Source organism: Nannospalax galili, unplaced genomic scaffold (genome assembly GCF_000622305.1).
Source record: "Nannospalax galili isolate Female #2095 unplaced genomic scaffold, S.galili_v1.0 scaffold505, whole genome shotgun sequence".
Lineage (NCBI taxonomy): Eukaryota > Metazoa > Chordata > Mammalia > Rodentia > Spalacidae > Nannospalax > Nannospalax galili.
The window spans coordinates 218,702-290,085 of NW_008352327.1; the positions used below are offsets into that span (position 1 = coordinate 218,702).

A 71,384-nucleotide genomic window follows, 5' to 3' on the forward strand; every position below is an offset into this window, starting at 1 on the left:
CATGGCAGCTAACAACTTTCTGTAACTCCAGTTCCAGGGGATCTGACAGCCTATTCTGTCCTCTGTGGGCATTGCATGACACAGGTGCACTTACCTACATGCAGGCAATACTCGCATACACATAAAATAAAAATAATAAAAAAGAAACTGATTCAATGTTCAAGGTGATTGCCCAGCAATCAGCCCTTAAAGCAGTGCATGGTTGCCCACATTTGTAATCTCAATAACAGGAGGATTGTTAAAAATTAGAGGCCAATCTAGGCTACACATGGGATCCTGCCTCCCAAACCAAACAGATATCAATGACAAAAAAGTTAAAGGCCTTGTATTGAGAGCAAGAGCAGTTTAGTGTATGAACTCTACAGTGGAGTGTATAGCTGTCTCTTGATTTGTACTTGTTACTTAAGCTCTATTAAGTCTTTTTCTTTCTGTCAGTCTTGCTATGGTATCCCTGGCTGGCCTGGAACCCTCTGTATAGACCAGGATGGCCTCAAACTTGAGCAGTCTTCTGGCTCTGTCTTAAGTGCTGCCATTACAAGCATGTGCCACCATGCCTGGCTAAGTATAGTGTTAAGTATATACCCTACAACCCTTTAAACACATTATTTACAGTTGTGTCACTATATAGCCACAATATTCTGGACACACCCTGTTAGATGTTTTATCACTGTGACAAATTCCTCAGAAAAATAGTTCAAAAGGAGGATTTATTTTGGTTCATGATTTTAGAGTGAAAGATCAGCTGTATCTGTTGCTTTGGACATGAGGCAAGAAATAATATCATAGTGGGGGAGCTTATGGCAGAAGCTTCCCACTTCATGACAGCCAGCACAAAAGAGGGAAGAGGCCAAGGACAAGGTAGACCTCTAGAGGCACACTGTCAGTGATACACTTCCTTCTACCAGGTCCGGACTTGCAGATAGCTCATTCCATAGGAATGTAGTGGTAGATTAACCCATTGATGAGTTTAGTCCCTATATGATCCAGTCATTTCTCCATAGCACCACCAGCTAGGAACCAGTCCTTCAACACAGGAGTCTTTAAAACAATACTTTCATTTCATTTATAGTGTTTTACCTGCATGTATATAAATGAGCCAGATGCATGTAGTGCCCATGGAGGTCAGAAGCAGGCATTGGACCCCATGAAACTGGAGTTAGGACAATTGTTAGCTGCCATGTGGGTTCTGGGAACTGAACCCAGGTCATCTGCAAGAGCAGCCAATGCTCTTAACCACTGATCCATCTTTCCAGCCTAACACATGAATCTTTGGGTAGGGCATGGGGACACTTTATATCTAAACACACACACACACACACACACACACACACACACACACACACACTAGTGATTTTGATACCAGTGTCATTCATTGTTTAGAAACATGAAGTATTTCAACTGAATTACTTTGTAAATTACTATGTCCACCATGACAAATATATTAAAATTATTTTTACTAGATACTTATGCCAATTATCCAAAGAAAAATCACTACCAAATTGCTACAGTAGATATTAGCCAGTCTGACATGCTTACCCATTGATCCCATAGGTATAATATAGGCTAAATAGTTTTGGTATTTTTGCTTTCAGTTTATAGTACAGCAATCGCTAAACAAATAGTCACAAGTGGTGCAACCACCCAAGGATTGCATTGGGTCTTTGTCAGCCATTACAGAGTCAGATATAAATCCTCACTGTGTATGCAAAGCTAGATCCAATTTCTTAATCAGAAGGTACTGGTGGAGGTTGTCAGATACTCTATGCTGTGCCTTGGCTCAGTGAGTCAGAGCAGGGAATACACATGTCCTACCACAACCATTGAACTACCCGTTGTGAGATATTATGTAATTATTGCATTTTGTACCTTAAAAGGTTACCCGGGAGTTTCTTTCTGATAACACTTTTTTTCTATTTTTAAAATATTTTCTATTAGCTGGGCGTGGTGGCGCACGCCTGTAGCCACAGCAGAGGCAGGCGTATCTCTGTGAGTTCAAGGACAGCTGGAACTACAAGGAGACCCTGTCTCAAAAAGACCCCCCCCCAAGTTTTTTTTATTTATGTGTATGTGTGTGCCTGCTCGTCTGTATGTGCACCATATGCATGCAGGTGCCCACAGAGGCCAGAAGAGGGAGTCAGACCCCTTGGAACTGGAGTTGCAGGTTGTGAACAGACTGGTGTGGGAGCTGGGAACTGAACCCAGGTCCTCTGCAAGAGCAGCAAATACTCTTAACAACTAATCCATCTCTCCAGATTCTGATACTGGTTTCTTGAACAGAATTTGCTGTGTCCAAGAATCTATATAATTCTGTGGTAAAGGGAACCATGTGTGTCTTGCTCATTACCTCCCCAGTGTGGTACATGGTAGGTCTCAAATACTTTTGAATAAATGACTAAATAACACAGTTATTCTAGGAAATTTAGTGGCATGCATATCAATATAGGCAATATCATGATGTCCTTGTCTGGTGATTGCATCATCGCTTTTTCTGTAGTTACTAATATCATCTTTGAACTTTAGATGAGAGCAGCATGAAGATCTTTGCTGTTCATTTTGGGGGAAAAGTATTCTTGGTTTATGGATGTAATTTTGTTCAAGCTAAACTATGTCAGGCTGGGAATGTAATTCAGTGAGGCAAATAACATTAGTGAGGCTCTGCATTCACTGCCCAGCACCACAAACATGTAAAACTGCTTATTTAAGTAAATCAACCTTATTTGGTGCTTAAGAGTATAGACTAAACCAGCATGGTGAGTCACTTCTGTAATCCCAACACTCAGGAGCCTGAGGCAGGAGGATTGCCACAAGTTCAAAGCTAACCTGGGCTATAGTGTGAGATACTGTTTAAAAAGAGGAAGGGGGAGGGAGGAAAAAAATGCGGGCTGTTGTCAAGTAGACCTGGATTCAAGTTCAAATGATGAGTTTTTTGGTCAGGTTGTTTAACTTTTTGAAGTTTCAGTTTTTTAGTAATTAAACATAGAGTGGTTACAAGGTTACAAGACGTGTGTAAAATGTTAAGTGCATTTTCTGCCCTATAATTACTCAACACTATTAATTTAAATTATCATTAAAAATATGAGAGGCTGGAGAGGTGACTCAACAGTTAAAGAGTACTTGCTGTTTTTGCAGATGACTGGGGTTTGGCTTCCATCATCCACATCAAGCTGCTGCTCATAACCACCTATAACTCTAGCTCCAGGACATCTGATACCCTCTCTTGGTGTTCATATGCACATACAAACATGCATAAACATAAATAAAAATAAATCTTAAATAAGTATATGAGTTTATTCCAGTCTGGTATCACACACCTTTAATCCTAGTACTCTGGAGGCAGAGGCAAGCAGATCTCTGTGAGTTAAAGGACAGCCTGATCTACATAGCTAGTTCCAGACCAGCCAGGGCTACACAGTGAGACCCTGTCTCAACAACAACAGAAAAGATACTTTTTAAAAAAGTAGATGAACTTAGAGCTAGATGTGGTGGCATATTTCTGTAATTTCAAAGCTCAGGAAGTGGAGGCAGGAGGATCATGAGTTCAGGGACTGCACGAAGTACATAGCAAGACTGTCTCAAAGAACGTAAACAAGGGTCAGTAGGTGACTTAGCAGTAAAGGCATTTTCTACACAAGTCTGACAAACTGAGTTCGATCCTCAGGACTCACATAAAGGAAAGAGGAGAGAACCAACTTCACAAATTGATCCTCTGGCTTCCACATATGCACTGTGGCATGTGAACCATATTCATCATGCACACACAAAATTTTCTCTTTCAAAAACAAACAATTTGAATTGGCCCAGTACCACATACTGTACTTGGGAAGCTCAGGTGGAGAGATCACTTGAACCCATGAATTCAAGACCAGTTTGGGCAATATAGTGAGACACCTATCTTGAAGAAAGCAGAAGAACAAAAATTTAATGTTTGAGTATCCAAGACTTAGTTAGATTTTTGTTGAAACATCACTTCCCAACTTAGTCTAAATGTAGCTGTGTCTTGTAGGAAATGATGGTGTCATTGATATCCATTGAAGGAACAAGATGAAAAACTAGCTTATAAAAACTCAGATTCTGTCTGGTGAGATGGCTCATCAGGTAAAAGCACTTGCCAGCAGGACTTATGATCTAAGTTTGATCCCTAGGACCCACATGATGAAGGAGAGAACCAACTCTCCTACAAGTTCCCCTCTGACCTACACATTATGTCAGGCACATTCCTGACAATACACATAAAATTAGTTAATGAGATGTAAAAATAAAAGTTTTGAAAAGTTCAGATTCACTTATTCTTTCAATATACTCACAACACCAGTCACATCTGTGACTCAAAATGATATGCAGTTCTTTTTTCTCCATCAACAAGCAAGTAATCATTTCTCAGTAGATATCAGCTGGTGTCTTCTGACTCAATTCTGACACTATGTAGAGATAGCATCAGATCCCAAAAGCTGAGTGCTGGGTTCCTGAGATAGTTCTGCTCCACTTTAAATGCCAATCACAAGCTGCAGATTGTGCTTGTGACTGACTTTAAATCCCATAATCACTTCATTGACGTTCAGTTAATTTGAATGGCTCAGAAAACCCAGGGAAGCATTCCCTGTTAGTTGGTTTATTATAAAGGATGTTACAGAGAACAGAGGTAAAGAAATGCATACTGTAGGGTATGGGAGATGAGGCATAGAACTTCCATGAATTCTCTGAGTGTGCCTCTCCCTAGGAATATCATATATTCAGCTGTCCTGAAGCTCTCCAAAACCTGCCCTTTGGGTTGCTATAGAGATTTCATTGTGTAAGCATAATTGAAGTGTGGGTAACTGTCCAAATGTGGTGGGACAAAAAAAGCATGATGTAATGCAACTGACTGGTTGGTGGAAATCAGCAAAGCCTGTATGGTCAGATTCCTTTCTTGCAGGTATGATGCAAGACACTTTCTGAGGGTCCGGATGTTATTAAAATTTTGGACAAAGAGGATTAGAAAATTTATGTTCAGCAGCTCCTAAACAGAAAGGCAGGCAGGGAGAGATTAAGAGGTTCTGTTACCTACCTTGGGGAAGAGAAATTTGAATGGCTCTTTGTTTGAAATTTGAATAGTTTCTATGGCCTGCCTATGGTAGATGAAAGAAATATATGCATACCTGTGTGTGTGTGTGTGTGTGTGTGTGTGTGTGTGTGTGTGTGAGAGAGAGAGAGAGAGAGAGAGAGAGAGAGAGAGAGAGACTTGGAAACCCCTTTTATTAAAGTTTAAGATCCCTTAGGTAGACTATGTAAGAACTCTGAAGTTTCATCAACTTTTTTTCTCTTGGCTTTAGGAAAGATATGTGGCAAGCTTGATGCCTTTGCAGAAAACTATTTCTCCCTGGAAGGTATGTGTATATTCATGCAATTTTCTCTTTCAGTCCTCTGACTTTAATTATCTTCTTTGAATATAGCAGTTCCTTATTTCTAAATATACTATGCCTTGTTTTCTAGAGTCCACCCCAATTAAAACAGTTTCTTCCGGAAGAATTTATGAAAACACTTGAGAAAACAGGACCTCAACTCACCTCTAGAATAAAAGGCGATTGGATTGGACTTTACCGGTTAATCTCTTTCCTCCTTTTTCACTTGTTTGTGGAACTTAATGCAAACAACTGGTTGTAAACTTATATTCTTTTTTGTTTGTTTTTTTAAAATCCATTCATATAACATAGTTTTCTGAGCTGTAATAAAGGAATGAAAGGCTGACATTGTGGCACATACCTGTAATCCAAACACTTAGGAAGTGGAGGCAGGAGGATATGGATGGCGTTCAGGGTCATTCCCAGCTACATAGCAAGTTTGAGGCCAGACTGGACTATGTAAGACCCTGTTTCAAAAAACAAACAAAAAGGGCTGGAGAGATGGCTCAGCAGTTAAGAGCACTGACTGCTCTGGCTGAGGACCCAGGTTTCATTCCCAGCACCCACATGGCAGCTAAGAACCTTTAGTAACTCCAGTTCCAGGAGATCCAACACTGTTCTGACCTCCATGGGCATTGCACAACATGGGTGCACTTACATACATATAGGCAATATACTCATACACAAAAAAAAAGACAGACAAAGGTGGGGAGGTTGAAGAGATGAATCTTAGCCAGCCTTTTCTTTTGTAAAATTTATTTTTATAGGCAGTTTCTAAAGTCTCCAAATTTTGATGGCTGGTTCAAGACTCGGAGGAAAGAAATGACCCAAAAATTGGAAGCACTTCATCTAGAAGCTCTCTGTGAAGAGGTTAGAGAACTGTGTTTGTATGATGACTAACAAGTACGAGAGTAAAAAAATATTCTTAGAGGTTGCAAATAATACCCATTTTATTACATTTATTTTGTGTGTATGTGTGTATATGTGGTGGGCATGTGCATACTTGGCATGTGTGTGGAGGTCAAAGAACAACTTACAGGAGTCCGTTCTCTCCTACCATGTGGGTTCTAAGGATCAAACTCAAGAGTGTTGGCCTTAGTGACAGTGCTTCTACCCGCTGGCCATCTCTCTGGTCCCACTGTATTATAAATAGTAATCATGGCTGACTTATTCAGATCCTGTGCTATGTGTCAAGGGCTCCTAATTGTCACAATAATTCTTTGAGGTAGGTGTGTTGTGATCTGCATTATGCAGCACCTGTGGCTTAAAAGTTCAGCAAGCTTGTCTCAGTTTATATTGCCTCTTAATCATGGAGGCATCAGAGTGATTTTGTCTGCTTTACTATCTACATGAACTAATCGTGCTCGCCTCTTCCTCATTCTGTGTTGAGAGACCTCAGTTAGTAGCTTGAAATCACCTGCAGTGGGAGCATGATAACACTGAAAGTGGGTAGGTTCTGCAGAGCAGGAACAGGATTCACACCCCTGCGGTCTTCACTGCAGCTTCTTCCATTTAGTGTTAACAGTTTCTTGTGTGAACTGAATTTTTAATCTGTAATTTGTCACCAGTCTACTTCAGATTAAGTGTGATGACATAATCTTACTTTTTTTTTTTGTCTTTTTGAGACAGGGTCTCCCTGTAGCCCCAGCTGGTCTGGATTCACTATGGAGACCAGACTCACCTTGAACTCCCAGAGATCCACCTACCTTTGCCTCCCAGTGCTGGGATCAAAGGCATGCGCCACCACGCCCCGTGACATAATCTTACTTTTATTTGTAGTTAGCTTTAAACGTGGAGGTGAGCTGGTCTCAGGTTATCTTTCTAATCATAAACGCCTAGTGATTGTGGGTTTTAGAAAAGAATATGATGGTTGGGCATGGTGCAGCCTTTGATCTTAGCACTTGGGGAGGAGGGGCATAGATAGATGGATCTCTGAGTTCAAGGCCAGCCTGTTGTACATAGCAAGTTTCAGGCCAGCCAGGGCTATATAGCTACATAGTAAGCCCTGTTAAAGAAATAAAGAAAGAGAGAGAGGGAGAGAGGAAGGGGAAAGAGAGAGCGAAAGAAGGAAGGAAAGGGAGGGAGGGAGGGGAAGGAGAGCACAAAAGAAAGAGAAAGAAGCACCATGTCATAGCTTTAAGAAGATCAAGAAGATCTTATTTGAACATAAAAGTTTATATCCAGTAACACATTCATGTATTGCGATCTTGATTTGTTAACTAGTATTAATTCTGTATAAATTACTGTTAAAATGTTAAAGGCTAATATTGCCTTGAGCTGTTGGGTTTTTTGTTGTTGTTTTTTACCTACTTGACCTAAAAGGGCCACCTCAGAAAGTTGTTGGCTTACATTTTGTTTTATTTCTAAGTATAAATTACTGTTGTAAGGTTAAAGGTTAATAGTGCATTGAGCTGCCGGGGCTTTTTTCCCCCCTACTTGACCTAAAAGGGGCCACCTCAGAAAGGAGTTTCTTACATTTTGCTTTATTTCTAAATATTAGACAGTTCTGGCTAATGTTGAAAATGATCTGATTAGCAATTTTTAGATTATCATGAGACTTATCCTTATACTATAAGGACATCTGAGTTAAATACCCCATCCTCCTTTTCCTTCTTCTCCTTCCTCCCCCTTAGCCTTGACTGAAATAAAGAGGCTCAATATTATTTTGAATACCTACTGATTTGGGATTTTCTTACTGTTCTAGGACCTCCTTCTTTGGATCCAGACACATACAGAAGTAGAAACAGTAGACCTTGTACTGAAGCTGAAAAATAAGTTGGTACGTAACTAAAGAAATGAGGGTAAAATTGACGTTTCTAAGATGATCTTTTCTTCTGATTTGAACTGATAATCCATGATGAATCACCAAAGTAACTTCTTAAATGAGAGGATTTCAGATTGGCCAATTGGTAGTAGATCTCACTGGAAATACTTGGTCACTGAAACTGATCACAATGATGCCATGTGAGTCTAAAGATGTATAGATGGAGTTTTATGAACTTTTCAAAACTATTGTCACCGATGTTTTATGCCACAGTTTCCCTAGATATTATCTATGAATTTACAGATGAGCCTTATATTGAGGTTCTTCCGCCCCCTTCCCCCAGTAGCAAGTTCTCTGCCTTTTTAGTTTCTGTAAATTCTAGAGTAAGACTTAAAGTTTCTAATAATTGGGCTGTTAAAAGTGTTTATATAGTAAATATATTAATACAGATGCACTTAAATACTGCCAACTATTCCTTATGTAGTTGCAGGCTGACCGAGAGAATTTACCAGTGAAACCTGACACTGTGGAAAAGTTACGGACACATATAGATGCAATTATCTTAGCTTTGCCAGAGGACCTGCAAGGCATACTGCTCAAAACTGGCATGACATGATATTTACCAGGATTTTCCATCCACAAAGGACTGTGCACCATGAAGCATACTGACATTTCATCCAGATGCACAAAGGAGATCTCTTGGGGACAAGTGGAATGGAAAGTAGCCGTGATTGCTAGATGCAGGTGGAAAGACCAAGTTGTAAAAACAGACATTTTAGTGCATTATTTTTACAAATGGCATTCTGTGGTGGTTCCACTTTAATACTGAAATACTGGAAGGTATTTCTACATTTTTAATCATGTTCTAAAGTGCTCTTATGAGAGACCTGTGGGGCCATCAGTGTAAGTGATTTCAAAATGCAGTGCTGGCACTGCAGGTGTCTTTTTAAATTGGTGCTGCTCTGCCCAATCATGTTGAAACTCAGGGGGATATAAAAATAACATTCACGCTGGCTGTCTTCTTAAGAACGAAAAAACTGAAGTTCCCAACTATAGTTAGGAGTAATTGAGGTGTATATAGTGCCTTCTGCTGTCCTGTATATTTCACAGAGTCCAGCTGCTAGTCCTAAAGCTTTTTCTTAGCTGATTATGATACATAATTTTAGCATAATGGGTGTTTGAAATTGTTATACAGGTTTTCATTTTTCTGTTATCTTTACCATTTTCAAAATGTAGTCTTATGAATTTCTCCAAAGGAAGAAGGCGTATAGAGGATTCGTTATGGAATAGTTGATTTTCTCTTACTTTTTACTAAGTGGGCCTGTACAAATTAATTAGCTTGAATGTCTTTTGATGACATAATTATGAACCTCATAATCAGCTGTTTTTTAAAACTGAATTATTCTTAAAGGCATTCATAAGCTATTAATGTAATAGTTATTTTATGATTTTAAGTTTAGCTTGCAACATTATTTGTTGGGTAATATTATTTATCCCAAATTAATGCTTTTCAGAACACTTTGCCTATTCTTGTTTGACATGGGAACTTTTGCCTAAATCAGTGTTATAGTTTTTGTGGTTTTTATTTCTGTTTTGTTTATACTACCTTGCCAAAAGTAGAGTGTTGTTTAGTATACTAAGATTGTTTTGTTTGTATTTGAATGGAAATATCTGCAGAAGCCACTGTTCAAATAGGCACACATGATGTAGCACATATGTAAATAGCTGTGTCTTAAGCATCCTCTGAACAGCCAAAATTAGGTGTATGTATTTATAAAAGAACGGCTTCAGAAGCCATCTCCTGTTCTGTTAGTGTTACTCCTATGGGCATTCCTGATCCAAGAAAGGTTCCTTGTGTTTGTGACTATGGTCTAGTACCTAGGTGTCCGCTTTAGTCATGGATGCAGTCTCTTGAAGCACATCTCGATGTTGTAGAAAGAATGTGGTGTTTGGAAGAAAGTGTTTGCTGAGGCTCATATGGATTACTTTGTGAAACAACATTGACCTTTCAGAAAAAGGGGCAACTACTTTTATATGCTAAAGTATTTCATAACTTTCTGGGAAACTTTATTTAGGTATAAATGGTCATCTTATTATTTTTCAAAAAAGTGTATTTTAATAATCACAATTTATATACAGTTTGTGACATGAATTTGAAAGTTGTTAGTGTCATATCAAGGACCTTTTAAAATATACTTCTACAGGATGTATCATTTTAAGTTTATTGTGCACAGCTAAAGAATAACATGAGATGCCAATTAGCATGATAATGTATTTACATTTACTGTATTTAACTGAAACTTAACACATACTGAAAGCCAGATCACACTCATCCACTGCATCTCTTAATTTCCAATTATGTACCTGCAAGAATAACTTAAAGTTGCATTAGAAACCTGAGGAAGACTGACTGGTACTTAAAAATTTTATGTGATTTTTTTTTTTCAGTTTCTCTCCTCTTCTCTTCTATTCTCTCTTCTCTTCTCTTCTCTTCTCTTCTCTTCTCTTCTCTTCTCTTCTCTCTTCTCCTTTCTTTTCTTTTCTTTTCTTCCCCCCCCCACTGCTTAGAATGATTATTGGGATCTTATAACCATCATAGTATCCTGCTCACTGCATTGTGTTTCCTGAAAGGAAGATGCCACACAGACACTTTTTCCTTGACCAAAGTTCACCCCTTTGTAATATTCAAACCCTGCCATTTAATTTGTTATCTCCACCAGCGTCAGAAGAGTCACTGCTTTTAGGATGTTATGTAATGCCTAGTGCCTTCTATTTACAGTGAAAAAGAGATTTTTGGAGGCATTTATGGTCATTACCAAAAACTGAATTAAAGGCCTTGGATTTTTAAGCATTTGGATAGTTTGTGTTATTCTTCTTCTGATTTCTGTTAGTTTATTTTGGAGACAAGGTCTTATGTATCCCTTACTGACCAAAAACTCACTATATAGCCAAGGATGACCCTGAATTTCTGATCTTCCTGAGTGCTGGGATTATAGGCCTATGCCATGACACCTGGTTTATGCAGTATTGAGGATTGAACCCAGGGCTTCCTCTATACTAGGCAAGCACTTGCCAGCTAAGCTATATCTCTAGCCCCAGCTTGTGGTATATATGAGTTCAGAATGCTTGGAAAAGCATACATAATGGAACTTGTACACTATGAAAGTCTTTTTATTTCCTGACAGTTTTTTTTGGTCTATTTGAGACAGGGTCTCCCTGTAGCCCCAGCTGTCGTGGAACTCACGATGTAGACCAGGCTGGCCTTGAACTCACAGAGATCCACCTGCCTCTGCCTCCCAAGTACTGGGATTAAAGGTGTGCACCACCATGTCCGGTGTTTATTGTTTTGTATTGTTTTTAAAGAAACTAAAATGAAAATGGTTCTCTGTATATTTTACTAAGAACAGGTGAGATTAAAACTTTAACATCTGGGCCTGGAGAAATGGCTCAGCGGTTAAGAGCATTGACTGCACTTGAATTGGACCTGGGTTCTGTTCCCAGCACCCACATCAAGCTGCTCCTCTTCCAGGTGATCCAACTCCCTCTTCTAACCTCCGTGGGCATTGCACACATGGGTACACTTAAATATATGCAGATAAAACACTCATACACGTGAAATAAAATTTTTAAAAAATTTAAAAAATTAACATCTTAACAAATTAAGTGATTTTTACATACTAACAGTGCATCCTAACTTTTGGGTTGTTTTGGGAGTGGTTGTTTTGATTTTTGTTTGAAACAGAGTCTGTCTGTACCCCTAGCTGGCCAAGAACTTGTAGACCAGGCTGGCCTTGACCTCACAGCGATCCACCTGCCTCCCTAGTATTGGGATTAAAGGTGGACACCACCACGCTGGGCCAGTGCATTTGTTTCATGAAATAAACTGATAAATACTTTATCTGGTCATGTAGCACACACTAATAGTTCCAGCTACTTGAAATGCTGAGGCAGGAGAATTGCTTGAGATCAGGCTTTCAAGAGCAGCCAAGCAAGACCCCAACTTAGCAAGACCCTGCCTATAAAAACAAAAACAAGCACCTCTAGGGGCTGAGGAAGTAGCTCAGTTGGTAAAGTTCTTGCCTTGCAAGAATGATGACCTGAGTTCAGGCCCCAGAACCGCCATAAAAAAATCCAGGTACAGTGGTACATGCTTGTAATCCCAGCAGTCAGACAGATGGACCTCTGGGCTCCCTGGCCACCCAGTATAGTCTGTGCTATAAGCTCCAGGCCAATAAGAGACCCTATTTCAAAAACAATACATTGAATGGCTCCTGAGGAACAACAAAGTTGATCTTTGGCCTTCACATGTTGTCCTAGTTTGTTTCTTCATTGCTGTGACAAAATACTCTGACCAAAACTAACTTAAGGAGGAAAGGGTTTATTCAGCTTAAATGTCCAGGGATCCCAAGTTAGGAACTCAGGGTAGGAACCTGGAGACAGAAGCCAAAGCACAGGCCATGGAGGAACGCTGCTTACTGCTTGGCCTGCTTTCTTATGCAACACAGGCCACCTGCCTAGGGGTGGCACCACCCACAGTGGGCTGGGTCCTCCCACATCACTCAACAATCAAGAAGATGCCCTACAGACATGGCCACAGGCCAGGCCATTGGAGGAAATTCTCCAATTGAGGTTCCTTCAACCCAGGTGTGTCAAGTTGACACTAAAGCTAGCCAGTGCACATGCACACACACGTGCACTCAACAGAAACATTCAAGTGCATTCAACACACTCCATTAAATTTCAGTTCGCTTTCCTTTCCTGCTCGTTTTAAAAGTAGCAACTCATAACTTAGTGGTAGAGAGCTGGCCTACCATGTGCAAGGCACATGTGATCCCCAGGGCATCACTAAAAAGAAAAATCTTAAAAGTAACCATGGCCTAAGTGTGCTGGTTAGTTTGTTAATGTGATACAAACTAGAGGCATCTGGCACCAGAGAACCTCAGTTGAGGAATTGCCTCCATGTCTGTGAGGCATTTTCTTAGTTGGTAATTGATTCAGGAGAGCTCAGCCCACTGTGTACAGGTGAGCCTGGGCTGTATAAAAAAGAGCTGTGCAAGCCAGGGGTACCAAATTTGTACACAGCATTCCTCCATGACCTCTGCTTCTGTCTTGAGTTCCTGCCCTCACTTCCCATGTTTTATCACAGCAATAGAAAGCAAAGTAGGACAGCTAGCAAAGTAGCCCAGTGCCTGAAGGTGCTTGCTGTCAAGCCTGGAACATGAGTTCAATTCCCTGGGACCCACATGGTGAAAGGAGTGAACCAACTCCTGCAAGTTGTCCTCTGACCTCCACATGCATACCATAGTACACATGTGCCCACATGTATGACACACAAATAAATGTAATAAAATTTTTTTGAAGGTAACCATTATATTCTCTGACTTTTGTCATTTTTTAAATTGTTGGGTAAAAGTCAGGTATGGTGGTTTCATGCTTGTGTTACAGTATTTGGGAGATGGAGGCAGGATGATCAAGAGCTGGAGGTTGTCTTTGACTACATACCTAGTTCAAGGATAGCCTGTTAGGTATATGAGAGTCTGTCTTTTTAAAAAATATTTTATTTTTATTTTATGTGTATGAGTGCATTGTCTGCATGTATGTGAGTGCACCCATGTCGTACAATGCCACGGAGGTCAGAAGAGGGCTTCGGATTCCCCTGGAACTGGAGCTAAGGACGGTTCATAGCCGCCATGTGGGTGCTGGGAATTGAACCCGGGTCCTCTGCAAGAGCAGTCAGTGCTCTTAACCACTGAGCCATCTCTCCAGCCCCAGAGATCCTGTCTTTTTAAAAAGCTGGAAAAGCTGGGCATGGTGGCTCATGCCTGTAGTCCCAGCACTTGGGAGGCAGAGGCAGGTGGATCTCTGTGAGTTCAAGGCCAGCCTGGTCTACATAGTGAGTTCCAGGACAGCTGGGGCTACAGGGAGACCCTGTCTCAAAAAGACCAAAAAATTTAAAAAAGCTGGAAAAAATATGCACTGTATATTCATATACATAAAACTCTAGAAAATATAAACTATAGGGGCATAAGGAAACTTAGAGGTGATGGGTGTGCCATCTTGACCATGATAATGGTTTCTTGGGTGTACATTTAAATGCAAAATTTAGCAAATTGCAAATTTTACATAGTTCTATTTTAGTGAAGCTGGTTTTAATAAATGCACTATGTTGGATTCTACAACAGGATCCCTCTATAAAAACATCTACTCATTTCATTAAATAAATCTGTTTGGATATACCGAAACATGACAGTTCACTGACTTGAGTAACACATGTGACCAACTCTGGAATGTAAAATTCCTTTTTTCCTGAAGTATTTCAACCACCATAGAAGTAGTTTACACTAGACAGTATTTTCACTGGCTGACTGGAAGAGCACAAGAGACAGGTGAAACTGTAAGAATCTCTGAAGTTCTTCCACCCACTGGCTAAACAGTAGTATTCTGATGTCCAAGGGAATGGGGAGGTCAAAGTAGAAGCAGCCAAGCTAAAGATAGTAAACAGAATGAGACCTACTATTATGAGGCAGCTGAGGAGAAAGGTGTGGCACTGAAGGAGTAACAGAAAGGCTGGGATTTAGGAGTCCAGAAAGAGCACCAGAGATGACAGCAGACCTCTGCCACCATCATTCTTCCCAATGTCCATCCATCTTAAGAGAGAGTGTTATAACTTCAGAATAAACATTTCATTAACCAACAAGCATAAAATTTGTTTTTAAAAACTTGGTTAGAGCCGGGCGTGGTGATGCACGCCTTTAATCCAAGCACTCGGGAGGCAGAGGCAGGTGGATCTCTGTGAGTTAAAAGCCGGCCTGGTTTACATAGTGGGTTCCCCGACAGCGGGGGCTCCCGGGAGACCCTGTCCAAAAAAGACAAAAAAAAAAAAAAAAAAACTTGGTTAGAGGATACATTTTAGCAATCATAATTCTATAGTTTTCAATTCTATAGTTAAACAAGATTTCACTAGGTCAGGCTAGTCTTGAACTCAGAATTCTCCATTATCAGCCTCTCAAGTGCTGGGGTTACAGGTGTGTGCCACCACACCTGGTTTATAATTCTATATCTTATGTCAGATTACTTCATCTACTTAAAACTGGGTAGTTTAAGTGGAAAAACTCCTATGAGCTCTGTTTTATTAATATTAATTTCCACTCACATAAAATATGGTGGTACAGTATATAAAACCATAATTTATTTAGCTAATATAGATGACATGTTAAGTAAAGGTTAAGCAGTTAATGATAATTTAGTTGTTATTAAGAGTTAATCTAGTACATTAGAATATCCAGAGCCAGCTATGATGACACACCCATATAATCCCAGCAGTTGGGAGGCTGAGGTGAGAGGATTCTGAGTTTGAGCTGCATAGTGAGACCAGGTCTAAAACAAAAATTATCTGTAGTTAAAGAAGCTCTTTGTTTTCTCCAACTACTTATTTCTGGAGAACTAACATCTAAAAATTAGTATTACATTTTTTCCTTCAAGTTAGAAGGAGAAAGAAGCAAAATTCAGATGTATAGAAACAGATAAATTATGAGCAAGTTAAAAAGACAAGGTGTGTGTGTGTGTGTGTGTGTGTGTGTGTGTGTGTGTGTGCATGTTCGTGCAGGTCACAGGCATGGACATACATGTGTGGAGACTGGTGGAGGACTTCTGTATCTTCTTCTGTTGCTCTCCACCTGGAACTCAAAGTTTCATCTTTCTCTGACCCCCAACTCCAGTGTTACGGGCATGCACAACCAGGCACAGGTTCTACTTTGGTGCTGGAAAGTCAAACGCAGGTCCTCTTGTTTGCACATTCTTACCCACTGATCTGTCTCCCTAGCTCCCAAAAGAAAAAGGTTTTTTTTTTTTTAGTTTTTAAAAATGTTTTTATTATATATGTTTGGGGGTGTGAGCATGCATTCAGGTCAGAGGACAACTTTATGGGGTGGATTCTCTCCTTCCACCTTTATGTGGGTTCTGGGTATCAACCTTAGGTACCTAGGCTTATGTAGCAAGTGCTTTTACCCGATGAGCCATCTTGTCAGCCCCAAAAGTTTAAATGACATTTTTCAGATAGAAACTTTGCAAACTTTGCGCGCGCGCACACACACACACACACACACACACACTTTGTAACATTTTTTTCTCCCATTTTCTTAACATTTATTAAAATTGTCTTTATCTTTTTTTTCCAAGCTGCCCTCAAATTCATTATGTAACCTAAGATAATTTTGAATTTCTAATCCTCCCACCTCCACCTCTCCTCAGATTCTGGGATTACAGAAATAATCTCCTTACAGAGACTTAACATTTTAACACTGAGTCTTTTGAAGCAAAAACAAAGTATTTCTTTTCATTTTATTTATATTTAATTTTACTTAGAAATATTTTTAAGTTTTCAGAGTACAAGTCTTTTTATTTCTATCAAATTTATTCCTAAGCTTGTCATATTTTTGAGGTTGTAAATTCTGTCCTTAAATTTTTAATTATTCTTCATCTGAAAATTATTATGTAAGGGACTGGAGAGATGACTCAGCAGTTAAGAGCACTTTCTGTTCTTGCAAAGGACCTGGGGTCAGTTCCCAGCATCCACATGGCAGCCAGCAACTATCTGTAACTTCAGTTCCAGGGAATCCAATGCCCTCTTCTGGTCGCTGATGGCATTGCACACCCATGGTGTATTTACATACATGCAGGCAAAACTCTTTTATACACATATAAAATAAAAATAAAAGCCAGGAGTGCTGATGCATGCCTTTAGTTCTAGCACTCTGAAGACAGAGGCAGGTGGATCTCTGTGAGACTGAGGCCTACCTGGTCTACATAGAGAGTTACAGACCAGCTGGGGCTACAATAAGACCCTGCCTCAGAAATCAAAATCAGAAACAAAACTCTTAAAAAACAGGCCGGGTGTGGTGGTGCACACCTTTAATCCCAGCACTAGGGAGGCAGAGGCAGGCGTATCTCTGTGAGTTCGAGGCCAGCTTGGTCTACATAGTGAGTTCCAGGACAGCTGGGGCTACAGGGAGACCCTGTCTCTGCATGAAAAAAACAAAAAAAAAAAAAAAAAAAAAAAATTAAGGTAGTGTTTAACTTCATTGCAGAGTCTTTAAGTTGGGCCAAACTATCCATAAACTATGGAAATTCCCACACTGGGGCAGGATTCTTCATAGAAGTACAGAAACTTTACTGTTGCGATAAATAATGTTCAGAGGATATAAACTTTATTAGTAATGGGTTCAAATTAAATCAGAGAATGAGATCAAAATGAAGTTTACAGAGCCTAAGAGAAAACATAGTCAAACATTTTACACAACACACACACACACACACACACACACACACACACACCCAAGAAAGGGGAGAAGGGAGAGAAGGGCGTGGGGATGAAGCAGTGTGTTGAGAGTTGGGGCAACTTTATGACCCCTCCTCAAAGTTATTAGGATTAAATGAAGGACTTGGCTTATGCTAAGTCCTTCATAAACAATAGCAGTTTTTTTCTTGTGGGACTCAATTTCCTTATTTCTAAAACAACAAGACAGTATGTGTAGTGGTTATGTATTAGCATCAGAAGAAATGGCTTCTTATCCCAGTTCCACAGCTTTGACCTGTGTGACCTTTTGTAGGCCATTTCTCTGATCCTTATTAGCCTTACCTGTATAATATATTCCAGCCAGCCATTATCATTCTGTTTTGTAATCTAAGTTGACAGTTTGAAGTACAGCATATTAAGTGGAAATCTGAAAACATTTTCTGATACCACTTTTGCTTTTGTTTAAGTTTTGGAGACTAGAGATGAACAATGAAACTTTTTTCATTTATTCTTAACAGAGAACACAAATTAAAATTTGAAAAAAGTTATATGGAGGAGAGTACATAAAATTTGGAGAAATTTAAGGATTAAATTTGAGACAAACTTTTCAGGGCTGGGAATGTAGCTCAGTTGCTAGAATGCTTTTCTAATATGCATGAAAACCTGGGTTCAATCCCTAGCACTGTGTAAACAGCACGGTGACACATGCCCATGATCCTAGCACTTGGGAGGTGAGAGGTAGGAGGATAGTTAAAGGTTATTCTCTGCTACATAGCCAATTTGAAGTCAGCCTGGAATACATGAGACTCACAAAATGGTGTGGGGGGGTGGCAGGGAGAGGGGATCCTTTGAAGCAAATGAATATTGTTCACTGGAATTCTGTGTAAAACTTAAATATATAGGCTATGTAAAGAAAGCAGTATCTTAATCTAGCATGCTTTCAAAATGCAGTTTTAGGCTTAGCATTCCCAGATGTATCTACACTTTTTAAAGGATATCTGGGATGGTTATTTGGGTCTTAAAAATTATTACGTGTGTGTGTGTGCACATTATCATGCTTACATGGAAGTCAGAGGACAACTTTCAGTTCTCTGCTTCCACTATGTGGATTCTGGGGCTTGAACTCAGGTCCTCGGGCTTGACAAGTGCCTTTACCCACTCAGATATCTCACTGGTCCAGTGAGATATATTCAAAAAATATTCAATAGCTCCTCATGCCCACCTGTTCCCTCCATGCTGGAATTTTGCCTGGCTTGAGCTTGCACAGATCTTATGTATGCTGTCCCAAGTACTGGAAGTTCATTGTGCAACTGCCCTGTTGTGTCTGGAAAACTTTTGTTGTAGTGATCCACTCCTTGTGACTTTTACAGTCTTCCTGCCCCCTCTTCCACAATGATGTTTGAACCTTTGGTGGAAGGGTGTGATATAGGTGTACCATTTAAAGGCTAAGCACTCCATAGTCTCTTATTCAGTTGTTCGTCTCTGTGTTAATCACCATCTACTTTAAAAAGAACCTCTGATGAGGGTTGAGAGATGCACCTATTTATAGGTGCATAGAGTATACTGTATCCTTTCACCAGAATAGTAGTAGTAAGTTCTCTTCTAGGATCTATGACCTATCTAGCCTCAGGTACTTGGCTGTGATAACAGTGCCAGGTAATGAGTTTCATCTTGTGGAGTGGGTATTAAATCTAATCAGAAAGTGTTTGGTTACTCCCATAACATTTGTATCACTATTGCACCAGTGGGTATATCTTACCAGGACAGTCATTATTGTAGCTTACAAGGTTTATAGCTGGGTAAGATCAGTGATTACTTTTCTATTCCATTAGAGTGCATACATAGTACCTTCCAGCACAGTGAAAGCTAGCCAGTAGGGGTGAAGCTTCCAGGTTTGTATCACTATTGCACCAGTGGGTATATCTTACCAGGACAGTCATTATTGTAGCTTACAAGGTTTATAGCTGGGTAAGATCAGTGATTACTTTTCTATTCCATTAGAGTGCATACGTAGTACCTTCCAGCACTGTGAAAGCTAGCCAGTAGGAGTGAAGCTTCCAGGTCAGTACTAGCTTGATTTCTCCATGTCCTATGACTCAAGTATGTAGAAATCTTACCATCAAGTTGTGGAAGGTAGCCAAAACCAGTACCAACCACCAGTAATGTTTGCAGGTCTATGTACCCCTCATTGGCCAACAACTCCAAAAGAGGTAACCCATTTCTGGCACCAGGCTTTTTATTTGCTAGCCCATGGTATAATGTTGTATAATTATGTTTAATTTTCACTTTGGGCATATAAATGTTCTTTTTGGTCTTTTTGGGGCAGGGTCTTCCATAGCTCCAGCTGGCCTGGCACTCCCTATGTAGACCCGGCTCGCCTTGAACACGGAGAGATTTCTTGCTTCTGCCTCCTGAGTGCTGTGATTAATGGCAGGTGCCACCATGCCCAGCTGAGAATAGAAATATTCTTTTGATATCTGAAAAGTAGCAACTGGGTGTGGAGGCACATGCCTTTAATCCTAGCACTTGGGAGGCAGAGGCAGGTGGATTTCTGGGAGTGTGAGGCCAGCTTTGTCTACATAGCAACTTCCAGGCCAGCCAGGGCTAAATAGTAAGATCCAGAGGATCCAGTTCAATTCCCAGCAGCTATGTCGGGAGCTCAACCACTTGAAACTCCATCCCCTGGGGGCTTGGATACCTCATACCCCCCCACACACACACATACACACATAATTAAAATTTAAAATAAATCAAAAAAGTTTTAGAAAGAGAATAAACCCACTGTTACATACAAAATGGTTTTTACCTTACTTACCTATTTCTGAAGTTTTTGCTTTTGTTGACCCACAGCCACTCCTGAGAAACAAGTCTCTGATGGGCAGTTCTATCAAAGGAAGCTTTACTCAGAATGCCTTCAGCCATACAAAGTATCTTGTTTTCCCAGTCCTATAGGCATGCACCAATTGTCATAAGTAACTACAGAACTGTGTAGGACAGTGCTGTTAGGAAAAAAGACTGAACAGTTTACCTCTTTACCTCGATAATGGGTCTAATTATAGACTTTGTTTATCATGGTTATGAATTTTATAAGTTGTAGCAAAGTAAACACATAATTGATATCTGAGCTAGTGGTCACAGAAGTGAAGAAACAGAAGGGGATTTAAATGAATGTTTATCAAAAAATCAATGTTTCTGCAACTGAGAGAAAGGCTCTTCTATTTAGTAAAGCCAGTGACTCAAGAGACAGTGGTGGAAAGAAAGGGCTTTGTTCAGTGCCCAAAGAATAGAGAAGTCTGAGTCTTGGCTCACAAATCAGCCTCTCAACTTCAGAGTGCTGAAGAATTACAGATACAGATAAGGAATAATGAGGGGGAAGAGACAGGCTGATAGACAGGAGTACTCATGCCTTTTCTAGGAAAAGGTGGCGCTCTCCCAGGAACAATGGTGCCACCTTGTTTCATTCCTCTTACCGGTTGGTGTTTCCCATCGTGGAGGCTGGTTGGTGTCTTTAGCTCAAAGGGGAGGGCTCGGTATGAAGACAGATGTCAAGTCTTTTTATCTTGTTTCAGTCACCCTGCTAGACATAGATGTCTAAGTTGAAGTGAGGACTCAATGTTTCAGCAAAAGCATTCTTCAAGTCCCTGAAAGGTAACTAGGCAACTGGTACCATAACCCACATGGCAGAGGTGCTGTTTGCAGGAAAGCTAGTGCAAGACTAGTAATGTATTGCTCAGTTGTGTCACCTCCAGAAAGAGTGATTTTTAAATCAGCTACAAGCAAATGAAGCTAGAGGCTTTATTTACATTTCTTCCCCTTGGTAACATCTCCAGTATTGAATGCTTGAACATCTTACAAGTACAACTTGGCAAACATGAAAGGAATTCTCTTTCAATAATTTTTGTGATTGAGAATATGTACATTTTGCAATTTGATAGATTGGTCAAATAAGATTTTTTTTTCCAGTACTGGGGAATTGAACCTAGGGCCTTGGGCATGCCAGGCAAGTCCTCTATCACTGAGCTGTATCTTTAGCCTCCTTTTTACTTTGTATTGTGAGCAAGGTCTCACTAAAGTGCCCAGGCTGGACTTGAACACATTCTGTAGCCCAGTTTGGCCTTAAATATTGGATCTTCCTGCCTTAGCCTCCTGAGTATCTGGGATTACAGGCCTGTGCTACTGTACCTAGTCTTAAGAAAGTTATCTTACATGTGAGGGAGTAGGCAAAAAGGCAGATAAGCACTCTGACAGGCAAAGAGATAGGGAAAGAGGCCATATATAAATGACAAGGTGGCAAACTTCTATTTCTTCACCCCAGACCAGGCTTGCCAGGCGTTAACTCTGGTGCATGCCCCCCTCCCCCTTCCAGCTGACCTGTCCAGATGTGTCCAAAGTCATGTAGCTCTGGACATAGCGCAGCTTGAATGAAGGTGTGGGCCTAACAGCGCCCTCTTTAAGTTGACCAATCCAAAATAAGAAGAGGGATCTTACCTTATAGCACCAAAACACTTAAAGGGACTTGGAGTTCAGTTTTTCAATCCCTCCTCACTTGTAAGGAGTCTATTTCTTTGTGTTTCTTCACTTAAAAATTTTTATTCACTTTTTTCATTTCATATGTATGAGTGTTTTGCCTGCATATATATACATACACACATATATGTGCTTGACATGTGTGCAGTGTCCATGGAGACCAGAAGAGGGTGTCATATCCCCTGGAATTGGAATTACGAGTGGTTGTGACTGCCATGTGGGTGCTGGGAACTGAAGCCAGGTCAGTCCTCTGCAAGAGCAGCAAGTGCTCTAAACCACTGAGCCATGTTTCCAGCTCCTCTTCATTTTTAATAAAGTCTATTGCCTGCTGTGCCTAAAATTCTTCCTGTCTTTTAATTCTTTAATTGGCAGAGAAAATGAACCCAATCAAGAGCCGAAGACAGTAACACATGCACATAATGGAGTACAGCCCACAAAAGAACAAGTCTTTACATACTTATATTAACATCTAACATGTACATAGCAATATTAGAAAAAGAAGTTGCTTATAGTATAAAATCCCATCAATATTTATATAGTGATGGTAATAGTTCAAAGAGGAATATCTAGAATACCAGACTATCAGTGATTATCATTTTTAAAAATCTCCAAATTTGGTGAATTAAATTCATATTACAAAAATACAGATAACAAAAACATACTCAAATGTTCATAAGTTTTATTCATAACAGTCCCAAACCAAACAACCCAAAGCTTATCCACTAATGCACTTCTCTTTACTAACAGCCTTTAGTCAAGCACTGACCTGTTGTTAGTAGTTTTGTTTTCTTCAAAGTTTCATATAAGTGGAATTGGTATGTAGTACTTTTTGTTGGACTTCTTTCTCCTAACATAAACAGATTTATCTGTGCTATTGCATGTATCTTTTTTTTTACACTGTCAAATACTATTGTGCACATATATCACTGTTTATCCATTAACCAGTGTTCCAGCTTCTTAATGTCTTGTTCAAAGAACTGAAGAACAATTAGGAAAACAGCAAGGGTTTTTATTAAAAGCAAAGTTAAAATAGAGTAGATAATGCTAAAAGGGAGCAGTGGGGCTGAGTGAGCCCCAATTACTGCTTGGAGATTCCTTTTGTGGGTCCAGAAGAGTTGGATGCTAGGAGTGAATGTGATCTTTTTCAGTTTTGATCCATAGGTTTGGGTTATGTAAGCCTTTGTTTATGGCACATCTCCTTTCTCATTTTTCATCTGATTTCAATGATATGCGTGCCCACAGGCATAAGATGGCAAATGGGGGATTTTCCCTAAAAGGTCACACAGAAGACAGTTTGCACGTACACCTTCAAACCAGTCCAGGCTGGATTAGCCCACAGCCCTTTGTTCCTGAATGTATTTCAGAATGTGTTTGGCCACAGAGGAGGAGTTAATAGGGGTTGTTAGGGAGCTATAGGTCAGGGTGATCAGTTTGTTTAGAGAGGTATGCATGCAGCTTAAAGCAGGTGGGATCTCAGCTTGCAAGGTACATTGTTGGGAAAGGTGTGTGTGTGTGTGTGTGTGTGTGTGTGTGTGTGTGTGTGTGTGTCTCAAGGTAAGTGGGGTCCTGGGTTGCCAAGCTGTCACTGTACTTACACTAAAGAATATATTTACTATTAAATTCTACTTTAAATTGGTGAATCACACTGGGCGTGGTGGCGCACACCTTTAATTCCAGCACTTGGGAGGCAGAGGCAGGTGGATCTCTGTGCGTTCAAGGCCAGCCTGGTCTACATAGTGAGTTTCAGGACAGCTGGGGCTACAGGGAAACCCTGTCTCAAAAAACACCAAAAAATAAAAATAAAAAATTGGTGAATCACTGCAGTTAAGTAATCACTCATATGCATAAAAATAAATAAAATAAAGTACAGATAAGCTCTCCCTTGATGATTCCAATACAAAGTTTTCCCATTCCCTGGAAAGGTTCTCCTCCTCCACAGTTTAATAACTACCAATAACTACTGGATTTTATTTCAAGTTCTTATTTTATATTCACTTACATACACAGAGTGGTAATCTATATTGGATGGGAGGGCAAGGTCTCACATACTTGAGGCTGACCTCAAATTTGCTATGTAGCTGATGATGACCTTGAATTCCTGATCCTCCAGCTTGTCTCGCTGGTGCTGGGATTACAGGCAAGCACTACTACAGCCTGCAGAAATCTGTATTTTGTTTGTTTTAAAATATTTTATTATTTGTTATGTGTATGAGTGTACTGGCTGTATGTGTGTAAGTGTACTCATCTTATGCAATGCCCACTGAGGTCAGAAGAGTGTTGGAGCCCTTGGAACTGGAGTTGTGGACAGTTGTTAGCTGCCATAAAGGTGCTGAGATCTGAACTCAGGTCCTCTGCAAGAGCAGCCAGTGCTCTCAACAGCTGAGCCATCTCTCTAGCCCATTTTTTGTTTAAGTTAGTCTCATAGCCTGGGGTGACCTCAAACTAAGTAGTCGAGCATGACCTTGAACTTCTAATCCTCCTACCTCTACCTCCTAATTGTTAGAATTACATACCTGCACTACAACTGGTTTTATGCAGTGCTGGAGATGAACCCAGGGCTTTTGTGCATATCTCCAGCTTGGAAATCTATTTTTTAAAAAATATTATTTTATGTGTATGAGTGTATTGTCTGAATGTGTGTAGGTGAACCCATGTCATGCAATGCCTGCAGGGGTCAGAAGAGGCGTTGGATTCCCTGGAACTGGAGTTATGGACTGTTAGATGCCATATAGGTGCTGGGAATTGAACCTGGGTCCTCTGTAAGAGCACTGACTGCTCTTAACTGCTGAGCCGTATCTCCAGCTCAGAAATCTTTTTTTTTTTTTTTTTTTTTTTTTTTTTTTTTTTCCCAGTATGATGGTTTTCTCCTATTTCTCTGTGGTCTACAGGATGTGAGAAAGACATCAATTATTTCTTCTTTGTATAAGGAAAAATTGGTTGACATGTTTTTCCTCTTCCGAGAGCTGGGATTAAAGGCGTGTGCCACCACGCCCTGCCAGAAATCTATTTTTATATTACCTTACAGTACTTACTATCAGAACCACCCCCCCAAAAAAAACCCCTACTTTGGAGATCCTTTCATTATAACACTGTGCATTCTAACTCCTGGTGGTATTCTAGAGTGTGGACATTCCACAGTTTATTTGGTCCTCTCTCCACTAATCACACTGTTTGTGGGGGTGCCAATTCTCGGCTTTCCTAAAGCCTTCAGACAAGAGGGAAAGGCAATAACAAATGTGAAAGCACACTTATGGAGAACCTGAGAAATACGGAAATTTCTTTAGCAGGTAGTCAAAAAGTACTTTCCAAGGGAAAATACTTAGAAACCTTAAAAGTTGGTGAACATAGCCTAACTAGGAAAGGTGGGGACAGTGTGCACTAGCAATGGTAAACTTCAGCAACAGTGTAAAAGGGGAACTATTTGGGAGATGGTGACATTCTCAAGGAATTTATTTCTTCTACGAGACTTATAGCTTATTTTGTAACCAGTAAAACAGTAAGATCATAAACATTTTAAGGGTGAGATAGCTTTCTTCAAGTAACAAATCTTTCTTGATCCTTTTTGGAATGAAAATGTACAAGAGAAGCAATCTTTCCTCGTCCACGACTCAAAGCATTCATACCCAGCTGGGAACCCAGCTACGCCGCAGGCTGAGGTAGAACCTCAGATTGGTCTGCTCTCTCAAAAGAAAAACTGGAGAACATGCTTTAGATCTGGGGTTCCGTCCTTAGTGGAACACCGGATGGAAATGTCTTGGGAGTTCTCTCGTTCTGTCATGCGGTGAGCTATCTTCAGTACAAGCTGGCGTTGGAGCCTTACACTCTGCCACCTTTGCTCTGCCAGCAGGTCTGTTTGTAATCCTTTATCTCCGGAAAGGGAAAGGTCAATGAGATGCTGCACCTGTGCAGAGCAGGCACGCCTATATCCTACATGGACCTTTCATTAAACTGCCCAACTCAGCCCTACAAAAGCACAAAGGAAAAAAGTCTATAAAAGTAAGTAACTCCCTTTGTTCTGCAGGTTGTCGTTGGTTCTACCCCGGCTTGCCCAGCTGCGACTGGCCGGTGTTACTAAGATATTTTCCTTGAAATCCGTCTCAGCCTATCTCGCCACCGAGCCTGGAAAAATATTCAAAACAGAGACTTCTACGTTTCTACTTTGTGGCACAAGCCTCTGGTGGCGGGCAGAAAACGTGTACCCGCGGAAGGAGGAAGTCACCCAAAGACAGGTGAGAACATCCGCACTCCTTAACCCACAATGCAAAAGGCAGTGAGTACAACGTCACTCTTTAAGCCATAATGCACACCTCGCCTGCCCGGAAGCGAGCGCCACAACCCCTCCACCGCCACCACTCAGGCGGAAGCGTCTCCTGTGAGCCGGATGGAAGAAGTGGAGCAAGGCATCATGGGAGTGGGCCTGCCCGGAAGCGAGCGCCACAACCCCTCCACCGCCACCACTCAGGCGGAAGCGTCTCCTGTGAGCCGGGATGGAAGAGGTGGAGCAAGGCATCATGGGAGTGGGCCTGCCCTCCAGTACGCATGAGCCAACCGTCCTCGCCTGCTCCACGTCCGGTAGGTCGCAGGTCCGTGCAGCTGGCTGGGGCCCTGCGCGCGCAAGCGCCGTGGCGCGGGCGGCGTCGGCAGCGCAGGGGGGTGGGGCGGCGGTGACGCGATTCTGTCCGCGTTGGAGCGGGCGGGCCGCCGCCAGAGTCTCTGCGGCCGCCGTGTGACGTGGCACAGCCGAACACTTAACGCCGAGCCGGAGCTGCCGCGCCAGTCGCCGAGCAGGTCCCCGTCCGGTTCCGTCGTGTCCTGCAGCCTCGCCGACGCGCCGGCCAGCCAGCGGCCCTCCTTCAGCCCTCGCTCCTCCGCCCGTTTGTGGTGAGCCGGACCTAGGAGGCCCGAGGACGCCCCCGACCCCGTGTGTCCGACACCATTGCCAGTACTGCCATGGGCCTCACCATCTCCTCTCTGTTCTCCCGCCTCTTCGGCAAGAAGCAGATGCGCATTTTGATGGGTGAGTGAGGGGCGGGAGTCGGGCTGGGTGGTGTCCGGGGAGGCCGGGTCTCCCTGCCTTCCCCGGCCCTGGAGGAGGCGGGGTGGCAGCCGCGGAGTCGTGAAGAGCCCTCGGGGGAACAATGGGTGTGCGGTGTCCTCTTAAGGGGCCGCGCCAGCCACCCCTCCAACCCCCACGCGGCGCTCTGCCCGGCTTTCCCTCCCTGCGTGAACACAAAGCCTGGCAGGATGGGGCGGAGAGGTGGGGTTAGCCCGCGTCGGCGAGGCCCGTCCTGAGGGCGCACTCTCCTGGCCCTGGGCAGCGGTCCGGAGGGAGGCAGGGCGATTCTAGCCTTCTCCTCCCCCTCAGCTCGATGTACGCCCTGTGCACGCACCACTGGTATGCGAGCTCTGTCCGGAGCCGCCTGGGGCAGGAAGTGACCGGGCCCACTATCGTGGCAAAGGAGCACCCAAGGTTTGAGAAGTCCGGAGTCCTCTGCGCTCATTCCGCTAAACTTTGCCTTGCACTGAATTCGGCTTCATTTGCTCTTTATTGTTTAAGCTCATTCCGTAGGAACGGAGTTTATCGTGCGTCTGTCTTTCAGGTTCTTACAAGAACCCTGAACTCGTTTGGTTTATTATCTTTGTTTTTTCAAAGTAATTTTTGCCCAGCTAGCCTAAAACTGGTTAGGTGTAAGCGCCTAAGCTGAAATGAACATCATAACGCTTGGTTTCAGGGGTAGTCTGTTTAAAAAGGAGATTTCGCTGGGTGGCCGGTTTCATTGCCGGTAGATCTAACGCCATCGCTTGCGCAAAGTAAGGGATCCCTTCTCACTATACTCCAATATACCCCATTATTCCGTGGGCCTGAATAATGTCTTTTAGAAAGCCTCTTGAACATTGACACTTGTTGGGAGTGAGGAGAAAAGGATTATCTTGATACCATGGGATGCTTCAAAAGCAAGTTCTGTAATACTGCCAAATTTGAGTATGAATATACAATTTGATTATTGTACCCCTCTCTTTGTTCAGTTTCTTTACAATCCTGAAAACTTAATTGTTCATGATTCATTCACAAAGATAAGTGAAAACGTTTTCTTTTTCACAGTTTCTTAGATAGCCTTTATGAAGAGGACAATTATTTTAGGAGGGGAAGCATGTTACTGGAGCCTTAAGTCACTGAAATTGGCAGTATGAAAAAGGATTTGAAGTCAAAGGGAGTACTTTGGACCCTGAATTTCCAACCTGTTTCTTAGAGATTAACCAGTATAAGATGGCGTTCCTGAAAAATGTAGTATTATTAGTCTTTTAAGGTACAATTCACTGCAAATGAGTACTGTTCTTCATCTCCGCAGTCTTGGAGGGCTAAAGTGATAGAGGGAGAAAGGTAGACTGATGCTTGAAGCACTTTATTTACTATGTTTGAGTAACTTTCTTTTCCATCCCATATAGTGGTTGGAAGAAAACGGAAGTGCACAGGTATTTAACTTGCTGCATTTATGCACAGGATAAGAGTCATGATTTGGGATTACCCTTGTTAAATATTTGATCACTCAGGTTTGCTGTTCTTGTTTTGCACTTTAATTTAGAAGTATTCAGTTTTCTTTGGTTAATAGCATTCCAGTTAGGAAATCAATTTTTTTTTTTTTTTTTTTTTTTTTTTTTTTTTCTTTTTGAGACAGGGTCTCCCTGTAGCCCCAGCTGTCCTGGAACTACGTAGACCAGGCTGGCCTTGAACTCACAGAGATCTGCCTGCCTCTGCCTCCCAAGTGCTCTCCCGAGTGCTGGGATTAAAGGCGTGCACCACCACACCTGGCAAAATCAACTTTTATAGTAATGCATCAGAGGAAGTATAAATTTCAGGTGTATATGCATGAACAGGGAATGAAGTAGTTTGGAAGTTTGATAATTCTTAGGTTTTTTTCCTTTGTGGCTTTATGAGTGATTGACATCATAAATACTAGATTGCTTTTAAGTTATCTGCCCCACTCAACTGTTAGGATGACCAGTAAATGTTGTGCTGCTGCTGCTGCTGCTGTGTGTGTGTGTGTGTGTGTGTGTTTGCTTGCGTTTGCGTTTGCACATGCATTTTTTGGTGGTCCTGGGAATGGAACCCAAGGTCTTGTGCATGCCAGGCAAGTACTCTACCCCAGCCCATAATTGTTTTTTTCTGTATTCATTAGTAGGCTCAGATTTCCTTTATCAGGTTTAGATAAAATGTATTGTTTCTTGAGCCAGTAGCTTTCAGACTTTATTTACATATTCATTTAATGTATTTGGTGGTGGGGATCGAATGGGGTCTCTTGAGTGCTGAACACATACACTACTACTGGGCTATCTTGTAGCCGTAGACCACTGATTTAAAGTGTTTTAGGAGACAGCCAGTGTGTCTGGTTTTCCCAACTATTGTAATTTGAAAAGATGTTGAAAGATGGCTGATAGTTAACTGTAATTAAAATTGTGCATGCCTGTAACCTCAGCACTGAGGAGGCTGAAGCAGCAGGATCCCAAGGCTAGCAAGCCTTGCAAGATTCTGTCTCAAAAAACCAGTAAGTAGAGCCAGGCATGGTGGCTCATGCCTTTAATCCCAGCACTCAGGAGGCAGAGGCAGGCGGGACGCTGTGGGGTTAAAGCCAGCCCGGGCTACATAGTAACCGGGCAACCGGGGGCGTAGGGAGGCCCCGTCATCAAAAGACCCCAAAAAAAACCCCACAAAAAACAACCCCCCGCCCCCCAAAAAACTAGTAAGTAAATAGCCAATACAATATATTGAATTTAATATCTTCTGGACTATTGAGTCACAGAAATGTAGTAGTTACTTATAAGGGGAAATTACTCATGTGAATAACACTAAATTTAAAATCAAGGACTAGTTTCCTCCTTAAGATTTTTCTCTCATATAGCCAGAATTAGAAAAGTATGATCCTGCATTGTAAGTGTTCTAGTTACTTTGAATTGCTGTGATAAAAACTGACTGAAACCAACTTGGGAAGGAAAAGGTTTATTTTATCTTACATCTCCCTGGTCACAGTTCATCGCTGAGGGAACCCAAGGTAGGAACTCAGGACAGGAACCTGGAGCACAGATCATGGAGGATAGCTGCTTACTGGCTTTCTCCCCTGGCAGGTAGTCAACTTACTTTCTAATACAATATAGGACCACCTGCCCGGGGGTGGCACTGCCATGGCGGGCTGGGCCCTTCCACAGACTAGGCCACAGGCCAGCCCAATGAAGACAATCTACCCAGGTGTGTCAAGTTGACAACCAAAGCTATCCAGCACAGTAAGGTAGATCCATGTCTTGGTCTATGATAGGTGTACTTTTGATAAACAAATACTTAAATTTTATATCCAAAATTACAAATTTATTTTATAGAGGAATTACCAATTCTAACCTATTTTCCTTAAATTTGAGAGTTCTTGCCTATTTAAAAGACAAGTTAACTTTCTGGAAGTTAAAAAAATTTTAACTTCATTGTGGAGGTCAGAAGACAACTTTGTGGAGTCAGTTCTCTCCTCCCACCTTTATATGGTTTCAGGGATAAAGTGTTTTTACCCACAGAGCCATCATGCTGGCCCTGGAAGTCTTTTCGCAGAATACCAGTATAGTCTCTTCTGTTGCTGCAGTATTTTGGGGACTAAAGAAGTTTAAGAAGAAAGATCCTTTTTTTTTTTTAATGGCAGGGTCTCATGTAGCCCAGGCTGACTGGCTTATTTTGTAGTTTAATGACCTGGAATTTCTGACCCATCTCCTGAATAACTGCAAGGATCATCTACTTGCTAATTTTTAAAAATAGGTGGTGTTTGAAGTCCTTTTTGTGAAATTTAGACATGAAAAAATAGTGATAACTATCTGTATTTCTCCCACTGGACTATTACTACCATGTTACATTTAAGTGTTTTTTTTTTTTTTTTTTTTTTTTTTTTTTTTTTTTTTTTTTTAAAAAAAAAAAAAAAAAAAAAAGAGGACGATAAATCTTTCACTGTGATATATCAAAATAACTTGAACTCAAAAAGATCCTCCTGCCTCTGCCTCCCAAGTGCTGGGATTTAAGGTGTGCGCCACCATGCCCAGCACATTTAAGTATTTTTAAAATTTTTATTTCATGTGTATGTGTGTACACCTGAGTGTGGGGGGGGGACAGTGTATGCTGTGCTTGTGGAAGCTGGAAGAGGGCCTTGGATCCCCTAGAGCTGAAGTTACAAGTGGTTGTGAACAGCCAGATGTGGGTGCAGGGAACTGAACCCGGCTCCTCTGGAAGAATAGCAAGTGCTCTTAATCACTGAGCTTCTCTCCAGCCCTTAACTTTGTTGTATTTATTCTCAACTTTTTTTTTGGAGGGGGGGAGTCTTTTTGAGACAGGGTCTCCCTGTAGCCCCAGCTGTCCTGGAATTTACTATGTAGATTAGGCTGGCCTTGAACTCACGGAGATCTGCCTGCCTCTGCCTCCCAAGTGCTGGGATTAAAGGCTTGCGCCACCACGCCCGGCTATTCTCAACTTTTTAGAAAATTTTGTTCCTCTAAAATTGTTGGGATATTTTGTGTTCTCTTTCTTAATATATTAGAAGTACTTTCGTATGCTCTTAGTTGCAAACATAATTGCTAGCCTTTGATAAGTTTTTAAAATGTATTTATTTAATATGTATGAGTGTTCTTTGTGCTTGGTCAAACTTGTGAGGAATTAGATAAAATATTAAGATCCAAAATTATTAAGTCTTCTTAAAGGTAAGATGACAGTATAAGTACTATTTGAGAGCTCTGGCATCAGAATTGGGTTTTGTGACAGTGGGTTTTGTTGTTTGTGAAACAGGATCTCATATACTGAGGTTGGCCTTGAATTTCAGATCCTCTGCCTCCATCTCCCAAGTGCCTGAATTACACCAGTGCCCAGCTAGGTGGTTCTTGTTCTTGCTAAGTTTTGTAAATAGAGTATACTTTCATAAACCATAGGTCACATCTGGGCTAGCGGGATGGCTCAGCAGGTAAAGGCCCTTGATACCAAGCCTGATGACCTGAGTTCAATCCCTGAGATTCAGTATGGTGGAAGGAGAGAACGGACTCCTGTGAGTTTTACACCTCCAAGTAGTGTTGTGGCCTGCATATAACCGATCCTTCCCCCCACATACAAACACAATAATTAAATAAGATAATAAAAGTTTTTAAGTCACTCCTAAAGTACAATTTCTATGTATTTACAAAGTTGTTTATCAGTTAATACTGTCCAATTGTAGAATTTTTTCATTATCCCAAAAGACAAACCCCGTAACTTTAGCAGTCACTCCCATTTCCCTTTTTCCCTATTGGCGGCAACCACTAATTTCACAGCAACCACTAATCTGCTTTCTTTTTTTCTTTTTTTGGTCTTTTTTGACCTGTGGCCACAGCTGACATGGAACTCAGGCTGGCCTTGAATTCTTCATGGCTTTTTTTATGTCTGGCATTTTCACTTGGCATAATGTTTGCAAAGTTCATATAGCATGTATTAGTACTGTATGTCATTTTGTGCCCAAATGGTAACTTGATTGTATGGATATACTACATTTTATTATAATTAGAAATGTCCCCAAAATCATAGAAATTGAACAGGTATTCAAAAGGTCTTTAATTTGCTCTTCACCCTCAACGGTAGTAAAGAGGCTTATCATGTTCTAATACAGACTTGCACACAAACAAGCATATTCCTCCCTACCCATCTGTGCCTCAAATGAATCCTTTTGAGAATTAAGATATTATTTAGCCATGTGTGTTGCCACATGCCTGTAATCCCAGCACTTGAGAGGTGGTGGCAAAAGGATCTGGATATCAAGGCCATCCTGGCTACAGTGAGTTTGAGGCCAGGCTAAGCTACATGAGATAGTGTCTTAGAAAACAAAAAAACCCCACAAAATTAAGAGTTGGAGAAAAAAATATCAGAACCACTTTACAACACAGATCTGTATGACTTTAAGTCTTACTTGATATTGAAATGGATTTAGGTTGGGACAGAAGTAGTCTTAACTTCATAAGGAGACTAGGACATAGGTATGTGTTTTCTCCTTAGCATAAAGAGCTTTTATTCAGATGTTGCTGTGTAAATAGTAAATGAAGAATTAATTTGGGGGCTGGGGATATAGCTTATTGGTGTACTGGCTTCTTTGATTCCCAGCAGGCATAAAACCAGCTTGCCTATATCCTGCATTAGACTAGCACTTGGGGAGGTAGAGGCATAGAATCAAAAGTTGAAGGTTTGAGCTGGAGAGATGGCTCAGTGATTAAGAGAACTGCCTGTTCTCCAGAAGTTCCAGGTTCGATTCCCAGCACCCACATGGTAGCTAACAAAGGTCCTTAAGTCCAGTTCTAGGGGATCAAACTCCCTCTTCTGGCCTCAGCAAGCTCTGCATGACATGACACAGGTGCACTTACATGCAGGCAAAACACTCCTACACGTAACATAAAAATAAATTTTAAAAAATTAAGTTGAAGGTCATCTCATTTTCATAGCAAATTTGAAGCTAGCTTGGGGTACATGAGACCTTGTCTCAAAAAGAAGGCACTATGATAGTTTGTGGCACAGCAAGGCTAGAGATTAGATCCAGAGTCTGCTAGAAACTACTCTTTTCTCTGTTAAGGTCTAAAAGGCAAAGTGGAAAGGCATACATGTAGGAAGTGTTGACTGTGGAAGTGAGATATCAGATAATTTCATTTTAACTCATTTGTGCACCAGTTAATATTTTTTCCTTCCCCTAAACAGACAACTTTTGCTTTGAAACTAAATTATTGTTGAATTATTTCTGTATGTAAACTTGATTTTAATCTGTGGTTATCTTCTTCTAGTTGGATTGGATGCTGCTGGCAAGACGACAATTCTGTATAAACTGAAATTAGGGGAGATAGTTACAACCATTCCTACCATTGGTAAGAAAATTTATAGATGATTTTGAAGTTTTGTTAACTTGGGGAAGATATTACTAAAACTTTAAAAAGGCTTCCAAGAGAATTCCACAATAAGGGTTTTATTTTCTTGATGCTTTATTGTGTACCGTTGTCATTTTCATTTTTTCTTGTAGGTTTTAATGTGGAAACAGTAGAGTATAAAAACATTTGCTTCACAGTATGGGATGTTGGTGGTCAAGATAAAATTAGGCCTCTCTGGAGGCATTATTTCCAGAATACCCAGGTAAGACATGCCATATGTTTTATAATTTTTCCTTTTAGATTTCATATTCTAAATTTTATGTTAATATCTAGTGTTTACTCTTGAGTTTGCATTTGCCTCATCTTCAGTCTCATTCTTTAGAAGACTCATGTCTTTGAAAATTAAAGTACATAGTATAGAAGAATTGATAGCTATTCCAGTGAGACTTTGGATTGGAAACAGTGAGGTCTCGAGTGAATTAGGTATCTTATCAATTGTTCTTCATATAACCTTCTGTTCTAGTAACCTTCAATGCATCTAAGACAATGGTAGAGCTTCATTTAGTCCAGTTAAGATGAGTCTGCTATGTTGACTGATAAGCTGTTTTTGTGTTACCATGTAGGATAGCCTTACATATTCCATCCTTAGTGAGCCCATAGATTAGGAATTGCCAGAAAGACAAAAATCCAATCATAGCTCAAAACCATTTGAATTAGAATCTTTGGGTAGGTAAGCCAATGATCATTACTGTTTCTAGCACTTTAATGTGCATGTGAATCACCTGAGTATCTGTTAAAAATACACGTTGATTCATTCCTGAGGTTTTGTACTTCTAGCCAGTCCTCGTGTGCTGACTTTGCTAGTTTGGCTTCCTATAACAGCACTTCTGTTGACATTGTTGGTTGGACCTTGGGAAGGGCTGTCTTGGATTGAAGGATGTTTAATGGCATCCTTACACTACATGTCAGTAGCAGTCCTCCCTTCCCATTAAGTTGTGAGAACTAAACATGCTTGTACGCTTGCACAGAATTCCCTAGGGGCAAAATTACCCCCTGGTGAGAACAACTATTCTAGTCTAATATTCTCATTCATTCATACTTCTCCCCTCCTCACTGTCTTGCTATGTAGCTTAGTCTGGCCTCAGAACTAACACTCCTCTTGCCCAGCCTGAGTGCTGGAATTATAGGTATGCATTATCAAAAAATAAGATATACATAATAATTATGCCTGAGGTCTATTTAAACTTTATACTCCATTATATTCCTTGCAAAACACTACAGATTTTTTCAAAAGATACTGAGTTTAATAATTCTCAGTAGAAATAATGGACATAGACTTGCAATTTGTTAAACTAAGGAACTTATTAAAGATTGAAGCAAAAACTAGGCTTTAGGTGCTCTTGGTGAACCCAGTGCTATGATGATGCTCAGGAGTGAGAGAACATGATGAATTGTCCATTGCTGTCTGCTTTACTCTAGCTGTTTAAGTAAGTGAAGAGCAAGACAGTCTGTTACGGGGTCAAAAGTTCTGTAAGGGTCAGATTGTGGAAAGAATATTTAACCAATCATTTTAGTGCAATAGGAATAAACTTAACAAAGCTGTAGTTTGTTACTGTTTTACTACCTGAGAATTTCATACTGTGCCAACTTGAACACTTTAGAAGTCTTAAATTATTTGCCAGTGCCACTTCTTTTGTAGAATTGTATTATTTGTGAATATCTTTTTTTTTTTTTTTGTCTTTTTGAGACAGGGTCTCCCTGTAGCCCCAGCTGTCCTGGAACTCACCAAGTGCTGGGATTAAAAGCATGTGCCACCACACCCGACTGTGAATGTCTTTTTAAAAATATTTTATTTATTATGTGTATGAGTGTATTGCCTACATGTATTTGAATGCACCCATGTCGTGCAATGCTGTGGAGGTCAGAAGAGGGCTTTGGATTCCCCTGGAACTGGAGTTAAGGACGGTTCGTAGCTGCCATGTGGGTGCTGGGAATCGAACCCGGGTCCTCTGCAAGAGCAGTCAGTGCTCTTAACCGCTGAGCCATCTCTCCAGCCCATGAATATCTTTTAAAAGTCTTATACCTGCTTTTTTGTTAGGAATTTACTTGAGGCCGGATGTGGCACATACCTTTAATCCCAGTACTCAGGAGGCAGAGGCAGGCAGATCTCTTGAGATCAAGGCCAGCCTGGTCTTACATATAGAGTTTTGGTTCAGACCAACTGGAGCTACAGAGAGACCTGGTATCAAAAAAACAAAACAAAATAAAAAAATAATTTATAATTTTCATGAGATAATTTGCTTAGGGCTTCCTTCTGGTTGTATTGTTCACAAGCCACATTTTAGAACAGCACTTTTTTCTTTTCATGGTGAAGGATATAAAAAACTATTAGACGTGCATCCTCTTTTCTTATACATGCCCGTGTGTGTGTGTGGTATGTTGAGACAGAGTCTCATTATGTAACTCTAGATGGCCTACCTCTGCCTCCTGGGATTAAAGACGTGTGCTACAATGACTGCCTTATACACGCCTTTTACTGCATGCATAAATTCCATAGTTTATGATTTTATTGGATCCTTAATTATTTTTCCTTTTTGTCTTCACATTGTAGTGTTTGTTTTCTTTTGAGATAGGGTCTCTTGCAGCTCTGGAAGTCACTATACAGTTGAGGATGTCTGGAACTTGTGCTCCTCCTGCCTCCACCTCCTGAATATTAGGATCAAACAGATGTGCTCCACCACACCCAGTTTGGAGCACAAGCCCAGGGCTTCCTTCACGAAGCCAGGCATTCTACCAGCTGAGCTAGGTCTCCAGACTGTAGCTCTTTTGCTACTTATATTTTCTTGTATTTAAGTATGGTAGGGAAAAGAACAGGATAGCATTTGGTTTTCTTAGTATACTTGAGAAAAGCAGTTGTTAGGTAATAAGAATTATTTTGGACGTGAATTAACAAATTGTAAGTTAAAGTCATATAGTGCTTAAATCAGTTTTCAATATTTGCTCCCTGCATGTTTGTTTGTTGTTTTGAGACAGGGTCTCTTTGTAGCCCCAACTGGTCTGGACCTCACTATGTAGACCAAACTGGCCTTGATCTCACAGAGATCCACCTGCCTCTGCTTCCTGAGTGATGGGATTTTAAGGCATGTGCTACCACACTTGGCTTTGTTTTGTTTTTAATAAGATATTTTCTGTCAGTGTCTTAACTTTCCATAATTTTTTGCTAATATAGTTTACATTTAGTGTGACCTTTAAGTTTAACTGTTGTAATTTATTGAAAACAATTTTCCCCAGGGTCTTATTTTTGTGGTGGATAGTAATGATCGTGAAAGAATTCAGGAAGGAGCAGATGTACTGCAGAAAATGGTAAGTATGTACTTCAAGTTGATCATTTTCAAGATGTGTTTGGGGGTATTGTTAGTGGTTGTTAGTTTTTAGAGGTAGAAATAAATAGAAAAATGTTACTATTCGTGGGCTCCTAAGAATGCACAGAAACCTGATGTGGTGGTACACACCTTTAACCCCAAATCGTACATACCTTTAATCCCAAGTCCTAGGTTTAAAGGCATGCCCTACTGTGCCCAGAAATTTTTTTTTTTTTTTTTTTGGTCTTTTTGAGACAGGGTCTCCCTGTAGCCCCAGCTGACCTGGAACTCACTATGTAGACCAGGCTGGCCTTGGAACTCACAGAGATCCACCTACCTCTGCCTCCCAAGTGCTGGGATTAAAGGTGTGCACCACCATGCCCGGCAGAAAAATTTTTTAATTAAAAAAATTACATGGAAGAGTAATGATTTCAGAAAGTTAGAAGCTGCAGGTTGTTTTTAGAATTTTCTGTGGTTTTGATGCATGTATGTAGTTAAAGAAGTCTAATTTAGCCCAGCCTTTATTTTACAAACATAAAATTTAGGTGGTTTGTTTTGTTTGTGGCAATCTTGGTTGAAATGCCTTTTTCCCAAGGTCATTGGGTTCCATTTTCTCTGTATGGTATGCTTATAATTACTTCAAGAATGCTTTATGATAGCAATCATGATAAAGATGGACCTAAAAGTAGTGGTCATTTGGTTAACAGTGACATTTTATTTTAGCCTTGCCATTATTGAGCTAACGTTTTTATGTATTCATGATGTTAAGAATCCTGACATCAGGAAAAAATTATTGAAGAACTTCCTCATTGTTTCAAACTTAGAGCCATGAAATATTTACAAAATAGAAACCACACTTTTTATTCATTGCTTCTATGACTTTGGAGTACAGTCTATAAAGCTAGTTTGCATTACATGTTAACCAAGTCATCAACCTCTGTGTAGCCAGCCAGCTAACCAACCTACCTCCCTCCCTGCCTCCCTCCCTCTCCTTCCTTCTTTCCTTTTCTGTTTTGAAAGTATCTTATGTAGCCTAGGCTTCTTAATGTAGCTAAGGATGGCCTTGAATTCTTCATCTTCCTTTCTCTACCTTCTGAGTCCTGGGGTTATAGGGATATGTCATCTCACCTAGCTTTACTTTTCTATTAATAACTATTTTGAGATAAAATTCACATGTCAAATATTTCACTTTCTGAAAATGTTCAGGTCATTTGTCTTTAACAAAGCTTTATAATCATCCTCACAGTTTTAGGAAAATTTTCACCCACTTCCTATCCCCCTTCAAAAAGACTCCTGGAACCATTTAGTAGTTACTTTCCATTCCCTGCTTCTCCATTCCACATCTCTGGCACCTGACAAACCACTCATCCACTTTCTGTCTTCAGACAGTCAATTGTACATATTAATATAAGTATAATCATTTAATATGCGGTTGTTCATAACTGGCTTCTTTCACTTAGTATAATAGTTTCAATGTTTATCCACATTATATAATGTTACTTATTTATACCAACTTTTTTATGTGTTCTTGGTATGTTTCCTCCACTAGAAAGGATAAGTCTGGAAAAGAATTATACCTAAATGCTAGTGCTACTGAATACCATATGGTCATGGCCTTACAGATACCATTCTAATGTGTATTTCATGTCCTTGTCAATCCTGAGCCTGGGTGGGTAATCATGAAGGCTTTCAGAGTGATACAGCTTAATGATATGTAGGATGATGGTCTTAAAACAGTGTCGCTGCAGGCAGGATGGCACAGGCCTGATTCTCAGCACTGTGGAAGCAGAGGCAGGAAAATCTTAATTTGGAGGCTAGTCTGGGCTACATAGTGAGACTCTGTCTCAAGATAATCCCCTCCCTAAAAAAAAGTAAACAATTTTGCTTTGCTTAAAGGCATATCACTTATTTTTTTCTTATTTTGAAAACTGAAGGATGTAACATTTAAGTCATAAGAATGCATGACATTTACATGGAGAAATGTGTTTGGTGTTGGGTATTAAAATGTTGAATAAAAGGCATATTTAGAAAAACTACTTTGAATAATTCATTCCAATGTTTAGGTTCTGGTTTGGCAGTTGCTAATGGCTTAGCCTTTCTTTGCAGCTTCTGGAGGATGAGCTGCAAGATGCAGTGCTGCTGCTTTTTGCCAACAAAGTCTTATTTTTGTGGTGGATAGTAATGACCATGAAAGAATTCAGGAAGGAGCAGATGTGCTGCAGAAAATGCTTCTGGAGGATGAGCTGCAAGATGCAGTGCTGCTGCTTTTTGCCAACAAACAGGATTTGCCAAATGCCATGGCCATCAGTGAAATGACAGATAAGTTAGGACTTCAGTCTCTTCGTAACAGAACAGTAAGTACTTAAGAATGACTCGAACCTCCTTGCTATTGGAGTTGCAGATAATTATGAAGCTAATACTCAGTTTAAATGTTGAATCATTATCTCCTTTGAACAGATAATGATGACCTTTGTAAAAATACAGTAATAGTGGTCTATAGAAAACATGTAACAAACACAAAAAATCAGCACTCTTCATGCTTTATTTCAAAACTGTAAATACTGCATTGAACTTTGCTTTAAAAACATTGATAACGCTAGGGTGTGATGGTGCACACCTTTAATCCCAGCACTCAGAAGGCGCTGGGGGATCTCGGAGTTCAAGGCCAGCCTGGGCTATATAGTGACACCTTGTCTCAAAAATAAACATTTTCTAACTTTTAATATTATCTTTTACGGATCCAAAGATTTTTATATCTGCATTTGATTTTTATTAACTTTATCTTCAATATTGATGTTAAAATTACCAAGAATTGAGTATGTCAAGATTACTGACATTCTTAAATTTTAAATCATTCAAATAGGCCTCTAGTTTTTATTTTTTTAAGATTTTTTTGTTTTTTTATTGTATCTTGTGGTGCTGGGTTTTAAACCCAGAGTTTTTCATATATTAGGGCAATCAATGCTACTGAACAGCTTGGCAAATATTTCAAACTTCGTTTTCTTTTTTGGAGACAGGTCTGTCTTATACAGCCCATCTTGGCACTCAACTTGGGGAAATCCTGCTTTTGTCTGAGTGCTGGGCTTACAAGGCATGTGCTACCTCAGCCAAAGGCCCAGTATTTAGCAGCTATGTATTAGATCATATTATTTAGTACTCTTTGCTTTTTTATTTTTATTTTTTCGTTCTTTTTTGAGACAGGGTTTCTCTGTAGCGCCAGCTGGCCTGGAACTCACTATGTAGACTAGGCTGGCTTTAACCTCAGAGGGATACGCCTGGCATTCTTTGCTTAATAACATCAAAAGTTTATGGAGGGACCTCTACTGATAATGTGTTGGAGTTAAATTTGAATGTAAAATTATAGGAAATGTACCTGCTGTCAAATAGCTTATCATTTTACATCCATGATTGAGGTAGTAGCAAAATATGGTACATCTATATATATTGTACCACAGTAGTGAAAACCAACTGAAAAAAAACAAAAACAAAAATGCTGTACTAATGACATCATGTACTTTGCAACAGTATTGCATTAATTTGTCCAAAAGGAAGGTACTATTACATGGCCTGCTTGAGTTGGCCACACTGATTTAAACAAGATAACCTGTAAGTGATACAAATTTTTCAAATACTGTAGAGGTCTGAATTCTGGGTTACTGGGATATTTGTTACTAAAATAATGGGCAATGTGGTATACCTACAGTGGCCTTATAAGTTTTTATCTAAGGAGAAAGAAAACAAGTCAATTAAAAAAGAATAAAAAGAAATTATTCCTTAAAGGTGAATTGTTTTCTAGGTGATTGGGTTTTGTGTTTTGGGGTTTGGTTTTTTGATACTTAAAACTGTATTGCATTGCATACAAGTAATGAAGATTTTTACTTTTAAAACATGGAACTTTTTGGAATGTATGAGGCCAAAGATAGTAAAACTATCTGAAAAGTTTTTCTCTAGACTATCAACAAATGCTTTTTAGAAATTTATTCCTTTGGACTAGCAATGTGGCCTAATGGCAGAGAATTTTCCTAGCATGTATGAGACCCTGAGTATAATCTCTAGCACTGCAAAAATTAAAATTTTTAAAATTTAAATACCCCTCCCCTTTTAAATAATAATCCCAGCACTTGACAGGCAGAGGCAGGTGATCTGTGAGTTCTAGGCCAGCCAAGACTACATAGTGAGACCCTGTCTTAAAGGATGGTGTTGTCGGGGAGGGGTGTTAAGCTAGTATTCTGCTTAGTTTTATGAAGTGGGACTCTTAAGGACTAGGTGGGTAGTTTGTTTGCAATTTCTCCATGACTCTTCTGCAGCAGGTTGAATGGGGGGAAGATGAGCCGAATCCAATGAATGTGTGACTTTTTAAGTGTGGGGTAGGGTGAAGAGCAAGAGATGGGAGAAAATTTCTAAAGGATCATTTTGAGTGACCTTTGTAGTCACTGAGAGCCTTAACTAAACGTTTGTGAAATGTAAGGTGATGACTTAATTACATTTATTCCTGTGGTTTTATAGTTTCTGTATTTGTATATATTTATGGTAACTGCTTACTCAGTAGTACCCATGGGCATTTATGGGGAGGGACTTAATTTCTTAAGTTAGAAAACTGTAATTATATGTTATCTTGTTAATCAAGTATTTTCTTGTCCTTTCTTCACAGTGGTATGTCCAAGCCACTTGTGCTACACAAGGAACTGGTCTGTATGAGGGACTCTGCAAGATGCAGTGCTGCTACTTTTTGCCAACAAACAGGATTTGCCAAATGCCATGGCCATCAGTGAAATGGCAGATAAGTTAGGACTTCAGTCGCTTCGTAACAGAACATGGTATGTCCAAGCCACTTGTGCTACACAAGGAACTGGTCTGTATGAGGGACTCGATTGGCTGTCAAATGAACTTTCAAAACGTTAAACGAAACTGGATATCTAACCAAGGACATGTTTGATAGAATTGGTCTATAGGCTTATTACAACAAAATTAGTTTGCATCTTGGTTATTAAATGATATCTGGGACTAAGGTTTGGGCAGACTATTACAGCGTTTAAAACTTATTTTGTTGCCAATTATTGTTTACCAAGCATGTTGCTATTTAGCAATATGCTTGGTTTTAAAAGAATTTCTTGGGGAAAAAGTATCCATTAATTTTACTTCCCTTAAGTCTAAATGCCTGGACATAGATATTGTGACACCTTTAAATGAATCCATTTTGAGTGTTTTTTGAGCCCACACCAGTAATGTTTTAAAGTTATTCCCTTGCTACTTAATGATACTTTTATCATTCCTAGGACAGTCTGCTGATTTTAAAATGTAGCATTCCATTTGTATTTATTTCTACCCCTTGCCAAAAAAGATTTTTCTAATACTACTTGTACCAGCCAGGGACATACTCCAAAACACTATTCAGTCTTCTTGCCATTTTTCTTCCATTATTGACTCCCGATTTCCATCAGCTAAACGTAATAATGTGGTTTGGAGTTGATAGCCAATTCTCTGCTGGTTGCAAAGAGTTCCTATTGAGATGATTTTTAATGCTCAGCAGATTGTCTTCCTTTATATTGTTACCTTTTTTATGTTGCATGTTGCTTTTGGAATCAACCTGACTCTTTTGCCCAGTATATGATAGTTCTGCTGATATCTTACTGTTTATTGGTGAACATATCTTCCTTAAGAGTTTTTTTGAAAACGCCTCAAATTCAGTGAATTAAGTTTTCTTCATAACCCATTTGGAATTATTCCTAATAAAATGATAAAATACGTAATTGTGTTATGTTCTTTGAGTCTTGAGAATACGTGAAATGGATTTTCTTACATAACAAAGTTGATTTGCATATTCTACATGCTATGGTCAATAATACAAATCTCAATGAATTCACTAATGGTTAAAGTTGGAAATAAGTTTAACTATGGGTTATATTGTGTATCAACGTAAGGTGCAGCACAGAGAATTTTGTTTTCTCTGATAGAATGCCAATGTGCGGCTGTAAAGTTCAAAAGTCAGATCAAAAGCGAAAAGTTGTAATAACATGAACTCTGGTATGAAGGGGCTGGAAGTAAAAAGCTCAGTTGGTAGAGTGCTTGCCTGGCATACACAGAGCCTTGAGTTTGATCTCCAGCACCACATTCTACAGGTGGAGGCCAGAGCTTCAGAAGTTCAAGGTCATCCTTCACTTCATAGTGAGTTTGAGGCCAGTCTGAGAAACAGATAAAATGTTTACTTTCTCAAAAAAGTAAAATTAAAAAGTGGGGTTTGAGCTGGGCATGGTGGTAAGGCAGAAGCAGGTGGATCTCTATGAGATCAAGCCCAGCTAGACCTACAAAGTGAGTTCCAGGCCAGCTGGGAGTACAGGGAGTCCCTATCTCAAAAAGACAACAACAAAAAACAACACAACTAGCGTTAGGTTTCTTTCCTCAGTTGCTGCCTGCCAGGTGTAGTGCAAACTGTGTTGCTCTAGAGAACGGTCTTCAAGCACACTGTAACAGCATTTCAGAATTTCAACACATGCAAATTCTTTGTTAATGAGGCAATAAAAGTAATATAGTCCAAAACTATATTAGCGATATAATTTAGTTTTTATTTTAATGTTTTATATATTAGAAGTTGTTTATAGTTCTTAATGGCTTTTATAGATTCAAATAAGCTTATGGATCAGAAGTTTATTTCTAAAACCAAATACATGCTTATAAAAATGTCTGTCTTTAAATTGTTCATAAAATAAAATCTAATAAATATAGCAAAAATACATTGAAATTAAGCAGTTTATGAATGTCCAAAGTAGATTACTGGGATTAAAGTGTGTTCAACTAGCCTGTTTTGATTTACGTGACTTGATTTGGCAACTTTTCAAACCCATCACACGAATTCTCCCTATTTTTTCAAGTAAGAGAAGTCTCATTTCTTGTTGGAGAAAACTAAAAAATATGGTACAATATGGTTTTTTTTTTGGGGGGGGGTCTTTTTGAGACCGGGTCTCCCTGTAGCCCCAGCTGGCCTGGAACTCGCCATGTAGACCAGGCTGGCCTTGATGTCACAGAGATCCACCTGCCTCTGCCTCCTGCTTGCTGGGATTAAAGGAGCCACCACACCCAATAATATATTAATGGGATATAAAGTAGGAAATACAAAAATAAGTTTAGGCGTAGGATCATAAATTGCCACTATATATTTAAAAACAGTCATTTAAATTAAAGGTACCTTGTGAGTTTCAAAGCAAGTACAGGATCCATATAATTTATTTGTAATATAAAACAGCTCTTAGTGTCATTGAAAAGAACTAATAATAAACAGTATTTGCTTTCTTTACAACTAATTTCACTGAAAAAGATTTATAAGATTGCTTCTTTTGGGGGGCTGGGGAGATGGCTTAGTACCAGTACTCACATGGCTGCTAACAACCATCTGTAATTCCAGTCCCAGGGGACTCTGACACTGTCTTCTGACCTCCATGGCCATTGCACATGGGTGCACTTACATGCAAGCAATACATTTCACATAAAAATAATAGGCCAGGCGTGGTGGCGTGCGCCTTTAATCCCAGCACTCAGGAGGCAGAGGCAGGCAGATCTCTGAGTTCAAGGCCAGTCTGGTCTACATAGTGAGTTCCAGGATAGTTGGGGCTACAGGGAGACCCTGTCTCAAAAAGACCAAAAAAAAAAAAATTTTTTTTTGGAAATTATTTTTCAAATCAAATTGAGAAATTTTACTGTTTTGAGCTTTGAGGAAGAGCATAGATTGTGAGTTGATCCTAAAAATGCCATTTCCTTCTCTGTGTAAAGTTATAAAACCATCATCCCTGTTACAATTTAAGTGTTCAGTCATCAAGTATTTAACACTGTTAAGATTCAATGCTTATGGCTGGAGAGATGGCTCAGCAGTTAAGAAGACTAGTTGTTCTTGCAGAAGACCGGGGTTCAAATCCCAGTACCCACATGGCAGCTAACAACTGTAACTCCAAGTTCCAGGGGATCTGACAGCCTCTTTTAAGTCCTCCGCGGGCATTGCACGACACGGGTGCACTCACCTATATGCAGGCAATACATGCATAAAAATTTTAAAAAAGCAGTGCTTATTGTTCACTCAGATGTTAAACTTAGTGTTAGCCAATCAATGAGATGTCTGAGTGACCTATATTAAATAGCTGATTGTGCCCCTAGACTAAAATATATTCTATGGCGTGACTGTTGGATATGTTAATATTAGGGAAACTGAAAAGAAACTGGTTCCTTCAAAAGCTTACTTAAGCAGCATCAGAACTGAAGATAGTCCTATTATGTTTTCTATTTTTGGTCAGTGGTACTCATTGTCTTTTTAATATTTATTTTTATGTGTATGTGTGTATTGTCCGCATGTGGGTAAGTGCACCCATATCTTGCACTGCCCACGGAAGACAGAAGAGGCTGTCAGATCCCCTAGAACTGGAGTTACAGTTGTTAGCTCATTGTCTTTTTGTCTGGCTGATTTTCTATGATGTAATAGCTTGATACTGTTAAAATTTTTAATTTCTATGGAGTTCTCCATTTACCTATTCTTTGTTGAAAGTAGCACTTAGATGAACTATTTTATTTACCTTGATTATCAGTGTTTCATTTAGAGACTTCTTGTTTAGATCATCAGAGGTACAGAATTACATTAGATATCACAGGATCAAGCTTTTTTAAAGCAATTTAAAAAAATTTTTTTTTGGTCTTTTTGATACAGGGTCTCCCTGTAGCCCCAGCTGGCCTGTCACTCCTATGTAGACCAGGCTGGCCTTGAACTCACAGAGATCTGCCTGCCTCTGCCTCCTGAGTGCTGGGATTAAAGATGTGCGCCATCACGCCCGGCCATATTATTCTATGTGTATGAGTGTATTGCCTGCATGTATGTGAGTGCACCTGTGTCGTGCAGTGCCACGGAGGTCCGAAGAGGGCTTCGGGATTTCCCTGGAACTGGAATTAAGGACAGTTTGTAGCCACCGTGTGGGTGCCGGGAATCAAACCCGGGTCCTCTGCAAGAATAGTCAGTGCTCTTAACTGCTGAGCCATTGCTCCAGCCCCGGATCAAACTTTCTTAAATGTGGAGTTCTGATTCTCTGTCAAGGAACTTTGAAAGCAAGTCTTTACATTTCACAGTATCATGCTGAATGTTTGAATAATATAGTTTTCAACTTTGAGAAAATAGAAATATTGGAAGCAAATGGTATATGTACTAGTACATTGACTAAAGAGCTGATGTAGGAAAAATGAAGCAGGTCTAGTATCTGATCCTTAGAAATTTCAGTTATGAAAATGTAGTTGGAAATAATCCACTACCAGCATTTTACCTTCTCTAGGGATCCAGAGTTGGTGTCAGATAGTAGTGGTAGACTCTTCCTAGACAGCATTTATATAATCAGCTTACAGTGTTTGAAATTAAATAATAGCTTTACATTCTTTAAAATTTTTGTGATCTATTTTTTTTTTTTGTATGAGTGCTTTGCTTGCATGTATGTAAGTACATGCATGCAGTGCCTATGTTGGATCCCCTAGAACTGGAGTTAAGAGCAGTTGTTAGCTGCCACTGAACCAAGGTCCTCTGCAGAGAACTCTTTTAACTTCTGAGTCATCTCTCCAGCCCCCACCTTTATTTTTTTATTTTATTTTTTTTTTTGTCTTTTTGAGACAGGGTCTCCCTGTAGTCCCAGCCTACCTGAACTCACTATGTAGACCAGGCTGGCCTTGAACTCACAAAGATCTGCCTGCCTCTGCTGGGATTAAAGGCGTGCACTATCACGCCCAACTTTTATTTTTTAAAACGAAATATGTATGAGTGTTTGCATGTAAGTGCACCTGTGCATTCAATGCCTGTGGAGGCCAGAAAAGGACAGGGCATTGGATCCCCTGAAACTAGAGTTAAAACAAGGTTGTTAGCTGCCATGTGAGTGCTGGACATTGAACCCTGGTCCTCTTCAAGGGTGGTCAGTCCTCTTAGCCACTGAGCTATCACTCCAGCCCTGCCCTAACTTTACATTTTTAATATCCTTAATATAAACCTTAGAAAAAAACATTTAAAATTCTTTAGTTTGTGGTGTGTATATGACTACATGTGTGTACATGAATAGAGGTCAGGGCAACTTTCAGAAGTTGGTTCTGGCTTTCTACCTTGTTTTGAGGTAGTCTCTCATTTCTGCCATGCTGTGCACTCCAGGCTAGCTGTCAGTATGCTTCAGGGCAGGTCTCCTGTCTGCCCCCCAATATCACCTTGGGAGTGCTAGGATTACAGATTTAAACCACTGCATAAACAAGGGTTCCAAGGATCAAATTCAGGACGTCAGGCTTGTGCAGCAAGGACTTTTACCTGCTGAGCCATCTTGCTGACCCCTAAATATTTTAAAAGGCTACATTAATGAGTGGAATTAAGACTTACCTCTACAATTTGTGTATTCAACTCTAATCTTTTTAATGTATTTCATCAGTTTGCATATAGGTTCCTATAGTGGCTACTATAGGAGGTTATTGGCTACTTTTGTTACTTTGAGGCAAATGATCCTGTATCTTGTTTCCACTGTCTATATAAAAAGTAATTGGTTAGCCAGGCATGGTGGTGCACGTCTTTAATCGCAGCACTTGGGAGGCAGAGGCAGGTGGATCTCTGTGAGTTCAAGGCCAGCCTGGTCTACATAATGAGTTCCAGGACAGCTGGGGCTACAGAGACCCTGTCTCAAAAAGTAATTGGTTAAATTGTAGCACTGTAGACTCAGCGAGTAGAATACCAGGATTCAGGCCAAAAACTATAAACTGGTGATGTCTTATAGGTCATTGCTATGGAAAAGGGAAATGGAGTGCCTACCTTGGCAGCCATGTCTCTGTTCTAATGGCATGCATTCATTTTACTTGGCATGTAAGGAGCTATTTGGTTACAGTGGTTCTGTTCTGGACCAGACTAACTGCTCTTCATCTAATAGGGTGTACAGTAGTTCTATCCACACTTTTATGTGCATGTGTGTAATGCCTGCATGTGTAAGTGCACCTGTGTCCTGCACTGCCAATGAAGATCAGAAGAGGGTGTTGTATTCCCTTGGAACTGGAGTTATGGACAGTTGTTAGCCACCATTTAGGTGCTGGGACTTGAACCTAGGTCCTCTGCAAGAGCAGCCAGTGCTCTTAACCACTTAGCCCTCTCCAGCCCCCTATCCACACTTTAAAAAAAATATTTAATTTTTATGTATATGAGTGTATAGCTTACATGTATTTAAGTGCACTCGTGTCATGCACTGCGTGAGGTCAGAAGAGAGCATCAGGTTCCCTGGAACTGGATTGCGGACAGTTGTTAGCCACCATGTGGGTGCTGGGAACTGAACCCAGGTCCTCTGCAGGAGCAGCCAATGCTCTTAACCATTGAGCCATCTCTCCAGCCCCCTCAAATTAGTTTCTAAGGAACCTTTGCCTATGTTCATAGTTATAGAAGATCTAAAACCATCAATTTCTATCAGGGAGATCTTGCCACAGTAGTGTCCTTCCAGTCTTTTTTACTGTTTTATGTTCCACAAAGATCTCTCCAGCTCATTCTGATGAGAACACGTCTTAGTACTCAGAATTAAAAAAATAAAAACTGCATTATAGCCAGAAATGATCTTTTTGTAATGCATTACAAATATTACTGGGACATCTGTGTAGTTGATTTTAACAGAAAAATAGCAAAAAGTTTGGTTTCATTCATATTTAAATTTCCTTTTATAATACATAATGTGGCATTGTTCTATAAAATATCACTTGTAGTCAATATAAAATTTTGAAATATTACAAAGTTATTAGACTTCTCATATTTATTAAATGTACTAAAAATTCCAAATGTAATAGAAAAATCACAATAGCTTTAAACATTTCTGAGTAACAGTCCTACCTCATTAGTAGAAGTAAATTTTGGCATGCTATTTATAGAATTTTCCAAGTGTTCCCTATTTTTGGATTCCAGTTGCCCTAGAATATCTGGATGCTAGAGATTTAAGAGTCACATCTTTAAAATAACACTTTATTATCTGAACATCCTGAAATACCTGTACGTAATCTGATCACACTGTTTAATCCACAAATATCAAATTTAAGGATTTAGGATGTGGGAAGTTTGATGAGTTTCTGAGACCATAGTTCTATCAAGCCAACCATGGAGTTAATACACAATCTGTGGGCGTGAGTAATCTCACAAATGTTCTTGCTGATTTACTGTTTTCTCTTTAAAAGTTAGTGAAGACTGTCAACATACTTGTTTGAAAGCAAACAAATTTTTAAAAAAGAGCTGCTGATAAGGCTCAGTGGCAGTCTGTGTGGTTAGCATGCTCAAGATCTTGGTTCAACCCCCAGGTGCAAAGAAAGAGAATTTTTTTGGTCTTTTTGAGACAGGGTCTCCCTGTGGCCCCACTGGCCTGGAACTCACTATGTAGACCAGGCTGGCCTCGAACTCATGGAGATCCACCTGCCTCTGCCTTCTGTGTGCTAGGATTTAACATGTGCACCACTATGCCCGGCCAGAAAGAAAATTAAGAAGGAAAATGTTTTGCAAAAGCATCAGTTTCTCACTGTATTTATAAACTGCCATCAAAATGCTCTTTTAAAAAAATGGCATGTAGGTGGCTGGGAATGTAGCTTAGTGGCAGCCCTGAATTTGATCCCCAGCATATGAAACAAAAACCCCCACATCACCATATTTAAGAAGGCACAATTTGGTAACATCAAATTTTTTTTAACCAGTTTTTAAAAGGAAGATTCCAAGAAACTGCCACCTTAATCTTTTTCTTCAAATAATTTAAATAAAAGTTCAATGTGAAGTGCAAGTGTGAAATGCTTATATCTAAACTTCTAAGCTTAAGGGTATCTGACAGAATATGAAAACAGACTACATTTAGAGTTAGAAGACTAAAGGAACACTACATTATCATAAGAGGAAAGTTTTCATGGCATTGGGTTCAGAGATTAAAGAATCTGAAGCAAGGCTATTCATGACTGGAAAAATCGGACCTGTCCTAAGGTGAGCACTTTCACTAAGGTAGAGATTGCAGGAATAGGAGATACACTACAGTTATTCTGAACATTAAAGGCACCAGCTAACAGATATGGTGACAAATTGGGTTGGTATATCCTAGTTATCCTTCTAAACACTAATTAATACAACCTGTAACTTCTAATTTTAAAAAGTTTGGCTTGATATTTAAATTTCTTCACAATATATAAACAAACTATAATGCTTGTCTATAAATTTTATTTCACATAAGGACAATGCCCCACTGTCTCCTTTCTTTTTATGTAGCCCAAGCTGGTCTTAGTTCTTTATATAACCCAGACTAGTCTTGAACTTGTAGCAGTTCTCCTGCCTCAATCTCCAGAGAGCTAGATTACAGGTGTAGCACATCATGCCCACCTCCTTCCTATTTATATAGTGACAATTTTGAAAACACTTGTACCATAGAAATGTTTAATGGTTTATCCAGTCTGAAGGCCATCAGTAATTTCTTATACAATAATTGTGCTTATTTTATATATGATTAAGTACCCTGTTTATGACTATTTTTCATGAGCAAGAGTAATTTAAGACAAAGGGATAAGGTTACATTGCCACTCTAAATACTAAAGTGTGCATGCACCCTAACATTAAAATGAGCCCAAGTATGAATGAGAATACAGATCTGTGCATCTGCACTAATCTGAACACTACAAAATGAAATGCTAAATAGAGTCTGAAAAGGCGCAAACATGGAGAAGCAATAACAATTGGTAATGGTGTATTTTTATCTTTTGTTAAAGCTCCAGAATTAGAACAAATTCTAACCAAATTGAGGTAGTGGTAGATTCTGATGTATTCCAAGTGTCAGGACTGAAGTCTCCAACCTTTAAACCTGTATGCTCCCAATTATATGACCATAATTCAATGTGAGATGTGTTATGAATAAAAAATCGTGAGTATTCAAATGGCACTTTGAAAATTCTTAACAGTTTAAAAAAAAAAACACTTGTAATTCAATTTTTCTTCTTGCTACTAATAAATATATTTGTTTTCCTCCAAGTGTAGGAAATAAAAAAAGGACAAAGAAATGATATGATGCAAACATGAATTAGTTTTGTGACAAAGCCACCTGGAACATAACTAGTAGGGAATGACCATAAACTTTTACCTTAGTGTCTAGATTTCCTCTTTGAGGGAGGAAATATATAAGCTTTGATTCATATTAAATTTTCTGAAAATTAACTTTCCAGACTTCTATCCATTAAGCGAAATCTACTTCCATTTTAAATCACATACAAGTGCGATGTGATCAGAAGGATGAGAAACACTAGGTAAGGCCTGGTGGGTGGTAACTTCTTCATGAGTAGGTAATGGAATCACCTGCTCAACCTCTAAAGCATTTGAGTCAATGAAAATGTAATCTAGACATCCATGAAAGCCACCAACATAATTTGTGTAAGCAGGTTCACCACAAGCACTTTTCAGTTTGAAGAAATGTGTGAGAGACATGTTGCATCTTTCCTCTTCCCCACTGGAAACCCAGTCTTCATGATCCTCTGAGATGCTGCCATTGATGACAAAATGATACATTCCTGTTGATGGTGTGCTGTTAAAGTCTCCACAAAATATAACTGGTATACCAGGATACAGATCACATGAGATATGTCTAATGTGAACCAAGGCTACTGCCATTTGAATGAGACGAATGTATCCACCTACAAATAAAAAAATGGTGTGAGTACTCTTTAAAGTTTGTTTTTTAAAGCCTCACAAACTATAGTGTCCTGGTAACATTAAGGTATTTAGTGTGTCTGGGTGCATATGCCATGGCGCCCATGTAGAAATTGGAGGACAAACTTAGGTGAGTTCTCTCCAACTCGGGGATAGAACTCTGGTCATTGGATTTGGCAGCAAGCACTTTTAATTAAGTCACCCACATTATCTGGTAGGAATTAATGATAAATGTCTCTATTGGGTTGGGTTATTGGCATGTACCTGTAATCTCAGCACTGAGGAGGCTGAGGCAGGAGGATTTTAAGTTCTAGGACAGTTTGGAAAAAAAAAATCACATGCCTTTAGTCCCAGTACTTGGGGGGGCAGGGAAAGGGGGTGGCCGCCAGCGGTAGGCAGATGTCTTTAAGAGGCCAGCCTGGTCTACACAGCAAGTTCCAGGCTAGCTGGGGACACAGGAAGACCCCGTCTCCCAAACAAGCAAAACAGATTTGTGTAAAACAACTTTGGTAACCTTAGTCATTTGTAAAACTAAATAAAACCTACCTTTTGGGTGCCAGTAGAGATGGGTATTAGCAACACATATCTTTTTAGAAGAGTCCATTGTAGATTGAAGAACTGAAATCTAAAATAACAGGAAGTGCCAATAGTTTAGTTGGTGCCAATTTACAGAAGGTTCCTTAAGACTCTATGATGTGCTGTTTATTCCGTATCTCCTTCCTAAACTAAGATCACAATCATTAAATCTAATGTTATGTAAGTTTTAATGTGTCAATATGATTAAATGTAACATTTTAGTAACAGTCCAACATATAGAGCTGTGGAAAAATACATTTTAGATAACAGCGTTAAAATTAGAGACTGTTTTCAAGTGGGTAAGCACAAGCTCCGGAGTCCAGCAGACCCATTGGAACAGTCTAGCATTTATCGCTGTGTGCCTTGGTGCAAGATACTTTTTAGTGTCATAATGGTAGAGAGACTGTTCATTGCCTCATCCTGGCTTTCGTGTGTATTCAATTAAATAACTTGCACACCAGTGCAGAACACAGTGGCACTCAAAAAAGAAAAAAAAACAGCTCATTTTACTTGGAACAGAACCAATTAAAGCTTTGGACAAAAAGAAAGTGTTCTTAAAAAAAAAAAAAAAAACTAATAAAGAGTTAAGTAAGCTGGGCGTGGTGGCGCACGCCTTTAATCCCAGCACTGGGGAGGTGGAGGCAGGCGGATCTCTCTGAGTTCGAGGCCAGCTTGGTCTCCATAGTGACTCCAGGACTGCTGGGCTACAGGGAGACCCTGTCTCAAAAAGACCAAAAAAGTAAAACAGTTCACACCCAGACCCCTAGTTAAGAATCCTGGCTCTGCGCTTCTGTGAACCTCAGGACACGTGGCCATTTCCCCACTTATAAAACTAGAACAACAGCTATAAGTCAGTCCAGAGGTTACTGTGGAGGGCTAAAAAGCCAATGAGTATTTTTTTTTTTTTTTTTTTTTTTTTTTTTTTTTTTTTTTTTTTTTTTTTTTTTTTTTTTTTTTTTTTTTTTTTTTTTTTTTTTTTTGAGGAGGTCAGAAAAGGCTGTCGGATCCCCTGGAACTGGGGTTACCGACAGTTGTTAGCTACCATGTAGGTATTGGGATTCGAACCCGGGTCCTCTGCAAGAATAACCAGTGTTCTTAATCGCTGAGCCATCTCTCCAGCCCCAGCCAATGAGCATTTAAAAAAATACTAGTTAAAAGGAAACGTCTTAAAACCACCCGGTATTTACACTTGTAACTCCTCTAAAATGTGCCCAAACAGCGCTTGCCAAGTAGTGGGAAATCACTGGCTCTCGCGACTATTCTTGAATTTAGTGTGTATCTCGCCCCCCAGGCTGCGAGCACTATCGGACTCGTGCTGGGTTCGAGGCAGGCTGCAGTGCGGAGGGTGCTTAGCGAATGCGTGTTGAGTGAACACACGGCTCCACTCGGAAGGCACAGGAACCCACTAGATGAGGCCTAGATGGTGGCTTTAGGAGCACCAACGCCATCCCTCCGCCGGCCACTCGAGGCGCGGATTCCACCCACGGGCTTCACCTGAAGGACGGAAGATCTCTGCAGCACCTTCTCCAGAGCCAGGGGGTGCAGTTGCAGTTTCTCCAGCAGTTCTCGATGCAGGGGATCGGACTCCAGGGCTTCTTGGAAGGAAATGTCGTGCTGGCTAAGAAGGCTGAACTTGGACTTCCGGTAGAAGGTGGCCAGGCCCTCGTGCTGCTTGATTCGAAACACGCCCCGCAGCCCGAAGGCCTCAAGGGCGGGCACCAGGCTATCACAGAACACGGCGCGGTCGACCTCCTGCAGGCAGATAAGGTCAGCGTTGTAGCCAGTGAGCTCCTTCTGGATCAGGTTCTGCCGGTAGTCGAGTTCCAGCGCGTAGGGCGCGCAGTACGGGTACAGCACGGTGCGCGAGAACTCGGTCTGCGCGTAGGTGTCGGCCAGGATGTTGTAGGATACCGTGCGCACCGACGCGTCGGCTGTCACCTTCTTGGTGTACAGGTGCCGGTGGTCGAAGGTACAGGTGCCGGGCCCCGCCTCCACCGGACACACGCTCTCCAGCTCGTGGCTCGGCCCGAAGCGCTGCCCGTTGCCCGGCGTGCACTGCAGCTTGAGCCGCAGCCCGACGTCCGCGTTGCTCGGCGTGTACACGCGCTGCTCCACGCCCGTCTCGGCCCACGTGAGAGTCGGCGCGGACGCGGCGCTGCTGTCCCCCGTCTCCGCGGCTCCGGGCCCGACTTCCTTGTACCAGCGGAAAACCGAGCTGGCGGGATCCCCAAACTCCAGGCTGAGCTTGGGGCACACCGGGAAGCCTGCCATGATGTAGCGCGGCAGCTGCAGCTCGGTGAAGGCGGGCGGGTTGCGCTCCACCTTGTACTTAACGTCGCCGATCTGCAGTACTGCGCCGTCCTGCCAGGCGTCCACGTTGAGCACGTCCTCCGCCACGGCCTCTTCCCGGTAGTACAGCCTCACCACCGGCTCACAGGCCGCGGGCGGCTCAGGCCCGGCGCCCAGCGCGCCGCCGCTCGACTGCGGCCGGGTCTTCCGGCTCTTCTTGGCGGTCGCCGCTTTCGCATGGCCCTTGAGGGCGTTGGTGGCAATGCGGCTGAGGGCCCGGCCCAGAGGCTCGCTCTGGTCGCGCTGCATGTTCTTGTGGCTACCATCGGCCAGCGCGAACGACAGGCTGAGCTTGGGCTCCGAGGGCACACAGCGCACCACCGCACGCTCCATCGTGCCCGCCGCCTCGTCGGCCGCCGCCTCGGTCCGGCTGCGCCGCCCCACCGCCAACCGGACCCCACGAAACGCGGCGCGGCCCGGGAGCCTCCACATGAACCTGGCGGCGGACCAGAGCCCGAGGAGTCCCCCTGGATCAAGCCGGACACAAACCCGCCTCAGCCACCGGCTCCCAAACCCATTCAGACCCAGAGACTTCCGGTTGGGGAGGCGGAGGCGCGCAGAATTCCGGACTCGCACTTTCGCATATATTTCTTTCATCTACCATAGGCATATTTGTGTTGAAAGTGCGGGCTAAGGGCGGGAAGGAAGGCTTACGAAACCGGAAGCGCCTGGGCGGTGGACGACTGCGGCGACCTGTCAGTCACTGCCAGCGTTCTCCACACAACGCCGGGGGCTGGACGACGGGCGGGCGTGGGCAGCCTCACCCTGGGGGCGGAGAAGGCGGCGGCCGCTTCCTCCGCCGCGTGCGCTCCTGTTTGCCCTCTTCCAGGTGTGGTTTGAGACGTGGACCTGAGTCTCTAGCTGGCGAGCCTGCGCGGCTAAGGTAGGTCTAACCTTGGAACTGGAAGCCGAAAGGAGAGGACAGAGGCACACGGTGAACCGACCCAGTGCAAAACAGGTTACCAAAGGCTGTTCGTGTTCATTAGTAAAGACTTAAGAGTACATTCAGCACATAGAACGCAGGACTAGGTTAAACCTCGAGTTAAGGAATTAAAAAGGTGACGAGCTTAACTGCCCCCCCCCATTTATCTGAAGTTCAAATTTAACCTGGACTCTTATATTTTATTTCTGTTTCTTTAAACAGAAATTTTCTTTGAAATACAGACTGGGCGTGGTGGCGCACACCTTTAAACCCAGCAGTCAGGAGGCAGAGGCAGGTGTGTTCGAGTCCAGCCTGATCTACACAGCGAGTTCCAGGTCAGCTAAGTCTACATAGTGAGTCACTGACTCAAAAAAAAAAAATTATAAAAATCTTGAAATATGACTGATCTTGGTTTATAGACGAAGTCTTGAAGGACTGGAACCGTAAGCCCTGGGGGGAGTCTCGTGTAAGAAAGAGTCTTCCACCGTGCTGAGTAGTGCATTCTCTTTTTTTATTTGTGGTGGTATTCCAACCAGAGCATCCGGAAGGCAGGGGCTCTACCACTAAGCCACATTCCCAGTTCCCCAAGTAGTGCATTTTAAACCCTGGGACCATCGAAAAAGGAAGGGTTAGAGAGAAAAGAAGAGGGTGGTGAAATACGACTTTCCTTCAGGCAAGCTGATCAAATTTGGTGACGGTCTTATTTTTTTTAATGTTATTTTTATTTTATGCATATGTGTGTATTGCCTGCATGTATGTTAAGTGCACTTGTGTTGTGCGATGCCTGCAGAGGGCAGAAGAGGGCATCGGATCCTCTGGAACTGGAGTTATGGAGGGTTGTTAGCCACCCTGTGGGCGCTGGGAATCTAACCTGGGTCCTCTGCAAGAACAACCAGTGCTCTTAACCACTGAACCATCTCTCCAGCCCCCTAGCCGAGAGTCTTATTCTTGATTTTGAGATATGTCATAGAATGTCACACCTGTCTTAGTTTTTTATTTGAACTTTAAAAAATATATATTTTCTTATTTTTATTTTATGTGTACACATGTATTGCCTGCATGTAGGGAAGTGCACCCGCGTCGTGCACTGCCCACGGAAGACAGAAGAGGCTGTCAGATCCCCTGGAACTGGAGTTAGGACAGTTGTTAGCTGCCATGTGGGTGCTGGGATTCAAACCCAGATCTTCTGCAAGAATAACCAGTGTTCTTAACTGCTGAGCCACCTCTCCAGCCTTATTTCAACTTTCTTTCTTTTTTTTCTTTTTTTTGAGACAGGGTCTCTCTGTAGCCCCAGCTGTCCTGGAACTCACTATGTAGACCAGGCTGGCCTTGAACTCACAGAGATCCGCCTGCCTCTGCCTCCCGGGTGCTGGGATTCAAGGCGTGTGCCACCACGCCTGACCCTATTTCAACTTTTAAAAACAAAATGTACACATTGCTGATGTACTGGTACACACCATGCCTGGGGAGGGTGAGCGCTCTGTGAAATCCAGGCAAGCCTTGTGTATATAGTGAATTCCAGGCCAGCTGGAGCTACAGAGACCCTGTGTCAAAAACAAACAAAAAATAGGCACATTGTGAAAAAAGGATCATTCCTACCCCTGACTGTTAGAAATACATAAATAGAAGCGTAGTATACTTGTGGCTTAGACCTTCCTCTTTTTTTTTTTTTTTTTTTTTTTTTTTTTTTTTTATTCTGTTTTTTTTTTTTTTTTTTTTTTTTTTTGTTCTTTTTGAGACAGGGTCTCCCTGTAGCCCCAACTGTCCTGGAACTCACTATGTAGACCAGGCTGGCCTTGATCACACAGAGATCTGCCTGCCTCTGCCTCCCGAGTGCTGGGACTACAGGTGTGCGCCACCATGCCCGGCTCAACCTTCCTCTTTTTTAAAACTTTTATTTCTTACTACATTTTTATATTTTTTGTGTGTTGTGGGGGGTGGATATGAGAAGGATGGCACATGCCACATCACTGTGTCAGAGGACTGTTGTCAGAGGATAATATTCAGGATCAGTTCTTCTGCCATGTGGGTCTCAGTAATCAAACTCAGGTTGTCAAAGTTGGAGGAAGTCACCTTTACCCACTGAACCATCTTGCAAGCCCTGTATTTACTTACTTATTTTTTTATTTATTTCATTTATTTATTTTGTCTTTTTTTGATACAGGGTCTCCTTGTAGCTCCAGCTGACTTCGAATTATATAGACCAGACTGGCCTTGAACTCACAGAGATCTGCCTGCCTCTACCTCCCAAGTGCTGGGATTAAAGGTGTGCACCACCATGCCCAGCTGTATTTACTTATTTATCGTGTGTGTGTGTGTGTGTGTGTGTGTGTGTGTGTGTGTGTAGGTCAGAGGACATCTTGAAGGAGTTGATTCTCTCCTACTATGTGGGTTCTGGGAATTTAACTCAGATTGTCAGATTTAGCAGCAAGTACCTTTACCTGCTGAGTCAATTGGCCAGCCTAGGCTTTTTTGGTCTTTTTGGGACAGGGTCTCCCTGTAGCCCCAGCTGTCCTGGAACTCACTATATAGACTAGGCTGGACTTGAACCCACAAAGATCTGCCTGCCTCTGCCTCCCAAGTGCTGGGATTAAAGGTGTACACCACCATGCCCGGATTTTTTTTTTTTAATCTTAATCATAACTTTTGTTAATTTTTTTTCAGGAGGTATTTTAAAAGTGTCACATCACTTAGAAAGTTTATTCTGAATTCCCAAGCTTGAAAGTAATACATAATAAATGCTGTTTGGAGCTATATTTTTTATGAGATTAATGTATAGCCCCATAAATTATCTAGTTGAAATGACATTGGGAAATTAAGCCAATAATATGCTTTCCCTGATATTTAGAAAGGGGGGGAGGCTAATGGGAATAATTTTATTCACTTGTTTTCTGTCCATGTCAAGAAAAACAAGCTAAGGGCTGGGGGCATAGCTTGATGACAGAGTACTTGCCTAGCATGTATGAGGACTTAGGCTTGATCCCCAGTACCAGAAGGAGCCTATGCAACTGGGGCAATAGCACAATTGGCAACATGTCTGCCATGAAAGAACGAGGACCCAAATATGAGCCTCAGAATGCAGGTGAAAATACCAGGTGTTGTAATCCCAGCTGTGGAATCGGATAGATGAATCAAGTCAATTGGGAGAAAGCACCAAGACACAGACAAAAACTCAGGCAGGATAGAGTTTGTTAGAGGAAGATCCCACAGATCAATTCCCTTCAGGGTAGGGAAATTGTCAGTCCATGGGTTGTGGGCTGGGGTCTTTATAGGGGGACTTCAGGGGATGCAGAAGGTGGGAACATGTTCTTAAAAATTAGGTGGAAAGGGGCGGGGTGGGGGGGTTACCAGAGCAGCTTCTGTTAAAACTGTGCCCTTCTGTCCTTCAGCCCGGATCTGAGTCAAAAGGTGTCTGTTTACCCTTTAAGATTATCAAAAGGAAAGCCTGCTGTGCTGAAGCAACTCCTTCAGTCTCTGGTCAAAAGGTGGAGTCTGTTTCTCAAAGGGAAAGCATGCTGCCTTTGGCCAAAAGGTGCAGAAAAGTCTGCTTCTCTTGACTTCCAAGCCATCATCTCATTCCTGCATTCTCAGGGGCTTGCAAACCCGTGGGGCCCTGCTGTATTGGGGAGGGAGTTGCTGTTAAATCTGAATGTAACAGATTCTATCCCAAGTGTAAGCTCCTGGACACTGAGAGGCCCTGTCTAAAAAAAGAGGTGAATGGTGCCTGAGGAGGAAAAGCTCTCGAAGTTGACATATGGCCTCCACATGCATGCGCACATATGTGCATGTACACCTACCCACATGTGTGCCCACACAGGCACATAAATTTTAAAAAATTATTTTTTTTGAATTATTTTTTCATTTATGTGTATGAGTGTATTGCCCACATATATGTGAATGCACCCATGTTGTGCAGTGCTGCAGAGGTCAGAACAGGGTGTCAGATTCCCCTGGAACTGGAGTTAAGGACAGTTTGTAGCCACCATGTGGGTGCTGGGAATTGAACCCAGGTCCTCTGCAAGAGCAGTTAGTACTCTTAACCACTGAGCCATCTCTCTAGCCCCAAGGCACATAAATTTAAGAACATATTGAAAGAAACTTTCAGAACTACTCAGCCTGGGGGCACACGCCTGTAACTCCAGTACTCAGGAGGATCATGTGTTCCAGACCAGCCTGGGCTATAGAATGCTGTCTCAAACAAAACAAAGGGAACATACTTTTGTCAATCAGAGTTATGTTTGACAGAGCTTTTTTAGTTTCATATCTATCTATAAATCATCTACATCTCTCTAAATATTCATGAATAAGGACTAGTTTCTTTTGATTACTTTCCCTATGATAAATGACATTGATAGTTAACCACACAGATATACTAATATGCTAATATTAGTATATACAGATATGCTAATACTCTGGCTTAAGATTAAAATGAAGCTATAATTTTGGGTGATAGCATTCAGCATTCAGAAGTTTGAGTAATATTTGGTGATACCACTTTGGTATCTCAGTGGTACAGTGCTTACCTAATGGACATGAGACACTAGGGTCAGTTCCCAGTACTGGAAAAAAAAAAAAAAAAGTGGGGATTAGCTTGTATTCAAAATAATTTACATTTGCCTTCTTTTTTAAAAAAAAAGGATCAGCTTTTTAATTTTGTTTTCCTCCCTTCCTTTTCTTTTTGAAACTGAATTTTACTATATAGCCCAGGCTTGCCTTTTAACTCACAAGCCTCTACCTCAATCTCCTCAGTGCTGGGATTACAGGTGTGCACAACCATATAAACTTCTCTTCTTGTAAGCTTTGAATTTTTAAAATACTTATAACAATTACATTATATATGCTATTTAATATATTTTATGATAGTACTCAAACTTTAGTTTGAAGAAAAATTTGAAGAGCCTATGTAAAATCTTACCTACGTTCATGTGATGTGAAATGGCTTAGCTCTTGGTACATGTGATGGTTAATTTTGGTTGTCAACCTTATACACTTGGAAAGAATTGCTTGTATTAGACTGGCCTGTGGGCATGTCTGTCAGGCATTTTCTTGATGGCTAATTGATGTAGGAGGGCCCATCCCTGGGCAGGTGGTTCTGGGCTGTATAAGAAAGGGAGCTAAGCAAGTCAGGAGGAAGCAAGCCAGTAAGCAGTGTTTCTCTGTGGTCTCTACTTCAGTCCCTGCCTCTTGAGTTCCTGCCTTGGGCTCCTTTGTTGGATTGTAAAATGTAAGATGAAATAAACCCTTTCCTCCCCAAATTGGTTTTGGTCAGTATTTCATCACAGTAACAGAAAGCAAACTAAAATACTGCCAGGCCTGACCACTTGAGTTTAATCCCTGGAACCCATGTAAAGGTGGAAGGAGAAAACATTGTACAACAGAGTTGTCCTTTGGCCTCCACCAGCAAGGTGTGTTCAAATGCATGTACACCTCATGCACACAGTTAAGACATCCAATTTTGAAGCCATACAGAATTCTTAAGCACATTTCAATATCCTGTAGTCCCACTTTAAGTTTTGAAATGAATGGTGCATAGTATGAAGCATGCTGAATAAATTCCCTTAGCATCTCAGCAGTTCTCTTGTAAAGAAGAAAGTCGTATATATTTGTTATTGGAGAATTATTTTTTGGTATTTTAATTTCTGATACAGTATCTCAGTCCAGACTGGTCTCAAACTCTCTGCCCCTTCCCTCCTATGGAAAGTTCATTTGTGGTGATTGGAGCAAGCAGGTAAATCCCAGCTTGAGAAGAAGGCATCCGTCCACTGCTTGCCAGTCAGAGGACAAGTCCATACAACAGCTATAAATTAAGTTTAGGCAATTTCTTTAAAAGCGTAAGATCTATCAAAATTTTAGCTGGTGTGGGGCATGCTGGCACACGCCTTCAGTCCTAGCACTTGGGAGGCAAAAAGCAGGTGCATACCTGTGAGATTGAGGTCAACCTGGACTACATAGTTCCAGGCCAGCTAGGGCTACAGGGAGTCCTGTCTCAAGGGAGAAAACGGTTCTGGTGAGTGGACAGCTAGGCAGCGGACACCCTGTGAACAGTACTCAAGAAATTCTGAGCAAGTATAAGGCTATGTGCTGAAACCTGACCCTCAGAATACTTGTAGTCTGTGGGGAAGATTCAGAACCATACAGTAGTCAGTGAGGTGTAAACCTGATCAGGGGAACACAGGTTCTAAGAAGTGCATCAGATGTTGGGAAGGACTGTACATGGGTGGGGTGGGGGTTGGAGTTCACCAATGTGAAGACAGGACCAGCATCTGTGATTCAGCTTTCCAAAAGACTGCTCTGGGGCAAGGCCAGCATTCACAACCAGACTCCTGAAGGACCATACAGAGGTATGAACAGCATTGAGACTTGAGCTGTAAAAGGCACCTACTGACTGTACCACATATGTAGCCTGATTTCCCAAACTGTGATCAGGACATAATATCTTTCATACCTAAACCCCTGATGGACTGCCCAGAGATGTGACCAGGGTTTGAGATTAGCCTTTGGAATAGCCTGGAGTAGGACAGGCATCTGGGAGCCAGGGATGGAATGCTGAGAGATTCAGACTGCATCAGTATCAATACCCCCAATCCAGCTCTCTCCTCTTCACATTTAGTCCTCCTTTACTTAGTACCTGCTGTCAGCTCTGTTCTGCTCTGCTCTTGTCCTCTTTCTACCTTTCCTGCCCCCTCCTATTCTTCCCTTTTTCTTTTTCTTTTTCCTTTTCCTGATGACCATAGGCTGGCCTGCTTTATGGGGTCTGTGTCTCAGCCTCCTGAGAGCTGGGTCTGTTTTAGATAACATGATTGCATTCCTCTACCTCTCTTCATTCCATTTTTAGCCCAAACTGTCTCATTTCATCCTCATTGTCCCTTATATTTATGTTTCCTTCCTCCTCTTTTTCTCTTACCAACCCAACACTAATCACTAGTCTTTCTCTGCTTCTTCTCCAGTCCACTCATATCCACAGTATATTAATGCACACAGTACTATCAGTGTTCCTTTTTTTTTTTTTTTTTGTAGGAACACTTTGTCTCTATGTAGCCATGGCTGCCCTGGAACCTGGTATGTAGACCACCCTTGAACTCAGAAATCTGTCAACCTCTAGAGAGGCCTTCTGAATGCTGGGATTAAAGACATGGGCTGCTGATCCCAGCTCCTTAAAGTGATTGGCATTCAGGGGTGATCTTTTATTTGATTATCATTGTATTTTCATTAATAGTGGTTATTGCAGACTATTCATTCAAAAATTAGGTGGAGCATGACACAGGTGCACTCACATACATGGAGGCAATACACATACACATAAAATAACTAAAAAATATTTTAAAAGGTGGCAAGTGATAGAGGAAGACACCCAACTTGACCTTTGGCCTCCACATGTGCACATACATGTACTACACATGGACACACCAAAGCATAATTTTTAAAAATTCAATCTCGAATAACAGTATACCTTAGAGTCTTGGAAAAACAAGAACAAGCCTAACCAAAAAGCAATACGTGGAAAGAAATTATTGGGATTAGGGAAGAAATTAGTGAAATAGAAAAATATTTAAATCCAATGCATCAGTGAAACAGTTTGTTCTTTGAAAAGAGAAACAAGACCAATACTTAGCCATAGAGAATGAGAAAACCCAGATTAATAAAATTGGAGATGAAAGGAGAAACAACAGTTACCAATTCAGAAAATTATTAGGACATACCTTAAGACTTTCAGGCCGGGCATGGTGGCGCCCAGGAGGCAGAGGCAGGCAGATCTTTGTGAGTTCGAGGCCAGCCTGGTCTACATAGTTCCAGGATAGCTGGGGCTACAAGGAGACCCTGTCTCAAAAAGACAAAAAAAAAAAAGAATGTATTTCACTAAATTGAAAAATCTAGAGGAATTGGATCTGTATATGAACTACTAAAATCAAACCAAGATAAACATCTGTAAGGGCTTGAGTATTTAGCTCAATGGTAGAGTTATTACCTAGTGAGTACAAAGCCCTGGGATTGATCCCCAGCTCTAGAAGAAAAAAAAGTTGTCTGTAACAAGCAGACAACAAAAAGCCACCTCCCAACTAAGAAAAGTTCAGAAGGATGGAGATAGGTGGATCATGGGCCTAGTTGACCAGCCAGCCTAGCTGAAGTGATGAACTTCAGTTTCAGTCAGAGACCCCATCTGAAAGAAGGTAGAGTTTGATAGAGCAGGACACCTGATGTCCTCTTTTGGCCTTTGCTAGTGTTCATAGATGCACACACACTTCTAAAATGATCTAGGCCCAGATGAATTCACTGCTGAATTCTATCATGATGTTCAAGAACATCAGTGCTTCTCAAATTATTCCATAAAATAGAAAAAGGATGCCATCAAACTCTTTGCAAAGCCACTATTGCCCTGATTACCAAACCAGCTAAAGACACAATAACAATAAATTATAACTCAATTTCCCTGATGACCATAAATGCAAAAGTTCTCAATAAAGTATTTGCAAACCAAATCGAAGAAGACAAAAGATCAGTGAACAAAAGGTCACAACATAGTCAAGTTGGCTTTATTCCAGAGATTTCAGGCATGTGTTAACATACATAAATCGGTAAACTTTTTAAATTACATAGTTGGACTCAAGCACAGAAATCACATGGTCATCTCAATAGACACAGAAAAGGCCTTTGACAAAAGCCACCAAATTTCGTGATGAAAGCCCTGACAAAAGTAGATACAGAAGGCACATATATGACAGGCCTATAGCTAACACACTGAATGGAGAAAAACTCAAAACACTTCCACTAAAGAACAAGACAAGGATGTCCAGGTTCTCTAGTTTTTTCTATATTTTTAAATTTGTATGTATGTGCTTGCTTGTCTGTGTGTCATGTGCATGTAGGTGCCCATGGAGGTCAGAAGGGGATGACATTAGATCCCCTGGAACTGGAGTTAGAGGCAATAGTGAGCCACCTGTTGTGGGTGCTGGGAACTGTACCTGGGTCTTCTGCAAGATCAGCAAGTGCATTTAACCACTGAGCCATCTCTCCATCCTCTCCTTTCTCTTCTCAACACAATGCTTGAAATTTTGGCTACAGCAGTAAAAGGAAAGAAAAGAGATACAAATAGGATAGAAGTCAAAGTATCCCTATTTGCAGATGATTTGAGACCCTGAAGACATCACCAGAAAACTATTAGAGCTGGTAAGTACTTTAGGCAAGGTGACTGGGTGAGATGGTACATGCTTTTTATTGCATCACTCAGGAGGCAGAGACAGATAGATTGCTGTGAGTTCACGGCCACCCACAGCTACATAATGAGGCTTTGTCTCAAAAACTAAAGAAAACACACTTTAGGCAAAGTAGCAGGATAAAAAAAGTAACAACAAAAAAATCAGTAGCCTTCTTATCTACCAATAACAAAAAAGGCTGAGAGAAATCGGGCTGAGAAATTTTGCCTCAAAAATTTAAAATAAAAAAATCTAGTAATAATAACCTAACCAAGGAAGTGAAAGACCTCTATAATGAAGACTAAAATACTGAAAAAAGAACTGGACACTAGAAGATGGAAAGACCCTCCAGTGTGTACAGATTGGAAAAATGCACATTGTGAAAATGACTATCCTAAAAGCAATCTACAGATTCCATACAATCCCAATCAAATTCCAGCATTGCTCGTCACAGAAATAGAAAAGCCTTAAAATTCATATGTAAGCACAAAAAACCCTCTCCAGCCAAAGCAATCCCAAGTAAAAAGCATAGTCCTGACTAGAAGATACACTACATAGTCATAATAACAAAAGCAGCGTGGTACCCCATTCAGAATGGCAATCATTAAAACGACAAGAAATGCTGGTGAGGCTATGGACAAAGGGGAACCCTACTGCTGATGGGAATGTAAATTAGTGCAGCAATCGTGGAAGTCAATTTGGAGGTTTAAAAAAAACCTAAAATCTGTGTGACCCAGGTATACCACCTTTTTGTGTGCGTATGTGGTGTATACATGTACTGTGTTTGAGAGTGCATGCCTATAACTTGTGTGAAGAGGTGGGGGGAGATTTGGGGGTCTTCCTCTGTTACTCTCTGCTTTTGTTCTCTTCAAGGTCTCTCTGAACCTGGAGCATGGAGGTTGTTTGATTGATTGTTTTAAGCTAGGCCGGCTGGGCAATAAGCCCTACAAGTCTTCCTGTCTCCATGACCTCCACCCCCTATTGCTGAGGTTACAGATGTGCATGGTTGGGGATTCAAACTCAGGTCCTCGTGCTTTCCCAGCAAAGGCTCTTACTCTCTGAACCATCTCCCTTAGCCCCACTCCTGGGTTTTTACCCAAATCCATATATCACAGCTTAGTTGCACATCGATGTTTATTATATCACTGTTCACAGTATTTAAATTATGGGACCAAATGACAGAGGGATTCCTGGAGAAAACGTGGTATGTGTACACAACGGAATTTTTTTTCCAGTCATAGAGAACAATGAAGTCATGTCATTAGCAGGACAATGGATGCAGCTGAGGATAATCATAATGAATTAAACCAATCCCGGAAAGACATATATCATGTTTTCTCTCATTTATGATTTCATATAGAAAATAATATACGTCTATCATGAACATAGTACTAACAATATCTAGGGGGACAAAATGGACTAACAGGAGGGGGAGGGACAACAAAAGGAAGGGCAAAGGGCTTGAGGGAATAGGCTCAATGTGCAATATAGACTTGTATGAACATTTAAATAAAGCTGGCAAGATTCACCAGTAGGTAGAACTGCTTGCTACTTGGCCTGATCTAGGGTTTGATCTCCAGGACCTACATGGTAGAAGGAGATACCCAAATCCCACAGATTATCCTCTGACCTCCACACATGTACATGTGCACATGTATGTGCATACACACAACAATGGATGAAGGTAATGGAACAAATGAAAAATGTTAAATAAGAAACAGTTGACTTTTTGCAGAAATTTACAAACCAATCCTAAAATGTATATTGAGATGCAAAGGATATACAATAGAAGAACACTAAAACAGTCCCGAAACAAACCCTTGGGATTACATTATAGTCAAGTGATTTTGTGTGTGTGTGTGTGTGTGTGTGTGTGTGTGTGTGTGTGTGTGTGTGTGTGTGTGTGTGTGTGTGTGTGTGTGTGTGTGTGTGTGTGTGTGTTTGGGGGGGGGGTTTGTTTTGTTTTTTTGGAAATAGGGTCTCACCATAATGTCCAAGTTGGTCTTGAACTCATGCTCAAATGATCCTCCAACTTCTGCCTCCCAAGTAGTTGAAGCTATATGCACCACCATCTCTGGTTATCAAGTGGTTTTTTTTTTTAAGGGTTTATTTTTATGAGTATTAATGTTTGCCTGCATGTGTGTATATATACCACATGAATGCCTGGTACCAAAGGAAGGCATCAGATCCCATGGAACTGGAGTTTCAGACAGTTGTGAGCTTCCATGTGGGTCCCGGGTCCTCTGAAAGAGCAGCCAGTGCTCTTACTGCTGAGCCATCTCTCTAGTCCCCATCAAGAGATCTTTTTAAAAGAAAGGTGCCAAGGCACATATTAGTGGGGACAATCTTTTCAGCAAATGATACTGGATCATTTGTGCATTCTTATGGAAAAAATTAACTTGGATCCATACCTGTAAACATCTACAAAAGTTAACTGAGTAAAATGTAAAATTAGAAGAAAAAAATCTTCATGGACTTAACCTGTCTTTTGTAGAAGACCTCAAAATCACTATTTTTAAAAATACAGATACATCTGGGCTTTATCAAAGTTAAAATTGTTTGCTTTTCAAAATCACCATTAAGAAAAGGCTAGGACAGGGGCTGGAGAGATGGCTCAGCCATTAAGAACACTGGCTGTTCTTGCAGAGGACCCAGGTTCAATTCCCAGCACCCACATGTGGTTAACAACCATCCGTAACTCCACTTCCTTGGGTACCCGTGTCCACTTTTGACCTTCAAGGGCATTGAACTTGCAGACATGCAGGCAGTACACTCATACACATAAAATATTAAACTGAGGGGCTGGAGATTTGGCTCAGTGGTTAAGAGCACTGACTGCTCTTGCAGAGGACCCGGGTTCGATTCCCAGCACCCACATGGCAGCTACGAGCCATCCTTAACTCCAGTTCCAGGGGAATCCAAAGCCCTCTTCTGACCTCTGCAGCATTGCACAACACGGGTGCACTCAAATACATGCAGGCAATACACTCATACACATAAAAATAATAAACTAAACTGGAGAGAGACAGAGAGAGAGAGAGAGAGAGAGAGAGAGAGAGAGAGAAAGAAAGAGGACAAATACAGACCAGGAGCAAATATATTTGTAAATTATATGACTTGTATCCAGAAGATGTAAAGAACTTTTTTTTTTTTTTTTTTTTGTCTTTTTGAGATAGGATCTCCCTGTAGCCCCAGCTGTTCTGGAACTTACTATGTAGACCAGGCTGACCTCAAACTTATAAAGATCCACCTGCCTCTGCCTCCCAAGTGCTGGAATCAAAGGTGTGTGCTACCACGCCAGGCATAAAGAACTTTTTGTTTGTTCTTTGAAATGGTCTTGGTCTTCCGATTGCCCTAGCCGGCCTGGAACTAACTGTTAGACCAGGCTGGCCTTGAATTCTCAGAGATCTGCCTGTCTCTGCCTCCTGAGTGCTGTGTGTACCACCATACCCTGCTATATAAAGAACTCTAAAAATGCAATGTCAACAAGCTAAATAATCCAGTGTGGTAAGATGGCTCAGCTTATAAAAGATTTTTCCACAAAAGCTTAACAATGTGAGTTCAGTCCCTGGAACCTACCTACATAAAAGTGGAAGGAGAGAACTGATTACACAAAGTTGTCCTTTGGCCTCCACAGATGTCCCATGGCATTGCCCCCTGTCTGCCATCATACACACATATAATGATTTTTTTTCAGTTAAATAATCCAATATTTTTAAAGTTTTAGCATTATTTTCAATGTGTATGAATGTTATGCCTGCATGTATGTAAGTGTACCCATATTGTGCAGTGCCCATGAAGAACAGAAGAGGGCATCAGGTCTCCTGGAGCTGGAGTTATAGTTATTAGCCATCATGTGGGTGCTGGGATTTGAACATGGGTCTTCTGCAAGAGCAGCCAGTGCTCTTAACCACTTAGCTATCTCTCCAGTCCCTGATCCAGCTTTTTAAAGTGACAAAAGGTTTGAATAGATATTTAACTTTCAAAAGACTTTTAAAAAAATCCTTCTGAGACAGGTGATCTTAGGATGATCTCCCTAGATTATTGTGTGCTTCCCAATGACTTGAATTATATCTACAAAATCTGTTCAGTGCATTACTAAATTAGTGTTTGAATAACTGAGGTGTGTGCATCCTATGGAAAAATTGTTGCCTTCCTTTTAATCCTTGTAGTTTGGTCTCACCAAATTAGCATTCCCCAAACCATCACATACACATTAAAGTTTTCCATAGATAGATATTTTGCTTTAAAAAACTATGGGAAGTTTTATTGTTCATTCTCTCACTGAAGTCACCACTGTAAGGGACTAAATACATAATAAGCAAACACTGAGAGTTGAAGATTACACACTTCTGCTGCTTCTTGGTCTGGCAGGAAGGCTTTATTTTTTTAACTCCAAACAGGGCCCCTTCAACTGACCTGTTGAGAACCACATAGCCCTGGACAGATCTCAGCTTGGAACTGTGACCTATCAGCCTTCTCATCTTTCAGTTGGCCAATCCGAAGTGAGGGGAAGGGAAACCAGTAAAACCCTTAAAACCTGGGGCAGGAGGCCAAATTGACTTTTGGTTTCTGAGTCCCCTCTCCACTTGTGGAGAGCGTCTCTATGTGTAAATGCATGTATGTATGTTTGTATCATCTTTCAATAAAAATTTGCCCGTTGCTCTCTGCTGGTTTGAGATTTTTCTTGCCTTTTAATTTTTTTAACTGGCCGAGAAAATTAACCTGACCCCCTAGATGGTGACCATGCAAGACCCCTGGACTGATAATGTGGCTGTAAGAACACATACAAGGCACCTACTGTGTGCAAGACAGTAGTATAGGATGCATCCTCATTAAAATTCTGACGTGTTGGCTGGCACTTAAAAGATGCTCAGAGGTTTCTGGAATCAATCAACATATTGCCAGGAAACTGCAAAAACAAAACTTTAGATGGGAGATCTGCTCCAGGCTGGCCAAGCATCCACTCTGAAGCAACTTGCAGTCTGCTGTGTCTCCTTTACTCCCAGGCTGGGATGAAGGAGGATGTTCCCAAGAAAGACTGTTGCCAAGCTGTTCTGACAGGGAAAGCAGAAAATCGGCACTACTGCATCTCCGAAACCCTGGAAACCCTAACCCCTCTACTGACTGAATAAGGGAGGACCCCTACAACCATGCAAGTAGGAGAAAGGGCTGTACCTCCCAGAATTGATGAAGAAAATATACTCAGGCAAGAATAGTAGGCCTTTGGAAAAAACAGACAGGGTCCTGGAGGGAGGAAGCACCCAAGCTTAGTGCCCCTGTTCCTAGCCCAGCCTGGACATTGAAAACCACCACAGAATGCAATTGCTCAGGACCCTGGAGAGAAGGCTGTAGTTAGCTGGTGGGGTACAAGGTACAGAGTGTGGCAGGAAACGGACAAACCAGAGATCATAATGTTAAACCAGATTCAGACATATATCATGTTTTCTCATGTGTAGAGTGTTGATTTAAAATATACTTAGTGACAAAAAAGCAGAAAGGGGTCTCAGGTGGAGGGAAGGATCCAGAAGGAAGAGGAATTGGAGAGGACAGTAAGAGGGTGAATGAGAGCAAATAATAAATATGTATGGAAATCTCTGTGAAACCCATTATTTGTTAGGCTAACTAAAAACAAAAACCAAACATCACCAGGGCTTATTCATCCCCCACAATCTTCCTGTAGAGTGCTGTTTGGGTGGAATACACACTGGGATTTCAAACGCAATATTTTCTCCTCAAGCATAGTCACAAAGTTTCCACACCTCAACCTATTTGATTTTTGGTAAGGATTTCCTGAAAGTGTTGTATAAACAAAGCAAATATAGAAACCAGATAGATTATATTGGTGCTTAGTTACAGTAGTTACAGGAAGTCAGTATGGGGACAGGTGAAGACTTGTTTCTCCACTGAGAATGAGTATTTATATAAACCTATGTGTTTTCCAATGGATCCAAATTTCCATGTTTGCCGTCTTCCACAATTTGAAGATCGTAATTTCCTGGACCCCTTCCAAGGTAAGGCAGTTCAACAATAAATCAGCAACTAGCCTTCCATTCATTTGAGTGAAAAATTGGTGTAACCTGCAATCCTAAATCTGACCTAGTTCAGCAACTGTCTCTTCGAGCAACTTTCATCCAACCCTTCTAAGCTGCCAGGACTGTTTCCATGGTGACAACGTTGTTTCCATTCCTTTGGTGACCGCCCTTCTCTGGCTAATCGACTGGAGCCAGTGTGGTACTGGAGGTTTCACCCTTCGTTACCCTCCGCCTTTTCCCTGGGGGAGAAACTCTGACTCTGTCTGCGTGACCAAGAGGACAATCAGATAGGTACCAATCCTCTGCATCTTGTGTCCTTTTCACTCCAGGTCATTATAATTTGGGTGCCAGCAGAAATATTATTTCAAGGAAGGAGTCTCCAAATCCTGTGGGCATTTGGGGCAAAAGTAGTTGATAGCACA

General features: G+C 41.1%; 4 protein-coding genes across 5 annotated transcripts in view; 3 read left to right on the forward strand and 1 right to left on the reverse strand.

The window, feature by feature from the left end:
- The window catches only part of Dennd6a (DENN domain containing 6A), a 71,891-nt gene extending 61,243 nt beyond the window's left edge, over positions 1–10,648 (forward strand). For both annotated transcript variants that reach the window (XM_008849281.3, XM_017802270.2), the window contains 5 exons: positions 5,310–5,363; positions 5,470–5,579; positions 6,146–6,248; positions 8,083–8,157; positions 8,627–10,648. In XM_008849281.3, coding sequence (XP_008847503.1) covers positions 5,310–5,363; positions 5,470–5,579; positions 6,146–6,248; positions 8,083–8,157; positions 8,627–8,758 — 474 coding nt within the window. In that variant the 3' untranslated portion in view covers positions 8,759–10,648. The remainder of the gene's footprint in view (positions 1–5,309; positions 5,364–5,469; positions 5,580–6,145; positions 6,249–8,082; positions 8,158–8,626) is intronic.
- Positions 10,649–26,646: 15,998 nt separating this feature from the next.
- Positions 26,647–42,965, forward strand: Arf4 (ADP ribosylation factor 4). Its single transcript, XM_008849282.2, has 6 exons — positions 26,647–26,981; positions 33,773–33,853; positions 34,006–34,115; positions 37,145–37,216; positions 39,322–39,372; positions 41,956–42,965. The coding sequence occupies exons 1-6, from the start codon at positions 26,915–26,917 to the stop codon at positions 42,115–42,117; spliced, it is 543 nt and encodes a 180-aa protein (XP_008847504.1). The 5' UTR covers positions 26,647–26,914; the 3' UTR covers positions 42,118–42,965.
- An 8,077-nt stretch (positions 42,966–51,042) lies between these two features.
- On the reverse strand, positions 51,043–55,457 carry Pde12 (phosphodiesterase 12). The gene is made up of 3 exons (XM_008849283.3): positions 53,960–55,457; positions 52,436–52,514; positions 51,043–51,873 (listed from the first exon to the last, which is right to left on the reverse strand). Exons 1-3 carry the CDS (start codon positions 55,409–55,411, stop codon positions 51,431–51,433), a joined length of 1,974 nt encoding a protein of 657 aa, XP_008847505.2. The 5' UTR covers positions 55,412–55,457; the 3' UTR covers positions 51,043–51,430.
- Positions 55,458–55,560: 103 nt separating this feature from the next.
- The window catches only part of Dnah12 (dynein axonemal heavy chain 12), a 218,243-nt gene continuing 202,419 nt past the window's right edge, over positions 55,561–71,384 (forward strand). Inside the window, exon 1 of the mRNA XM_017802268.2 lies at positions 55,561–55,697. The gene's annotated coding sequence lies outside the window, so the exon portion shown is untranslated. The remainder of the gene's footprint in view (positions 55,698–71,384) is intronic.

Excerpts from the sequence above, each read along its gene's own strand:
- Arf4 (XM_008849282.2), top strand. The coding sequence starts at position 26,915 with ATGGGCCTCACCATCTCCTCTCTGTTCTCCCGCCTCTTCGGCAAGAAG. Across the intron at positions 33,854-34,005 it reads TACAACCATTCCTACCATTG|GTTTTAATGTGGAAACAGTA; the intron begins GTAAGAAAATTT and ends TTTTTCTTGTAG. Across the intron at positions 37,217-39,321 it reads CAGATGTACTGCAGAAAATG|CTTCTGGAGGATGAGCTGCA; the intron begins GTAAGTATGTAC and ends CTTTCTTTGCAG.
- Pde12 (XM_008849283.3), bottom strand. The coding sequence starts at position 55,411 with ATGAAAGAAATATATGCGAAAGTGCGAGTCCGGAATTCTGCGCGCCTC. Across the intron at positions 52,515-53,959 it reads AGAGATCTTCCGTCCTTCAG|ATTTCAGTTCTTCAATCTAC; the intron begins GTGAAGCCCGTG and ends CTGTTATTTTAG. Across the intron at positions 51,874-52,435 it reads TCTCTACTGGCACCCAAAAG|GTGGATACATTCGTCTCATT; the intron begins GTAGGTTTTATT and ends TTTTATTTGTAG.